This window comes from Falco rusticolus, chromosome 7 (assembly GCF_015220075.1).
Source record: "Falco rusticolus isolate bFalRus1 chromosome 7, bFalRus1.pri, whole genome shotgun sequence".
Lineage (NCBI taxonomy): Eukaryota > Metazoa > Chordata > Aves > Falconiformes > Falconidae > Falco > Falco rusticolus.
In genome coordinates, this window is record NC_051193.1 from 47,447,509 (window position 1) to 47,519,597 (window position 72,089).

Sequence of the window (72,089 nt, forward strand, 5' to 3'; positions counted from 1 at the left end):
GTCCACATTCATTATGGTATTTCTTGTTATAGAATTAGAGCCTTCCAGCAAAATTATTTCTGCAAATACAGTTTCCTGTAAGTATGCATATATACTTGACTGTCTATATCCAAATGTGTCTGCATGCTGAGATTATGGCTTGCTTGTCTTCTCCATCAGAATCCACTGAAATGCATTTAACCTCCAGCTGCACCTGCTCTAACACCTCTTCCTCATAGCTCTTTTCTCATAACAAAGCAATTAGAAGCAACTGTTCTCTCATACAACAGATTATCATCATCATAAGTTATGTTTCTGAATAGTTATTCAAAAGACCTAATTAGAATTGGAACAATAATTTTGTTATTCAGCATAGACCTGGTTTTTCATTCCTCTGTTTTTGTGACTCCATCAACTTCAATACTTCACACTACCTGGGAAGTTGAAGGCAATAAACTGGGACCTACAATTTTGTTGTGAATTGTCTGGTTCTTTGCTACTATTGGCATGGTGATCAACACTGTCATATTAGACACTTTGTAAGAAGAACCACAAGAGTGTGCTAAGACTTATATCCTATATTCAGGAGCAGGTATGCTGAATCTCCCCAGAGGAAGCATTTATACATTATCTGGTAGCTGTTTGGTTGTGTTTTGTGTTGTTATGTTTTGTTTTGTTTTTTTCCAAACAACTGCAGGTAGGCCATCAACAGAAAATGGAGTGGCTAAAGATTAACAGATTTAGTAAAATTCTGTAATCAGGAGATGTCAGGCACAAAACTTTACTAAAAACCTCCTATACCCATTTTTCTCAACTCTATGATAGGTGATAAAACTTGAGCATAGTAATATTGTTTTACTAATTATGTAGCAAATTATTGACTTGTCATTGCTCTAAGACATTACTGATTGACTAATGGCTATTGGCTTTGATTTAAAGGTGTTAATTTTGACCTTGGCATGAGAACATACTTAAAATGAGCACAATAGCACATGACTATACTCATACTAAGATGACCACATGTTCCCTAATAAAAACACCCTTGTTTAAGTGAGAAAACTATAGGAAAGCTGTTTTACATGAAGACCAGGTGTTAAACCTTGTTTTCTTTTACCTACAGCTGACAGTTTAATCTCTAGATCTTTCCAGTCTTAAGAACAAAGAGTGTATAGAGGTGCAAAATATGTGCAACTCCAAGCATACCTCACAGATGTAGCGCCTTAAGATTTTATTTCCCTATTTTCTAGAAGCTTCTGGTTTTATTTCTGTGATAAATTCTACATTTAAAATACATGTTTTAGCCCTGGATGCACTATTCTAACCTTGCTTGGGTAGTTTAAAAACATTATTTATTCCAGACAAGTTTTTTATTTTCAAAATATAAGCTGAATCCATTGAACCTGATTGCTGTCTAAGGAAGACAGTCCTTCTTAAGAATTTAATATGGGCTGAAATATAATTCTCCAGTCACTCTTGACTTTTTTCCCCAATTTCAACACAAGCTTTACCTGAGAAAGAAAAAAATAAAGCCCTTATAATCCTTGATTATACACATATGTATGCTCACATAAAAATAAAAGTTAATCTCAGTCTTCATTTTCCAATATTTCCTGAAATCCAATAGCTATTTGTTGAGGGCAGGTACTTCAATTTCATATTGTCAGGTACTCATGGAAGAGATGCCACTAAGGGTCAGCAATCATTTGCAAATTGCAAAAAAGCAAGAAGCCACAGTGTGCAGTCTGAACACCTGAGAATGCAGTTTATACTGTTTCACAGTGGCTGTTTAAAATTATTTTTCTTTCAAAAGCAAAATATTTTTTTGTCCCATTATCTATGCTTTTACCAGTTGTAGACCACCACTGTGGTCTCACTGCAGAGTGGAGAGAAAGAAAAAAACTTTGGTTGATTGCGATGTAATTACTTCTGAAGAACAGGAGATGGTTTCCATTCAAAAATCATCTTTGACAGGTAATTCAGTTATATATTACTAGTAATCAGAGAGCTAATATTCATATATATGGAAGAGTAACACTACTTCATCATTTGTAGAATGGAAGATAATATCCACTGACATTATTGTCCTCTTCCCTACAACATTCTTCCTGTTTTGGTTTCAACATAGTAAACATCTACAACTATTTTTTGTGAAGGACTCTAATTCTTGTCATGCAAAGTACATGCTAAACATCTAATGTTCCTATTCCAATACTGGACAGGAAACTTAGTGGTGTCCTTGACTATGACCAGGGAACTTAAGACTAAACTATGCTGCTCATGCATACGAGCAGAAGTAAAGCTGCATAAGGATCTTTCAGCCTTGAAAGAAGAAAATGAGCCGACATAAGCACTTTCACATCTGATTAATGAGGTATCTTTTTCTAAATATTACGTAACCCCTAATTTAGCATCCTTTTTGTTCCAAGTACCCAATACATCTAATTTCTCCCTTAAAGTAAGAATATTTATTATAACTAAGAACTTAGATGACAATCATGATTTACACATGATTTGTTAGTAGAGAGGACAGTAAAATCCAGCGGCTTTTTTTACTGTATATATAATATAAAAATACCTATTATTGTTTCAGTTTACACTGAATCACCCTACCGTTTTGGACCTGAAGATGCAAACATTACTGACAATGACAGAAAGTTACTCTTACTTATGTCTCAAAGTATTTTTGTTGGCTTCATTTGAGCTTCAGACCTTATTCTAAGTCATATTTAGACTGTGTTTGAACAAAGGCTTACTGAAATGAGTAAAGATTGAAAAGTCTAAAGCCAAATCAAGAAAGATAAAAGGAAATCAGCCAAGGAGAAGTCTGGTTATTTAAATTAATATTATGTTACATACAGATATCATTTCAAAGTTCATTGGCTGTGCTTTTCTTTTGGGTGTGTTTTAATTATGTTGTATCAACTAAGAAATTACTGAGAGAATAATTGCTGTGAAAAGGGAAACATGCCATATTCTGGAAGACTTCATGAGTCTGGAAGCTCATAAACAAACCTTTCCTTAAGGGTTCTACTCCTAAATGATGAATCAGTTTCTTCCCAGAGTGGGAAACATCATCTTTCTGTGTATTAAATCACCTGTTTTGAGATTCATTCTCAGAAAACACATATGTTCTCAAACTAAGTACACAGACTCGAATCATAATATGCAAGTAGCACACATTCTAGAATAAGTAAGAGACAGAGCTGAAGTGGAGGGGAAAAAAGACCATATTGAAGTTATATGACAGCCAAGAGATAATGAGAGTTCAGTGAACCTGTTGTCCTGGGTTTGCTGGTTCTTGCTGGACCCATCAGGAGAAAAGAAGCAGATGCAACCTAAAGTATCCACCATTGGTAACCTTACCTTGCATTGCTAAATTATCCCATTGCAAATGCATTTCTTCTTTGTCTCATGTCAATACCAGCACAGAGATGAATCTGGCACTTAAATTCACTCCATTCATTAGATGAGCCCAGATTTCATTGTATTCTGAACACTTCCACTTTAGCTGACATTTCTTTTTCAGTGAGGAAAATTATTTAGCTATAACTACATCAAGCATTACATTTTTTGACTTGTTAAGTTCCACACATGCTAAGATATGTTGGTAATATTTTGATTTGAAGTATATGTATACACTCTACAGTCTTTAAAATACTGTAAATCACTAACTGTGATTTACCAGTTGTTTTATCATGGAATGGTTTGGGTTGGAAGGGACCTTAAAGATCATCTAGGTTCAACCACGCTGCTACAGGCAGGGACACCTTGCACCTGACCAGGTTACTCAACTGGTCCTGAACACTTCCAGGGATGGGACACCTACAGCTTCTCTGGGCAACCTGTTCCAGTGTCTCACCACCCTCACATTAAAGAATTTCTTCCTAATAGCTAATCTAAATCTACCTTCTTCCAGTTTAAAGCACATTTTGTCATACCACTACAGGCCCTTGTAAAAAGTCCCTTTCCAGCTTTCTTGTAGGCCCCCTTTAGGTACTGGAAGGCTGTAGTATGGTCTTCTCAGAGCCTTTTCCTTTCCAGGCTGAGCAACCCCAGCTCTCTCAGTCTTTTTTCATAGGAGAGGTGCGCCATCCCTCTGATCATTTTTGTGGCCCTCCTCTGGACTCGCTCCAACAGGTCCACGTCCTTCTTCTGTTGGAGACCCAGAGATGAATGCAGTACTCCAGGTGAGGTCTCATAAGAGCAGAGTAGAGGGGGAGAACCACCCCGTCCGACAGTTCCTTCAGGACAGTGGATGCACCTCATCAGATCCCATGGACCTGTGCCCCTTCAGGTTCCTTAGATGGTCTCAAACCTGATCTTCTCCTACAGCAGGCAGTTCTTCATTCCCCCAGTCCCTGCCTCTGCCTTCTGTGACTTGGGTGGTGTGGCTGGAGCACTAGCTGGTGAAGACTGAGGGAAAGAAATCATTGAGTACCTCAGCCTTCTCCATGTCCCAGGTAGCCAGGTCTCCTGCTTCCTCCTGGAGAGGTTCACATTTTCCCTAGTCTTCCTTTTATCACTGACATACCCATAGAAGCTTTCCTTGCTGCCCTTGACATCCCTGGCCAGATTTAATTCTATCAAGGCTTTAGCTTTCCTAACCTGATCCCTGGCTTCTCAGACAATTTCTCTGTATTCCTCTCAGGCTACCTGTCCTTGCTTCCACCCTCTGTAGGCTTCATTTTTGTGAGTTTGTCCAGGAGTTCCTCGTTCATCCATGCAGGCCTCCTGGTGTTTTTACCTGACTTCCTCTTTGTTGGTATGCATCACTCCTGAGCTTGGAGGAGGTGATCCTTGAACATTAACCAGATTTCTTGGTTGCCTTTTCCCTCCAGGGCTCTATCCCATGGTAATCTACCAAGCAGATCTCTCAAGAGGCCAAAGTCAGCTCTCCTGAAGCCGAGGTTAGTGATCCTGATGTGCACCCCCTCGCTGCCCTAAGGATCTTGAACTCTGCCATTACAGTGTCACTGCAGGCAAGGCATTGAGCTTCACATTCCTTACCAGACCCTCCTTGTTGGCGAGGACATGGTCCAGCACAACACCTCTCCTTGTTGGCAAAGATTTTATGGTAATTTTAAAAAAAATATGGTCCACACAATAGATGCTGCCGCTTGAAAAAGAAAGTGAATCAGTGAAGAGAACTGCATTTTTGCCTACTCACAGTAACAGAATCATGTCTCATTTGAGGGTTTCAAAGTGTTTTACATGCATTTACTAGATAACTAATTACACACTGTCTCTGAGGACAAGGTAAGTGTTATTATATTCATATGACAGCTGTGCAAACTGCTGAGATTCAGAAGTTTGGGGCATGATCCTCAAATCCTTCATCACCTTGCTCTCAGAATTACCTAGCTGCTCACTTTCTCTGGAACCCCACCACCACACACAAACACGTGTGGAAAACAAGTAACTACACTTTTTCAAAACACAACTTATTCTAGTGACTTGGCCGTTAGAAGTAATACGTTCATCTGTCCTTTCATCTGCCCATCTTTCTTACATATTTAATCCCTAAGGGACAAATCAGTTGCAGAAGCCATAGTCTTTTCAGTATTGCAAAGATCCAAATAGTTCGCTCACATGAAGGATCCTAGGTTTTTCCAACTGCACTCATGCCATTTCCAATCTAGTTTGCAGAAGGTGCTCTTCTAATTCAGTAAGATTTCTGTTTTGAATTAAAAATAGTCATGTGGTGAAAGGCTTCCAGGAACACATTCAAGATCAGTTGGAAAGTTGATAATATCAAATCTAGATAGACCTACACACCATTTCGTTTCTCTGAGTTATTAATTAAGAAATTAATTTCAAAGGTTCACACTTCTACAATGCTATTGCCAGAAAAAAGTACAGACATAATCTTAATCAAATAAATTTTCATGTCTGAATTTGTTTTAATTATCGGAAAAAGCTCCTTGAATGTTATTTGTTGATAATTCACTATATAAATCAACAGAAAAGAAACACATACCGACATAAAGGAATAATTAAAATCTTCAGAAGTGATTAGCTTTGTAACAATTCATTAATTCACACTGTGATTCAGTAGTAAAAACTTCCCGTATTTTTTATAGGTGGAAGGCTTTATAAAATTCAAATTTAATTAAACAAAATGAAAGGGTGCTTTAAAAATTTTGTCAGGAGGATTGACTTTTTTGAGCTTGTAGTCCTACTGGTGAAACTATTTGAATGACATGAAGCTTTTATTTCTCTTGTAATACGATTTTAATAAAAATGGATTGCCCTTAATAAAATGACACAGCTGTGGCTTCCTTCCCAACCTTTTTTTTTTCATATATACAGGGTATCTAAAGAAAGAATACAGAAAAGGAACTACACATTGAAGTTAAAATTTACTCTTCTATCAGTCTATAACTCTTATTTGTGACTTTGTCACTTCTGAGAAATAGATTGCATAGTTTTTATTTGGTTGATTTTTATTCTTTTCACATAAGTGGGAGAAAGTAGAACAAAATCTTAATTAAAATGGAAAATATGAAATTTGCATGTATGTCCCCAAATATTATGCTTAGCAATTTGAAGAATTTAAAAACACTGTATGAAAAATTTATGTTCTTACATTGTTTTTGAGTAGTGAATTCTATGCTGTTATTTTCTATATGACATACATTTCAGATGGAAGTGATACTAAAGCTGAAAGACAGCACTGGCACAAGCAGAAATGTATGTGAACAGTTTTAGTGTGGAATTAGAATGAATTTTCTAATTATCAACTCAGTGAGGTATTGAAACAACTTTTAATTGTACATCAAGTTCTACAAACAACCTGCTAGACTTAATAAGGATTTCTGTGCTATATAATGTTTCTGTGCAGCACAGGTTTTGGGGTTTTTTTGGTTGTTTTTTATATTTAAAAAAAAAAAAAAACAAGAAAACAGAGCTAGACTCACATCAGTATATTTAAGTCATTTGATGTATAATTTGCTAAATCTTTAGTGATGTACTACTGATTTAGTTTAGCCTCACTGAAAGTATGGCCATACCAATATACTTTCTTTGTTGACATTTGAAGGCTATTTCAGAAACTTACTTAGTTTAGATTTATTATTTCTTGTGAGAAAATCTAAATTTGAATTGATAGAACTATTTGAAAGAAATACAGAAATATGTCAAGTCTGTAAAACAGTAGCAGAGATATTGCTACCTGAATAAAGTATTTTGCATAGCTTTCCAGGGGGCTTCAATATAATCTTTAAAATTCTACAGCACCAACAGATTGTATATGGGTCTTGAAACCTTATGCTGCAATGTAACTGGAGAAAACCTTTACACAATATACATGAGTGAGAACATCACAATTGCACACATCTATTTCCATGACATATCAATTTCCTAAGTTTTATATAGTCTCTAGACAATGCAATGAGAAACATGCTTATAGTCTTGGATCTGTGTCCCAGCTGCTTAGCACTGTCAGGCATAAAACAGACAAAAGGTGACCTGTGAGGACATCTGAGAATTTGCACTTCAGAAAAAGAATCCTGAGGTGAGAAAATGATTATGTGATTAGCTTCAATGTGTTATTTGGTGTTTATCATTGTTTCCATTGATTTTCGTCTGAGTTTGAGCTGTGAGGATTCTTAAAAAGATGCTGAAGGAAATAGACTTTAACAGGAGGAATTTTCTCTCTGTACCTAAATTATCCAGGAAGGAGAACATTAGCTCTTGAAGGTGCAAGTACCCTACTTCCAACTTTTTCAAATACAAAGCATGTCAACTATGTCAAGGGAACTAGAAAGTGTCACAAAAAGGTTACAGTTTCCATCAGTGAGGAGAATGGAAGATACTGGCTCAGTAGCACCCAACATCTGCTGTAATTCACCAGAACCCTAGTCTTACAGAAAACAATCTCAGGTACACTATTGTTGTAATCCAAGGAGTGTCTCCTTAGTGGATGGCACAGTACCAGAGAGACACTTTGTGCATTCACCTTACCTTGAGTAAGCTACTTACTAGGAAGACTTTTTCAGTGCCAAGTGCCGTGCTGTTATGACTACGCTGCTTTTGATGTGATACCTGGTTTCTTTGAAGCTAAATTGGCACTCCTTGTAATGCAATGCAATTTGCAGTATTAGGGAAGCAATAAGTGCCTTAAAGGTAAGCCACTTTTTCTCTTCAGGTCTTCCAAGTGTAAACTTGTCTCAGCTGATGACTGACTGCTGTTGTAAAAGTGAGCTCCGAGTAGATGTTTAATTTCTTTGGCTTATCAAGGCTTTATCCTTTGAAATTTATCTGGTGTCTTCTCCAGACTGAGAAAGCTGTCATATTGCTACCTATCCTTATTTGTTTCTGCTGTTATGATTATGATGATATATACATAATATGCTCAAGACTGCTAGAGCACTTTTGCAAAAGATAACTAGTACTCTTCTCAGTATATCTGTGATATGGATAGTATTATTTTTCACTTTAGTAAACTGTGACACAAATAGAATAATTGATAGCCCATGGTGATAAAAGACTTATCTTGTTTCTCTTGAAATCATTGGAATAATACCCCCAGTTGGTGTAAATCTGGGTAGTTCCTACTTACAATCAATACAATTGACATATGCTATCTAAGGGTTTGGTTCAACACCTGAAAGCATTTATAGACTTTAGGAAGTGTGAGGTACTTCTTACTTTAAGTAGGTAATTTTTCTGTTATTTCACTCAATGTTTGAATCTTGTAAAGATAGCAAGCATATCAGTGATTTTTGCCATGTGTCTCTAAAACTGGTTGGTGTTTTTTGGTTTTTTTGTTCCTTTCCTTACATGGGAATTATTCCATCACTGCTGTGTTTCCAAGGCAAGAACGTTCAGGTTTATGGTAGCAGATTGCTGTTTTCAGCAAGAGGGTCAGATGCTTAAACATATACAGAAACCATATAACCACTAAAATGCAATTTTGAAGAAGATCGTTAGGTGAATGTCCAACTTCTACAAACAGTAACCTGATAAATTGGCTGTGATTCTCTGAACCACTACTGAAGGAAATAGAGATTAGTAAGAACCATCTCATCTCTTGTGCACCACTAAATACATTAGTTATGTCCTCTCTTTGGGGAGAGTATAATGCACTCCCTTTTATTAAAAGCTAAAAAAGTCAAGTGGTCTAAAAAGATCAGAAAAGATAGAAAGTGTGGGAATAATTTTAAGGTTTGGGTTTTTATATATATATATATACTTTATTGCATCTTATTGTCTTTGCTGGTTTGGCAACTGTTACCGAGCTAGATAAGAAAAGAGACATACACTTTTATTTTGCAATATAGGGAGAATTGTGATTTGGCATTGCAGTATCCTGCCTAGTGTGGCAGAACATATTCATGATGTTCCCAAAGATTCAGTCTAGGCTAAAAGATGGTATAACTTCCATGTCTTACCTGAAAAATTGATTGTCTTCTGAAAAATGCCAGGTTTCCTAAAGAAAAGTATTGACGTACTCAATAGTGTTCCCAGCAGGAAGAAGGAACAAACATCTTGTGCTTCCAGTATTTGAAATTATGAATCAACTACATATTATGAATCTGATAAAAATGGAGAGAAGTGCATTAAATATTTTCAATTCCTTATCCTTCTGCCTGCTCAGAGAATCAATAAATAGGATGCAGAGCTGATAAATTATTTAAACTATAATAAAGGAAGCAATAAGCACTGCTTTTATCAATCTGTGCTTTGAATATGATGCTTTTCATTTATGACTAAACTGCACTTTTACCCATATAAAATGTTTTTTCTTTCTCTTTTATTGCTGTCATTTTTAAATACAATTACATGTGTTAAAAATAAAAACAAAGGCATGGAAAAACTGTTCTATTAATGGAATTACTTCTATATATTATTGCTTCCTGATGCACAAGGGGCATCTAGTTACATCTTTTGTAGCCTTCATCAGGCTGAAATAGTAATAAACTGACTGCACACAGATAGGAGAGATGAGCTGCCCTGCTGGGGAGCACGTGTTGGAAGAATAGATGCCCAGTCATGGATAACCATGGGTCACTATTTCCCTACGTAATGACAGCAGTGTCACCACTATACAGAACACAGACAATACTGCCTTTAGACTGATTACAGGAGACTGGAGCTCATGTGAAGGCATATTTGCCTGAGCTTTTATACTGCTAGAGGTTACACTATTGCCTTGCTGCCATCTGTGTCTTTTCTGAAGTTTTGCAACAATAGACCATCTGAAGCAGAAGTGGATGTTTGTAAGGGTTGTTCTTATAAAAGCAGACCATTTCGGCTCATTCTTGAGTTTAACAGCAGCGATACTTTGGCCCACTTGTAAAAATGCCATGTTTACATATATTTATGTCCCTTTTGAGAAATTCTATTTTCATGCGAGGTAAGAATCAATTAAGCACACTTTTCTACGTGTACTATGTGGAAAACTCTCTTGGAGGTTCTCAAGTTTTTTGTGGCATTTCTGTCATGACAGTGAATAACTATTCTTTTCCAACAAAAATTTTTCTCTGTAAAGATTTTATTTTAAAAATTTTAAACTCTAGTAAGAATAACAGTAAGCTTTTTCTGGTCCATGAGAATAGTCTCAGAATCAATTCTTTCAATTTTTCATTTCAAATAACTTTTGTTTCTAAATTAAATTTTATCATATTATAACTTTAAAGGTCAAGTCTGCACACATCAAGCCAATGCATAAAATAAATAACAAAATACATTTTTTAAATGCCTTTAACAGAAAATATTAGTATATATTTGAACAGGAAAAAGCCACAAATATATACACATTTTGAACTACAGTTTTAAGTTTCCTTCAGCTTTGACTTTAATGATGTCCTACACATGCAGATATTCCTACAAAAGATATTTTATTGTTTTATTAATAAATGCTTTCTCTTTTGTTTGATATTTTGATTTCTGTTCTTCTTCCTCCTACAAAGCTATTGGGAAACTGTGTATTAAAATGTAACAAAACAGATTTCTAAAGATGCCTCTTATTAAATATTTGTATCATAATAGGGATGCTGACATATCAGAGAACAAGTTGTTGTTTACTACCAAGGCAAAGTGTCTAAGGCAACTCTTATCTGTAACTTTTATTTTTCTTCAAAACTGCACTGCTAAAAATATTTAAAAAAACATACAGGTACGAAACATATTAGTTTAAATTTCAGCTCCTAATATTTTCAGAGGCTTGTTAATACTTCATTACAGAATTAAAAATCTGTGTTTGTTATGTACACTTCCAACCAGAAATATATAATGGGATTTAGTGCATTTAAGATTGAAATTCACTAATACCCATATATTACTACCATGACAGTCTCCCTGCACAGCCTGCAATTTTCATGAGTTTTGAAAGCACTCACAATGCTCTCCTATGATTCTATCACAAAGAACAATAATAACAATACTGAAGCAGTGAAGTCATTCTAAAAAATATAATTCAGTAAAGATGAAGAAATTTGTTTCTGCTGCTACCATAACTTTTGTAAAACTGATGATTCTTTGGCTTAGGAGAGAATTCTGCCACCTGTAGCTCTAAGCGAACAGAAACTGAATTTCTGTGTTGAGATTCTCTTGCACATATACACTAAACCTTCTGCATAAGTTTGTATGTCATACCCATGTGCTGATATTCACATTGTTAGCTAAGGATGAACAGAATAGGTCCAGGATGAAAGACAGAATATAAATTTTGCTTCCTTGTGGTAGAATTTTCTGTACAAACTCTCAATTTAATCTTTTCTCACTTTTTCTTTATATTCAGTCTCTGACCTGAATTGCCTTCATTTTGCCAGTTTTTCTCTACTGTGTATTTCTAATTGTGTATGGGAAAGACTCCCTAGCTTTTCTGTACCTTAGGATCTCTAGCTATTAATATGTGTACAGGGGGTGACAATTATTCCTTTTCAAACAGCAGAATTATTATTTAGATTTTAAATAAAAAACAAAATCCATAAGTCTTGTTTTATTATGGTGGAGTTCTATTACACTGGCCACTCTTACTGATATAAATTATTGTTTTAAATACTACTATATTAAGTTTTTAAATCTGCTTTTGATTAATTTTAAACTAGGGAAACCTGCTTCAGGTATACTGATAATTTCTTGTCTCAATTTTTAGATCTCTTAGTTACCTAATTCTATTGAAAAGGTAGAAAATGAACAGGGAATCCAGGAGTCAATATTCTACAAAATGCATTTTATCAGAAAAAATTACTGGCCAATGAGAAAATTAAAAGTGCTTTTTACCTTTCTTAATAGATTGGAGTGTCCTGTGATATTCTGGGAAAAGATGGGACCAGTGGCAGGGGGAGAATGAATTAGTATACTCCCTTTTCAAGTGTTGACACTCGGAGACATTGTACTAAGTTGAGCAGAGATGATTAGAACCTGTAAGTCTTTTTGGAAATTCTAGAGGGAATTTCTTACCCTTGGCTTACCCTTGGATTTAGGAACATAGCTTGAAGTTTCTAAAAATTCTGTTCAAAGGATGGAGGGCAAGCCAGGAAGGAAGTCTGTAGAAAACCATAAATAGATGCAAGATTCAAGACTCCCATGGCTATGACTTCATAATCACAACAATGTTTCATTGGAATTAAATGTTGTGGTTTAGATAAAAACATTTATAAATACACAGAAGTGTGTTAAGACTGCACAGATCAGCATTCTGTACTGTTCATAGGTAATAAAAACAGTGAACAGAGCTGAGCAGAGTTGAACATTCCCTTCTTTATGAACTTTTTCTTCTTACAACTTATTACAACTTCTGGAAAAGTAGAGAGAACATCCCCCCAATACTACAGCTGTTTCAGTCATTATTACTTGATTAATACATGTGCAATGAGATGAAATGTAACCTACCACAGGTTGTGGCTCTAACCCACAATACACAAATGCTGAAGGGCAAGCTCTGTCTTTAATTAAAGTTGCCCAACACTAGCTGTATAGTTTTCAGCTCCTAAACAGTAATTGTTCAGCCTTAAATTTTCTACTGACACATTTTATTTTGGAAATTCTGTCTCAGGCTAGTTGGATTTTGGTTACGCAGAAAGAGTTTGGTCATGTTTGAAAATGTTTTAAAAACAGGTAGGAGGAGAAAGAGGTTGATAGATATCCAAATTAAGACATGCCCCCTAGCTTCTACACATCATAGGAAACAGACATGATGAAATATGTTTGATACAGATACAGAGCAGGTTGTGGGTATGAAAGACAAAATAACAGTAGAATATTATTAATACAAACACCTTCTGCTAATAAAATTACATGCAGAACTAGAAATCTCTTTAATCAGCATTTAATTAATGGTCTTTTATTATTGATAGTTCTTCATCTCAGGAAGGGCATTAGTTCAAGGCTTAACATAGAAGTAATACAGATCAATGGATTAGCCCTTCAGGAGAGGGACTAATTATTTTAATGAGAACATTCTAATTACGCAGGTTTGAACTGATGATTAAATAATCTTGCACACTTTGAATTTTAATGGGGTTATCGTTGAGTAAATATGATAATGTGTGAAGGATGTATGGTTTCTCTGTTAAACAGCTAAGATGTTCTTTTTTTTGGAATACTCGAAAAAAAATTGTGGAAAAGACTGATGACAGCCTGAATTCTATGTGCCAGTGTTGAGATTATAAACTTTCAGATAGAAGAGCCGGGAAATGCATCCACTATTCTGTTTGTGTGCTACAATTTATTAATAATACAATTGTAACAACAAACAAGAAATTCCATATTAAAAAGAACTTTCTAAAATCAAATTATGTCATATGTGGTGAAGCATTTGGGTGATCTGATTTCACTCTTTTTAGGGAGAAATTATATTTGTGGGGTACTTTCAGAAATGAAATGTCATTAAATTTAATTTTATTTACTCTTAGAGACAAGATTAAATGGGAAGGGGGGAAGTGAGAAGGTAATATAATTTAATATTTTTTCATTAAACACCTAAACTAATCTGATAATGACAGTGATGCTCCATTTTCTTATATTTTGCTCATTGACACCAGTGATCTAAGTAAATAATTAAAAAGGGGTTTTGTGAACATTTAAATAATTGAAAAAACACTTTATTGACATGAGGGTAAATGATAAATTCACCTGTATTCTTTTCCCCTCCAGGTGGTATGTATTTCATGGTTAGAGACTACAAAAAGCGTGTCAATTCAGTAAATATGCTGAACTTTGTATGTCTGAATATTAGGCCTCATATTGCTTTTTCTGTTCTATTACTCCCTGCACTGCAATCTGGCATATTGCCCATCTGTTACAGTACCTACACAATCACAAAGACATGCCAAGTACGCATAGAAAATTTAAATGTCATGTTCAAAAGCAACATTCTTTAAAGGTACCTGTTAGAGTAATAATAAGAAGAATGATAAGAAAACATGTAGAATATAGTTTTCTGATCATAAAATACTGTTAGGATATTAAGGGTTACTTTATTTTTCCCGGGATGCATCAATACATTTTACATACTGAACATATTTTTCACTAAAAAACGTGTGATGGGATGTACTTAAAACCAAATAGCCAATGATGCTTAGGCTACTCACCTAAACATAAGAAACCATTGTTCAAATCTATGGAATTTGCAGATCTTCCTATTCCAATGGATGTTTTAAACACTAAGTGTCTCTCTTCACACGTAAACATGTTTTGAAATAAAGCATCCAAATTTCTTTACATATAACATCTATAGATATATATGGCATATTTTTTGTCAATATTTCCACCACTGAGATTTTCAAACCACAAAATCCGATGCTTGAATGCTTATTTAAAAATGTAGTGTTCCCCAGGGACATGGTGGAGTCCCCATCACTAGAGGTTTTCAAAATGTAACTTAGCTAGATAATATCATCTAGGCTCCCTTTTCCATGAAAGATTGGACCAAATGATCTTTTGAGGTCCTTTCCAACCTGGGCTGTTCTATGAGAAAAATAATTTTACTAATTACTAGACTGATGTGTCCTTCTGTCACTAAAGACACATGTGGATTCAGAAGAGCAGATTAAAATCCTGTAGAACTACAGGGCAGTATGGATGGTATTAGAAATTCTGTCCAACATATTATCCGTTTTCCTGATCCTGAGCAGCATAGGTAACCATATGCTGGATGAATAATATAGAAAAGTGCAGGAGACTGGAAAAATAAAGCTTGCAGAATATTTGCCTGCTTTGAGTATTACCAGCAATTAACACTACTATGCAGAACCTATTACCTATATCACTTGCCCAATTTTTTCCTGTAAAATTCACCTGGTTTTCATCTTAGCACAGTGCTTCTCCATAGCTCTTTTTTTCATTCTGAACATCCATGCTTGACCAGTTCTGAGTTTTGTTTTTAACTTTGTTAAGTGCTGTAAGTTAACTGCTTTTTAAGAAGCCCAAAGAAATCAAATTTTGCTCTAAAAGGACATGCTTCAGACTGTTTAGTTCAATTTTGTTTCAAGAAACCCACTTGTAGCAAGAATTTTTAGAAAAAAAGTATTAGGTCCAGTCCATTATGAATATAAGAAACCCGTTAAACATTGTCCAGTTTTGAAAAGGAAAAAAAACGTTTATTGTATTACATAAAGTCTCTGAGCAAAGTACAAGTAATTAAGAGAAAGGAGTTTGAGTTCATCCAGTAAAGATCTGCAGGAGTTTGGATTTACTTGATGACTGCATTTAAAATTCTTTATTAATTATTAATATTTTAAATGGAAACTTTGCATTCAGCATCCAATCACTGTTTTCAGATTTGGACTCCTGCGAATTTCTTTGTTGCTCTCAGAGGTGGTGTTGCATAATGACAGAGTTTAGCAGTTCTTTAAATAAAGCATGTTTCATAGTTATTTTTAGTTAGTGGTCATCCTTTTATTTTGTGTCACACTTCCTTTCTCTCGTTTTTTCCAACAATAAGTGAACAGAGGAAAAAAGGTCCATATGTGGGTTGCCAGCCATTAATGTATTCTTTTAGACTCACAGTTGGTATTAGAATAATTTTTATTTATCAGGGCTGCAAAAATAGTTCTAAACAGGTTTTGCTACGCCTGAATTTTTATACTGAGGCAGTAATATGGATATTATCTATCAGCTTTTCAGTGAAGAATTGGTTGTAGTGTTATATTAAATTTGTGGGATAGGGGAAGATTGGGATTGTATACAAACAGAAAGGTAGGGGGAAATTTTATCATCAGAGACAGAATATAATAAAAGGATGCATAACAACCTGCTAATCCTTGGAGGATTAGTCTGAAAACTCTATTTTATGTAATTTCACTTACAGATTGCAACGCTAAGAACAGGGTAGTGTTGATAAAATTTATTGGGTGGCATCACCCATGTGAGATGAGCAGAATTTCATAGAGAAAGCAATGAGTAATCTGAAAGTAAAAGAGATGGAGCGGAATTCAGTTATACAGAAGCAAGGCAGCCTGCCCAGTAAATAAAATGTCTCATATTACTTAAGATCTCATCAGGTAGTGGAAAAGGGCTACATGGTCGTTTTCAACATACAGATGATGTTGAGCTGCCAGTATAATATGGTGAAGAAGATTAAAACAAATTTGGGGTGTACTGGTGAAAGTACTTCAATCAGAAGTTTTAATACTATTGCAAAAATCACTGATAAGACTTCCTTTTAGGTGCTGATCAGCTCTAGTAAAGAAAGGTTAATTCAAAATAAATCAGGTATGGAGCATGACTAGCAAAATGAGAAGAAAGTAGAAGCTGTTACAGAACTGGTAACCAGAAGAATTTTGTTTGTATAGCCTGGTAAAATAAAGGTTGATAGAATGAGGGGGAAAAGATTACTGTCCATAAAGATGACATAGTAGGTAAACACCATGAAGCAGGGTTTCAGAAGGGTGATAGTAACAGAGCAAAAGAATATGAAGTCACCATGAATAAATTTAGCTAATGTTATACAAAGCTACTTAATCTGAAGAGCTGTGATTCCCTGGAATCACAACCTTTATTCATTATTATAAGGGCAAAATCCTAAATTATGCTTTCAGAGACGAAACATCATAAATGATGATATCATTTTTATACTGCAACACATAAAACAGCAGGGTACCAGATTAACAAACAGTAGAACCTGTCCTGATTTCCAATAATCCCTGCCAAATTAATTTTTCCTATAATTCTAAGGTAAATCATGCAATCAAAATAGAGACTAATTTTAGCTCTCATTGGAATCACAGGTTATTTCCACAAAATGGCAGATTTCTTGCCAGATCATTCTTAAATTTCAAAATCAAATGGTAAAGTTGTGAATTAATCTCATGAAAGAAAAACATTTCTTATTTTTTGTGGTGTAAACCTGGACATGGTACTCCTGGTTCAGTCTTATAAGTATCTAGTAGAGTGCAATAATCACTTCTCTTCACCTGCTGGCTACACTGATGCCAATGAACCACTGGATGGTAGACTTCACCACCCCATACTTCACCACTTCAAGGGCGTACTCCTGGCTCATGCTCAATTACTTGTCGGCCACCAGATCCATTTCTCCAAAGCCAATATCTGTACAGTTTGTATTGTTGCATTGGATTATTCTGTCCTAAACACAGGATTTCACACTCTGCCTGCGTTTTGCCTGAACCTCCAGCTGTTTGAGAGCATTCTAAATGGCAACCCCGCTCTGCTTTCCAGTTTACCACCCTCACTTCAGCGTCATCAGTGGATTTGCTGGCAGTACATCCTATCCTACCATTTAAGTAATTAATGAAGATGTTAAATCAGCTCCAGTATCATCCTTTGAGGGATGCCATTTGTAACTGGTTGCCAGTTAGATTTCCAATCAAATCAAATTTTTTTTTATGCCCTTCATGCTAGTTAACAATTTAATTTCCAGATGAGCTTTGAACTTCATAATTCTGTCATGTATCTGGAGGAGGCCTATAAGTTGTTCTTGGTTGCATGTCTCCATTGTTGCAAGTGAATATAATTCTGCGTATGTCATATACGTGTGTGTCTGTATATGTGCATATACATGCATATATGTATCTAGATCTATCTCAGGGAAGTAGAGACTGCTATGAGGGAAGAGTTTTAAATACTGACAGATCAGGGCATTCTTACTAGATTCAAGGTAACCTAATGTTGAGTATCTTCTGATTTGTGTAGCTGTAATTTCTGATTGTCTCTTTCTTCTGCTTTGGCTTCATTGCTGCCATGACAGTTTTCTTTTGCATTGGAGCTCAGTGATGACTTCACCAAACATCCAGACTGCCTCTGATTACACCTCCACATTTTCTTGTACAATGGAGCAGACTGCCTCTGTGTTATAAAGAATTTGTTTGAAAAATCAGTCATCTCTCTTCTGCCCTTCAAAGCAGCCTCCCACAGATTCTCCCTGCTACTTCCCTGAACAAGCTGAATTTTGCTTTCTTGAAGTTCTTTGCTACTCTCCTTCCTCACTTTCCTTAGCTTCCTAATATCTATCACCTCATGGTCTCTATGGCCAATGTGGCCACTGACTATAACAAAACCCTCAGTCCTTTCCTAACTTATGAGCACCTGTCAAAGAGCTGTGTGCCCCATTAGTGCAGCACCACGCCTAAGCCTCTCAGGTTTTAGAAGCCAAGCTCTTTCCCCAATGGCCAATGGTTTTCTGGATTAAAACTGGTTTGGAGCAATCTCTTATATTCCCATAGTATATGGAATGTTAAACAGACCCTAGTGTTTAAGTCAGTTTGATGACAAGTTATAGGAATATCATTCTCCTTTTGTTTATCCAAGGCAAGTTTGAATATGCTAAAACTATGATTACATTAGATTTTGCAAGTAAATTCTAAAGATGCTGAGCCAATTCTGGGCCGATTTTTGCACCAGCATGTTTATACTGATGTAGATAAAGCAATGTGCAAAACAGCCAGCAGAATTAGGGCTTTCACTTAGTAAATCTGTCAAAAGAGCTATGCATCTCAAAGGCTATTTTTATATACACAGACTTTTCTCAATATAGAGTAGAAGGTTTTAGTTAGCAGAGGAAACAGGTTTTCTACATTATTATATTTCTACAGTATAACTTGGGGTGAGATCAAGGGCATTCTGTTAGAAAGAATTGAAGGAAAAGAGTGTATTCTTCGTACAACAATAACGAAAAAACCCCACAGATAAGCAGAGGGAAAAAAAAAATCCACTGAAGTTCCCTAAACAAAAACAGAATTCTCATCGTATGCATAAAATCCATTTCTAGGCTGGTGCATGGTGTCACAAGGAGCATTTATCTAGAGACAGAGAAATTCTATAGGTATAGAAATACTGGAAAATAGAGCCCCATAGGAGACACAGTATCTCATCAGAGAACAAGAAGAATAAACACAAAATTTTGCATGTCATTATCCTGTACCACTGAGGGCAGCTACCAATTTAGCAAGACTATGCTAATAAAACTGCAACACAAATACGCCTCTTGTTATGATTTTTCAGAGTTTAAAACTGAAGTCTGTATCTACATCTCAAGTATACATTAAAATATTTTCCCATGAGAAAAATTCTTATCTCTGCATAGAGTTTAATTAAAGAGCTGTGTACCAGTTAAGGCCACTGAAGTTTCAAGTATAATCTCATGTAAAATATGCCCCCAGATTCTCTGCTTTAGGAAAAAAGTCCCATTCAAGAAATGAAATCCTGAAGCATTTATTCTCAGCTTTCACTCAGCCAGTATGTCAGCTGAAGTAGGATATGAAATCTTTCTGAATGTTCTCATGTAGCGGAGGAAAAATTAGTGGAATTCTGCATAAAATGCAAAATTAATGGACCCTATACCTGAATGAGGACTTACTGAAAATAGGTAGGGGGGAGGGCGAGGAGAATAAACTGAGCAAATTTTGTGTGGTTTTTATCATTATATAAATAGTTATAACTTGAATTTCTTAGCCCAAATATTTTAACTACAATGTAATTACCCTAGAATTTTATGGATTTTGATCTGCAATTTTCTCCATACATTTAATAATTATCATGGAATAGTAAGTTTTTATTCAAGTGAGGCATCCATTGAGAATTGGCCTAAGTAGATATTTTGACCTCCATTTGTTTTTTTTCTGTACAAATGAATGTGGCAAATCAAATTTAAATTCAGTGCAGAAAAACTAAGCAATTTCATAGTGTATCAGTAAACATAAAGATGGAAGAAGAACGTGAGTCATCTTCATGCTCTTAACATATCAATCTGTCAGCAAGTATCTATTAGATAGTTATCTCAGGTTTGTTTCCATTTTTAAAAATAATATAAATGTCCACAATATTTTAAAATATATGCATATCAAGCAGGAGAGGAGTGAGTCCAAGAGTAGAACAAATTAGTGCATTTTATATTAATGGAGCAATTATTTATCACTCATTAAAAAGCTATTAGTAAAACATTGTTATTTATGATAAGTAATAAGCAGCATGCTGCTAAACAGTTGGCAAGAGAAATTAGAAAGTAATAATATTTATTAATTGGAAAATTAATTCTTTTTCAATTGGATGTCTTCAAAGGTTTAGCATAGTTTTTGTTTGGTTTTAGAGTGATGACAGTTAAAACATTTTTATTAATCTGTTCTTTATGAAAATTAAAGAATTTGCCTGTAGTCTGTTTCTGTCCATATGTCTTCACTGCCCTGTATCTGTCGCTTAGATATGCATGCTGTCTTAAACTCCTAAACAAGTAAGCACTATTGGTTATTGTCCCCCATCCATCTAACCTCAGCTGTAGGTCTCCAGTTTGTTATGCTGCAGAAAAGTTTTCCCTATTAGCAAATAAATCGTAATAGGTATATTGTGTTAATAAATCATTTATACTTACGGACATTTTGGGAAGGGCAAAAGCTCTCAGGTATATATTTACATGTAAATATTCAACACTGAACTTTGCAGTATTTTCCTTTGGGACTGAGGAAATCACCTCCCCCCTCCCTCTCTTATTTCTTATTTTCCGTACAGTATAGGAGCCTTGCTGCACAGTTTTCTTAGAACCTCCACACCCGTATGTATTATAGCATACAGATTAAAGAACACTATCACAGCAATAGGTATCTAAGATTTCTGAAGATTAAAGTGGTCTAAAGTACAATGATTTAAAATCAGTATGGTTGGTTAAGTTATAATTTCATCATTTCATTAACAGTATATTTGAGATACACTGATTAGCCAAGAATAGGGCCTGTATGGAATTTAAAAAAAAAAAAAACAAAACCCAAAAATCATGACACCAGATAATTCCTGTAGAAGTTCTTGAAGAAGGAAATGATTAGTGATAGTTTTGGCCTTTTTATACTTGTTTGGCAGTTCGAGTGGGTAGGATGTAACAGATTTTTAGGTTAAATTTTCTTTCCTGCCTAAGAGATTTAAACCTGCATCTCCTACCTCCCATAAGAGGACCATTACAAACAACCTATATGCACCTCTTGTTGGGGCTGTTCACTTGCAGAAAAGCAAACAAAGATTAATTGGGCCCAGGGGAAGCACTACACTGTAGCTTGGTTTATCATGGAGAGGTATAAAACTTAACTGTAAAAATCTCAGTTGATTACCCTAAATGACAGGGTCTCAATTACATGCTTGCATTAAATAGTTATTAGGTAAAATACATAAAACTGGGAACAGGGTAAGAACTCTCAAAGGAGAGTTTCAGATACACTGCAAAGTTCTGCTTCCACTAGCACTCTCTAAGTCCCAGGAACCCTGTAGTCCTGACTGTCCAGTAGCGCAGTTTAAACAGGAGGGACAGAAAACAACCCCTCTAGCACCACTTAATTCACTGAAATCAGGGCACTCTCATGGAAATACAAGCTTTGATCTGAGCTACCTCAGATAAAAAAGGAAAAACTGAACCTATATTTTTTACTTTCTGGGCAATTTCTACAACAATTTGCTTCAAATTCTAAATATTGTACCAGTCATTTTCTTCTACTTTTTTTTTGTTTTTTTTTTAATTTGAAATTAAGTTGTCTTGGAATATAATACATGAACTCTGAACAGTGAATGAAAACATAAGGGATTTAAAGGGGTTTGAGCTAACTTACTTGATGTTTTCATGATGGTAATTGGAAGCATTCATGCAGTTGGTATGTATCAGCTGGAAGGCAGTAATTACAACCAACTAACAAAGAGCCTGTGAGTGCTTTTAATCGATTATGACCTAGCATGTTACCCTTAACCACACTGGTTCATCATCGCACAGAAAGAGAACTCAAGGAGAGCTCTTTGAGTTTGGAGAGCAACCTCAGCTGTGGAGCAGCAGTTAAAAGTGTTTGGCCTTTCTCAACCTGTGCCAGTGCTGTCCCTTCTACTCCCATACAAACCTGAACAGTCCACCTCAACCCTTGTTTGCATACACTGAGTACAGTATAAAGAATTTGGGTCCCTGTTGTGGGAGCCACTTGATCCTATCTCTTTGCCCTGAAGTATTTCCTCTCTGTACTACATGGCTGAGGGTTCTGTTCAATCAGAGAATTCTCATATTCAGCCAGTACTTGCACTACCAGAAAAATAGTTGTGTTCTTTTAGCATTTAGTGCAGGTAGAAAAAAAGCAAGACTGGTAAAATGTTGATTTAGTTAAAAGATAATGAAGCATAATCATAACCAGAGAAAACAATTGTTCTATGAATATGACTTGTCTCATTAAATTAACTAATCAAAAGGAAGCAGTAGTTCCATGTCAGACCTACCACTACAAAACAGATTTTCTAACAATAATTTCAATTATGTCCAGAGATTTACTTCCTAAAGTGAACTATTTTGTGACTTTTCTGGATAAAATAATTTTAATAGTGAATTGTATTAAAAATTATTAGACACAGAAAAATATTAGTTATATGGGAAATTGAGGTATTCTTTAAAAAAAACTGAAAAAACAACCAAAATTTCCAAGAAAAAAAAAACCACCAGAAAGACCAAAACAACAGGAAGTGAGAACAAATAAAGAGGGGAGAGTTAGTCCACCTTTATAGAAAGGCCAAAAGAAAGACTAGTACAAATGTAGAGTTCCCCAAAAGCTATAAATTGCAAACCTAGGTATCACAAATCAATCCAGTGTGTGAGATCCAAGTTAGTTTATCTTACAGAAAAAAAGGATGTAAGTAACCTTTTCACTCTACCCATTTTTTGAGGGTTGAGAAGCAAGCCAATCTTAAATTTTGCTAAAAATGATCTCATATTATGCAGTTTTGCCAATGACTAGATGAGAATTTTAAAAGTAAAGTCTACCAAAATAAGTAAATGTGACAGGCCTGTAAATTCCTAATTATCAGCACTGAGCAAGGTATTTAAGCAATTTGGATTTGCAAATGATCATACAATGATATTAGTAGTATTTATGTATATATATTATATCCAATTAATTGAACTAGAAAACAAAGGCTGTAAAGTGAGAACTTTAACAAAGATAAAAATGTGTTTAAAATATATATGCCAAATGTATTTTCTAGCTTTTAATCTATATCTTCTATTTTACTAGTCCCTAAAAAAATCTTTCTCTATTTTTTCTTTCAAGAACTCCACCAAATTCTAATAAAGTATACCCCATGCTAAGGGTCCTTTCCACAGCTGACACCCTTTGATTTCCTTCACTCTCAACCCAGCTTTTCTTCATTTTTTTCATTTTCTCAATCACTCAGCCCTCATACCAAAGATATCTTTCAAGTGATACACAGCATGAAAACTTTTAGACCATTTATTTAAAGCTTAAATAATATTAAGTCAGAAATAGGGTTAAATAATAGAAAATGAAAATCCATAATGTGTATTATCTTCTGACAAGCCTCAGCTGCATAAGAAATTTTAAGTACATCAAATCATTAAAAAAAATTAAGACAGATGAGGACATCAGTCTTCAAAATTAGGAATGTCCTAGACCCCATTAAAACACAAATTTTTTACTTAATTAAAGTTTAATGAAACTTAAACAGAAACCCCAATATCTAGCTTTTCAGAATTCCCATTGTACCATGCAGTTCGGGAAATTTGTTTCAAAAATTCAAATAAGCGAGTGAGTACACCACTATGTTTTTGAAACCAGTTGTAGTCCAGTCAGCAAATCTCCAGAAAATTTTTAATATCATAATATTATTGTATTGACACTTGTTTTTTTTCTTTTAATTTTCTTCCTCCCTGATTACATTAATTATGTTTTTATTACAAACACTTTCTTTTCTCATTGTGCAAAGAATGGGTCAAACATTATGTGTATTATTTCATTATAAAGTGATACATATCAATATCCATATGCCTCATAACTTTACAAATTGATCTACATATTGAGGAAGAAAACAATGGAAAGCTGTGCTGTCACTGAGCAAGTATATTCCAGAGATGTTTATCTTTCTGTCAACACACAAAGCAAGTTTACTTGCATCTCAACCAGTGAAATCTGACATAAAGCTCAACACAACTAAAAATACATGATGATCTAACTGAGTGATTATTTTAAGAAACTTACACAACATGGAGATATGAGAGATGAGCTTTGAACTATTTTAGAGGCATTATTGTATTGGGTGGATCTGGAACATGGAAGGTTTGGGTTTTTCTGTGATGCTAACCTGTTTATGTCAAAATAATGATGTGCAATTTCATTTTAATTTTTAATCTTTTAAAAAATAAGTCAGCTTTCAGCAGATAAACCACAGGAAAGTAAGCTAGCTTATAATATGTGCAGTTAGGTCATTAGTAGTAAAGATTTCAGTTATAAAGACAATGCTAGTTTCTTGAATCGCCATTGAAATGCATAAGTTCTTTGAGACAGAAGAGGGAAGAATTGTAAGTTAATGGACACTGAAAATCTGTAAGTATATAAACAGAAAAATGTTTTTAGAATTTTTATTAAAAAGGTGTGTAAGACTGAACAAATCTAGCTTGTCTTTTTTGGATCTAAGTTGCAACGCCATATCAAGTAAAAGACACACCAATAATTTTCCTGTGAACTGAGCATATTTGTGCTGTAGCCAGTAAAAAACACAACAGTTAAAAAAAAAAAAACAAACAAAAAACAACAAACAACAAAAAAACAAAAAACCCCAAACAAAAACACTTTCCAGATAGAGACAATTTATCAACTTTCTTGTCAGCAGTATTAAATAGCATATATTTATTCTTCATCTCACTTAGAAGACAGTTTTCCTAAGAAGAAACATATCTATAATGGGTGTTGTATTATGACACAAAATGGATTCTTGAGAACACCAGATACAGAACTCTTGATTCATAGAGGTCTGTGGAAATCCTTCTGTGGATTTAGAAATATGCTTTTTGCACAGTAGCATACTGTCAAACAATGCTTCATTCATATTCAGAACTTCATCTTACATTTTATATTTAGGTAGCACATACCTCAGTCTACTCCAAGCTAATTAGATGAGTATATTTACCAACTTCGAAAACGTGACATTTCAAAATGCTTAATGTAATTTCTATGGTTTTCTGTGAGCCAAAGAAAAGGAATGATTTCAGTATGTTTATGTTATGATTTGTTTGCCATCATGCTCATAACAATGAAATCTGTCTTCTGTTTATAAATTTTTAAATAATCAGAAATAAAAGTAAAATAATTCAATTAAATTTCATTGTCTTTTATCAATGGAGGTACATAAACTGCCTACTCTCTAGGTTCTAAATGTGCAACATGATACAATTTGGAAAGAAAAACCTTATCACTGATTCTTGGCTTCTGTTCCTTCTGTTGCTGGCTGCTGCACAAAGGAATGTTTTCAGCAGGCAAAAATTGACAGGAATACATAAGCTATGCTGGGAAGCAAGTTCACACTTGGCCTTTACCAGTTGGTGCATCAAGCTGATAGCTGGCCAAAATTAAGTTACAGCAAAATAAAAATGTACTGATATTAAAAGAAGAAAAAAGCCCCTCTGCCACATACACATATATATAAGAGAAGAAGAGGTGCAAACTCAGAAGTGGGACTCAGGCAGAAAGGGAATAAAACTACTACTAAAATATTTAATATATTCTCTCACACATCTTTGTACTCTCTATTTTTGCTTGTTTCACTTTAGTCAGACACAGCTTCCCTCAATTAATACCAAGCTCATTTGTACCCCTCAAAGGACCTTGTTTTCTACATCACCTTAGGCATTGTTTTTTTTTTTTTATATTAATCACAGCTGTTCCTTATAGCTTGTAGAAGGAGAAAACAGAAAGGGTTTTTTTATTGTTTTTTAAACAAAGCCATTCATTCTGAAGCTTCATAAAAAATTTGAAAGATTTGGAAGATCATGTTCAGCAGCAGTAGTATTTTCTAACATAATTATTTCAAGAAGCTGTAATGATTTCATAATTAGGGAAATGATCTCTTGACTTCTGTTCCCAGCTTTTACCAGAGATGACTGAAATCTAGAATTTAACAAAAATCGTAATTCATTGACCTTCAAGGTACCTAAAGTTTGCCAATTTATTAAAAAGTTAATAGTAGTTTTGTCTGCATTTTTAAGCAGTTTTAAGATTTGACTAATTGATGACTTCTATTGAACAAATATTTGAGGTACTTAGCTATACATTTTTTTAAACTTTGAGAAAATCAGCTTATATTCAACTGGTGTGAAAATCAAACCTTCAAAATCACTTAAATGCTACTGTAAAGCAGCTCTAAAATGTCCTTCAGCTCACTCTTTTATAATCTATTAATACAATATTATACGTGTCTGCCAAGCAATGCTAATGGGTCCCAGAGTCCATTAGCAAGTAACATTGTCCATAGCAGGTCTATAACAAGTGCACTTGTTATTCAGCACTTGGGTTAACTAACCAGGTCAAAATTCTTATCAAGACAAATTGTCATTTATCAAAACAGAAACTATTATGAAAACAGAAGGTAAACAGAGTGTGTACTCCCAAATTATCTGAATTGAATGGTTAAAAGATCTCAAAGGCTATGGGCTAATTGTAATTCTAGCAGAAAAGGATATTAAAAAAAAAAACACCAACAATTAGACTCAAATTTTATGAATCAGATTTAGCACAGATTAAGTTGCAATTCTAGAGAAGTTGAATAGAATGCATCCAATTTTAAAAGCTGCTGACTTGTAAAGTTCATTGTAAACACCTCACATGTAAATGACTAAGTTAAACAAATGTGGACTTCTATTATTAATAACTGATGCTGTGCATGTGTAATCATTGGATTTATTGTGTTTTGCACTTTAAAAAGACTGTCTTTACATTAAGGAAAATAGTAAGATGGTAGTAAGAAACATTCCTAAAACATTTTAAAGAAAGAAGAAATCACTTTTTTTACTCTCTTCCCAAAACTTAGTATTATAAATGTGAAGATAGATATCTGAAAGTGAAACAAAACAAGGTCTTTTTTTTTTTTTTTTTTTTTTTTTTTTAAATAAGATTAGTCAGGATGAGTTTGCTACAATGCTCTGGGTGATGCTCTGTTTGTGTTGAGAAAGGAATGTACTCTTTAGAAAAGATAATGTGGGCTCCTGAAGGAGGTAAGGAGACTATCAAGTCAGGAAATCATTGAACAAAGAAAATTGAAAGGTCTATTCCACCTAGATCACACCTATTATGAATGGAATGACTGGGTGTCAAAAACAATGAACATGTATGTAAAGATGATGTAACCTCTCACGAAAAATATGTAAAATACCTGACTTTTCACTGAAAACTTTGGAGCTAGTTTGTGTGGTGTGAATAGGCTAGCTCCCCAATGTTGCACAAAATAAATACCTTTGCCGTTTAAAGACAAAATTCGTCTCTGAGTAGTTACTCTGTGACATTTTGGCATCAAAAGGAGAAACAAGATTTTCCCCACCCCACCCACCCACCCAAATTTAAAAAAAAAATAAAATAAAAATATTTCTTCTTTGCCTAAGGTTACAAATCATCTTCAGGACAGAAGTTATATGCAATGATAGATTTATACATAAGCCCTCGGTAGTGTAAGTGGGAAAGCATAACTAAACCTATGAACTGAAGAATTATAAACATAAGACATAGATAGATTGCACCTTCAGTCATTTATACTTAAAGGGAGCTCCACCAAGAAGTAGAAGGTCAAAGCATCTGGAAAGAGATGACCATTCTAAGGCAACAGAATTCCGACTCATAAAAAGTACAATTTGATGAATGCTGTTTGTTCTGGGACATTCCTCAGAGAATTTTAGTGGCTCAGAACTGACATGTTTTGACTATGTGATGGCTGTTCAGTGGCTTTTGAGAAACAAGGTCATTAGTTTCCTTTACTTACAAGTTTTTTATATAGTGCCTGTAAAAATACTTTCTGAAACCATAATAAAGACAAATGGATTTATCTTATTCCTTCGGTGCAGAAGAGTTTTATTACTGCTAGTTCACACAGAAGGAAGTCAAGAAAAGAGAATGTGTGAAGACTTCACCCATTTACGTCAATTTTTGCAAGTGAGATAATAAAGATCATTTTGATTAACCCAGCTGACTTTGTGCTATGTTGTTTTGTTTGGAGTACTTATATGCTTCTTTTTCTATTTTCTCCGTCATGATTTTTTTTTTTTTTTTTCATCTGGTGTATGAAGAAAACAAGCTGCTGGATGCTTCCATGCTTTCTACAGTTGCTGGACTTTTGTCCATGCCGCAAAACTAGTAGCTTATGAACAATATTCTAGAACATAAGATGCTACTTTTAAAATATAAGATGTGCGAAAATTGCAAAATTTTCCTCTAGACTTCAAGTCCTCTGCTTAAAGATAATTTATTTATCTAAACATTCACTTGGCAATAAGCAGGAATTAGCTGATAGGGCTGCTTATTCTGCAAGTATATTTAGATTGTCTTGCAAGAAAACTTGCTGGGTTATGATAGCTACTGAAAACTTTCACTAAAATAGAAAAGATCAAAGGTGGAAATATTAATGTTAATAACTAGATTAATGTATTGTACTTCAAACTTATATCCAAAACTGCATAGGTGATATAAATCGACTGGTTTTAACACAGTAGAACAGCTCCATACTTTCATTTGTTTGCAGCTACTTCTTTAAGTAGTTTCCACTCTAACTACATTCTTTGCATTCAGTAGCCCTTAGGAAACAAGGTCTTGGCTACATTTCAAGTGTCATTTAGCTCTTCAAAAGAGCTTATTTAGCATATTTTCCTGCATCGTTTGAAAAGCTGCCAACCTCACCACATTCAATTTCCAATGAAAACTTTTAAAAAAATTGGATTTCTCATCTCACATTATTGTACATCAAACAGAGCTTCAGTAAAGATGTTAAAAAATCATAAACAGCATTCAACGTGAAACTACATCCTGGGTTTATCAGAAACTGGAATGTAGTAAGCTTTTGTCTTTTGTATTTGGGGAAAAAATAGTGAATACTGAAATAAAACTAAGCTTCAAGCTTTAATTGTTTTCAGAGTGTTTTTAGTTCAATCATTTTTCTGAAAACATGGCAGGAGTGATCATCATAAAGCAGTTCATTTTTACATGTGACCCTAAATGTTTGGTTAAGTCAGTTCTCTGGTATTCCATTCTGTCTGAACAGTTTAAGAGGGAGTCACCAGCAGTTTATTGCTGCACATTGTGCTTTTGTGAATTCTGCACTGCTAACAAGGTAATGAATACACCATGACTACAGTAGAAAGACACACTTCAATCATCAACCATACCACAATAGAATATAATACCTTTTAGAGAGTCACTAGAATAATTTGTGGATTTTTTAAATACTTCTTAAGAAAGAAGTATTAGAATAATAATTAAAGACATTACAATCACTTATAAACTTAATGGGAAAATAAGCATCTCTAACAGGGGCAAATGTCATTACAGTCCTCTGAGTTATGGAACATATCTCTAAATGCTTGATGAAGGTCATAATATATTTAGATTTTTCAGAAGGAAAAAGTCAAAAACCTTTCACAGTATAGAAGGACATTAGATACCTGAAATCTAGTTGTATAAGTGCCAGCTGTGTATTTGGGTCCCTTTATGATTAATGAGGTGAAATAGTTCCAAAGGATAGTTCATCCCAACTATATTAAGACCATTTGATATCTATCCACTGACCATGGAAGGAGTATAAATAATTAGCTTATTTTGAGACAACACTTTTTTAAATACCAAAACATTAAATCGATTAATTATGCTCTGTAATACTAATGAATAGTAAAAGTGAATTCCTAGTCTGAAATGTTAATATTGGATAGGACAGAACATAAAAAAAAAATAATAAAAAAATCCTGCCATTGAATTTCACCAATTTGCCCAATAGCCTATGATAGTTCTGAATTGGTGTAATTAAAACAGCAAATGATGATCTGAAGAAGACAACCATCAAACAGACAAACAAGAAGATATTAATTTGATCTGCTGGAGAGAATACTGAAAATCCTCAAACAGATTTAATGAGAATACTGGATGGATAGTACATACTCATATATAGGTCCCAATAAATGTAAAAAGTAAACTAAAAGAAATATAATTGCATTGTTCATCTATACTGTTAGTTTCTAAACTTATGGTAAGCACTCAGAATTTGGACCAATGTATATAGAGAGCTCAAAATAGACTTCTATTCAGTGTCAACTGAGAGTCAAAAGGCATGCAAATTGTTAGCTTGGAGATTCAGCTGGGACAAAACCTACATAAGTAGGTTACTAGCATGCAGCTGGAATGTCCTTGAGTTTCGTTATTACACTTTCACAGTCATATTTATTTGCAGTTATCCATATTCAATACAGATATATGTTTCATGTGTTAGGCCAACATTTGTTTGAGGTAAAGGTCCTTTGTGGAGCTGTACTGTTTCTATTTTTCACCACTAAAGCAGCACAGCACAGTACCCTTTTTACAAAGGAAGTGATCTGAGACTGGTCATTGACTAAGCCAGAGAATCTGGGATGCTTTATTATCCCTGAAGTCCACCAAAAGTTATACCCCAAGAGGGGTGCTATGTGACTGAGGTGAAAATGTGCAAATAAACTGTTATTTCTGTATGTTTCTCAAAAAAACTCTTAGTGAAATTAATTTATCTTTTTCTAATAACCTCTCACTCTCAAATTTAAGGTAAAATTACATGTATTGGCTTTTAGACTAGCAGGACTACTTGTGACATTACATTTAGATTAATTTGATCTTAAGACCTTTCGGAAGAAAAATAAAAATGGATCAAAAATCTGTCTTCATTTTTTAATTTAAACATTTTGCCTTAATTTAACCAATATTCTGAAATAATTTTAACCACTGCTCACTTCCAGTTCCTTCAATGAATAACCTAGTAGTAATATTTTTTTTGTCTAGAAGTAAACCACAGGGAATCTGCAATTAATAATTGTAATAATAGGATATATATATTTCCCCTTTTTTAGTTCTTAGTATGATAATTCAGTAAATAAGAACACTACAAACTGCCCTCATCCTCTGTCCATCCACTGTTTCACATTGTTACTGTTTTCTTTCATTCACATCTCTTAAAAGTGGAAGAAATAGAAGAAATAAGGTATAAAACCACAACATGAAGAACCAGAACTGTAAAAAGGTGGTGTACCTGTGCCATGCATGGACACAGAGAGATATTTTGGTTTAGGTGTCTCTAGTAATTAGTGTGTTAGAAGAAGAATTTCTGAAGGAAAAATTAAGTTAAAGGAAGCAATAGATACACACCATACAAGACCATAGAAAAGCATATGCAAGATGATGTAGGTTTTCCTTTAAATACTTGAAAGATGAGAAAAAAGGAACTTGGAGTCATTAGAAAATGGGCACAGTCAGAGAAAATTTAAAAAGCTGCAAATGGAACACCACCTTGGGCACTGCTGTATTTAACTTTTATGAGGAATAAGTGTATTTTAACATTCCTATTCTTGAGCCATATTATGTTTTTTTGGCATTTGTATTACATAGAAAAAGTCTTTAAATATTTGGAAAATTAGACCGTAAAAAAAGCTTGCTTACCACTTCTGTGCATGCAAGTATCTGTCACGCATACAGTGCATACCCTTGTAGCAAGAGGAAGTCTGTGCTGACTCCTGGTAAGACCAAAACTCTTCTCATTCAGTGCTGAAAGATTGTTCTTAACTCAAACAAACATGCACCCAGGATTGAAGATTACCACAGGTGTAACTCTGTTAGTAAGTGGAAGGGAGGGTGGGAGGCCTAATCATTACCAATAGGAGATGCATCTGATAACATAGAGATTGTTAACAGTAACTCTGTCTTTAGAGTTACATAACTTCAGTCTTCAGTTACAGACTTCAGTCCCTGAAATCTCCTAGTAGCTTGAGGAACATTAGTACTTGTAATTCAAGGAAAAATGAAAAGACTCATAATGTCAAATAGAAGTAGATTACCTGGCAGTCATTTTCAGCAGCATAACAGACATAAAGGCGACATTAGGATGTGGAGCCTAGAATTCCAGCGGTTTCCAGCCGTTAGCATGTTTCATCATAGAAACTGCAGCTATTTTTGGAGTTTCAGTTGCTTTAATGGAATGGAGACTGGTGAAAATATTCAGCGAGCAAATCAGTGGATCAGCTGCTCAGTCTGAAGCATATTAAACAAAAAGCTCTGACTATTCGGCAAGATATTTTAAAATAGTATAATGTACACTCTGCAAGAACCAGAAGAAAGGATAGTTTGGTTACTTTCTAAATCCCAGAATCTTAGATAAAATTCTAAAATTTTATATGTTTGAAGCCAATAGCTAAGAATCTATGTATTAAAGATCCTTGGTTACCTTTCTGATTGGGATATATAATAAATCATAACTGAATCTTGACTGTCAAAATGGAAAAGAAAATGATAAAATTATCTTCTCAATAGTTTCACACTTACCAGTACACAAGAAAGACAGAAGCTATAAGATTAAGGAGTTGAATGTCTGACAAAGTAAAAGGTATAAAGAAAGTGGTCTGATTTTGTGCAATGTTGTCTCTAACAGTTATAGTTTCCTCTGCAATCAAAGGGACATGTATTGTTTTAAGGAACGGGTAGGCTAAGAATAGTCGATGAAGGTTTACTCTTAAAGAAAGCTAATAGGTGGCAAAAGGGGCAGAGCATACAGTAGTCAAGTTTGGGGCAAGAATCAAGATGTTACCAACAAAATTAATCAAACCATCATGAAATATGGAGAAAATAAGTAATTTACCTGTCCACTTACACTTAAAGAAAAGCTTTGGAATACCCTATTTATAAGAATACATTAATTCTCTTTTATATTATTGAAAGGTTTTGGGAAGATTCACATTCTTATAATGTTAAATCTTTAATGGTTGTAATTGTCTGGGAGTTATTGAAGAAATAGAAAGGTGTAGGAAATTATTATTTTTTTTCTTAAATAGCATGTCTTTATCAGAGTCACCAGATGCCTCTACAATGTCAGCTTCAGTTATTGCAAATTATTAAAGCAAATATGAAGTAAATCCCACCCAAATGGTTGTATTGTGGATGCCAGGTCCTTACCACCAACTATTTTATTCTTACAGTTCTGTTCCTAATTGTCCATATGGGATGGGTTATTGTCAGAATTGGGTTAACACATTCTCTGGCTTCCATTACTGTTATCACGGTTGCTCCAGTTGTCAGGTTGGGCTGAAGAAGTCAAAAGTGTAGGTGTCACATTAAGGGGGAGGTTCTGCCCCCAACCCTTAATGTTCTACCAGTCTGTCAACATCCCAGGAAAGACCCTTGTACCAGACCAGCCTGTCAGAGCTCACTACAGAGACTCTACTGGACAGCACACTGCATCAGAGGGTGATTCACCTGTCCTATTCAGGGATCCACATTGACAGATTCACTAGTTAAATTATTCAGGTTCCTGGAAACACACAAAACAGATCTCAGCTGAGAATTTTTTATTATACAGATTCGTGACAGATTAAGGTTCGAGATTGTCGTTGATAGTACAATAACTGCAAGAACAAGTGTGAAATATTATACACACAAAATCTAATCACTAATAAAAGCTACTTGGAGTTAATCACTAAGTATACATAGAGTGTAGTATAGTTCTTACCTCATAGGCCTCCCTATGGGGGAGGGGACAGGTTTGGTCTGTCGACCAATCCCAGCCATTATGATGGAGTTTTCCCCAACTTCTCCCCTTCCTAACTTTTATATTATTTCTTTACTTCTAGGTGGAGCTTGAGTGACTCTAGTCATATATACTTTTGTAACTGATAGGTGTAAAGTTCTCTCACTTTAAAAGCACAGCCAAACAAAAATATAATGTGAATGTTCAGTGAGGGGTGGTCGTACCTTGGAGGCAGGTAGCTTTGAGATAGAGATGTGCTTTGGTATTATAATGAGATTGTAATGAGCAAAGTTAATACAAGGAAAGTGACTTGCCACAGTTTGTGGCTCAACAGCCAACAACTTCCTTGCTTGACAGCTACTATGTGGATTATCAGTACATGGTACAATCAAGTTCCCCTTCCTGCATGGAGTACCACAGGGCCTGGCCTTGGTGTCTTCACTCCGCACCTCACCACCACCACTACCCACCCACCCACCCAAGTTCAGTTCAGTTCCTCTTAGCATGTGCTAAGGTTGCAGGTTGTGTTGCCTGAGGAAATACTGGGGAGTAGGTTCAGTTCATAGCAACTCCATCCCATCCTGGAAGTAGCAGCTGCAGTTTTACCCTAAAATTTCATTAATGTTATAACATAACTTCAGTCATTTTTCCACAAGTAGGTTTCTGGGACAATGCCATGGAACTGTAGGAGAGCACTACTTGCTTATTGAGAGGATTTGCAAGGGTCATATCCTAAATTAGAGGATATTGGCTCCCAAAGCCTTTATGCAGAATCTCTTGGAAAGCTAAATACAGAAAAAAGACTAATAAGTAAATGTTATGATACACCTATATTTAAGGTCAAGTAACAAAAATAAAAAAAAAAAAATAAATTAATAAACTCAAAACCTATCCTGGTAAAATTTACTGTGAGAAACAATGATTCTGAGAAGAACTCATGGATAATGATGAATGAACTCTCAGTGCTGTGCGGTGTCCAAAATAAAAAATGTTCTCCTTGGATGAGCAAAAAAAGGAGAACACTGAGTAAGATTAAGGAGAACATATAACCTCTTATTTGACGTTTGTTGACTACTACTGTAACAATGGTGTCCATAAATCAGAGCAAATGTTGATAATATGAAGAGAGCCCTACAATAAAAGAAGCTTAAGGAGCTGCTGTAGCAACCTAAGAAGAGCATAAACTTGGAAATGAAAAGTAAGAGAGAGCTGTATGAGCTGGTAGCCATCAACCAGATGGTTAACTTTGTTCTCCAGTGGTTATCACTGAGTGTAGATTAGTACAGACTAGATCAAAATGCCCATTGTTTAACAAAGACTGAATTAGCTATTAAAAAAAATTAGCTGCTGTTATGGTGGATTGTCTGTAATTGTGCGTTTTTTATTCAATATTGTTTCTAAAAGAAACACTGGTTCAAACAGAAACCCATTCAGATTCATCAAAAAGTCAGGAAGTCAACAGAAAGTAAAGTGCTTTATTTTACATATGCTGAATCTCCATTAATTAAAGGATTTAAAAACTGACACAAATTCTAAAGTAGTGGGTATATTTATTTATATCTCACCAAAAGCTCTTCCTAATTGATTGTTTTCCTTAGGTGCCTGTATTCTCACTAACAGTAAGCAATTGTATCACTCTCTCCTTCTGGTAGTGACTGAAAAAGAGAAAATTCTGGACGACGCAAACAGAAAACTGCATCTCAGTCCTGTCCTTGTGATACCTGTCTCAGAAAGGGACCTTCTGGCTCATAGATTTTTATGACGAAGAACTTGTTAAAAGAGCATGATAGGCAAATTAGGAAAAGATTTAATAGGAGAACCTGGTAATGAAGGATTATGAAGTCCAGTGGCACAAATACAACATGGAAGAGGTAGGTCTCTTTTCTACCACCTTTTACAGCTTGATTTTTGAAGGTAGAAATAATTGCATTCAGAAAGACAAGCTTTGGTTTTATTCTTCCACCTCCAAGCACTCCAGAACACACTCAGTTATCTCAATGGTTATCCAGCCTTGTTGCCCATCTAGCTCTCAACAGGACTGTAGGCTTATTCAGAGTGAGATCAAGTTCTATGAGCATTACAGATTTCCATAGCACTCATGCATGACTGTAAAGATATCCAAAGACCATATGCTTTTCCTTTCTGAATGTTTTTAGAATTTTATCAAAGTTTTAACATCTGTAATGATGATACAGGACACTTGTATTGATCCTGACTAGGAGACTGCTGCACAGGTGCAGGCCTGTGTGGGCTGTGCTGCACACACAGTGTGGCACTCGGGGCTGTGTCTTGCTGCGCAAATTACTTGGTCGCAGAATAACCTCAGTCAGCTCATAGTAACAGAGAAGCCTTACAGGCAGCTCCCACTTGGTACCAATAATTATGCCACCTGTGTGGCCTTACCTGTATTTGAAAAGGTATCAAGGAGTTCTTATGAAAACATCCTTTAAGGAAAAAATTGTTTTCTTGTAAGGAAATTATATATTAGCTCAAGGGACCATAAGGCAGGGCTTCTCCCCATGGACAACACACGTTCTGTGCAGCACACAAATGTGGGGTGCTCAGCATCTGATGGGATACAAGATTTACTCACTATCTATATTCCTTTATTACTCTGTTTTATTAAAGGAGTTATCTTATTAAGCCACTTGTTGTCAGGTCTTTATTACTGAGATGTGGAGAGAACCCTTCACCATCTCTCACCTCTCCTCACAGCACTTCCCCCTCCCTGCCCCAGTACAGAACAATATTAGTGAAATGGGAAGGGTGTGTTATAGCCCTCTTCTCAAAGTGAGAGTTCTCAAAAAGGCAATGAATGAAACAAATTTGTATTTCTTATTTTTCCTTTAAAGCTTGTGCTGTTAAACAAGTGCACAGTGCATACCAAAAATGTGATCCTGAGGTAGGTTGGGGAATTCTTTCATTTCATATTATAGAAATGTTCCATTGCAAGAAAAAAAAAAAAGTTAAATTGTATACTTTTAGATTACCTAAAAAAAACTCCCCTTAAGCAGTGAGGCTAGGTAAACTCTAGAGGAACTAAATGAACAGTAATGCATTAAACACCTCTTAGACATGGATTGCCTCCATGCTTCATTCTGTAGAATAATGATGTCACACTAGAAACAATTTTCAGTATCTTCTGTGCTTTCTCATATCTGGTGTTGGGTGGTTTGTGGGAACAGTGTCAAGGGGTTACACCTAATACATGAAGGATATACTCAAGGACACTAATGGGCTCTTTCAGGAATTTGTTTTTCCTGAAGAATTTAGACTCCAGATTTAAAACATCAGAAGCTAGCAGAAGATATACTTAAAACTGCACATTTAAATGTATAACTCCTCCCACTAAAAAAATAATGTAATTGTTTAATGTAGCATGCATTAGCTGTAGTATGCCTCAAAGCTTGAGCCTATTATTATTAGGCTTCTCAGTTAAAGCTGAAGAAAACAAGAAAACCTATAATTTAACAATATATCTGGCAAATTTTGAATGCTGTATAAAGAAGAAAATGAACAAACAATGCCCGCCTGCTCCCCCTCACCAGGTCCTTGGATTTCTGAATTGTATAAAGCACATGTCTAATTATTTCTCTATATAAAAGAGCAGGCATTCATTTTGCCGTATTGCGCTACTTCCTTGCCTCTAAATCACATTTAATTATAGAAATGGTAAGCCACATTACATGGTATGTTTTTCCTGATGCTCAACAGAACTAATTCCAATCCTATCATTAGATTTCATCTACTATTTAGTGATCAGCCACTTGTTAGCTTTTCTAGAATTATTCTTTCATTCATGAATAAGGTTTGTTTGTATTTAAGTTAAATCCTTATAAAGTTTATTTTAAAAGAACAGAAAGGAAAATATTTTGTTCCTTACATGTATTTATTTTACAAAATTGTGTCTGAGACTAATTTCTATTAGAAATGTGTCAATGAAGTTTAAGCCCTTAATATTTGTACAGTCTCTGAAAATGCAAAAAGACATCTATTTTATAGGTACTACTACAATTGAAATAGCACACACTTTTTTTTCCCTCTACTAAGTGGAGCGTTTGGAAAGTAGTTAAACTTTCACTACCATTTAGAGTAGATATTTATTCCACTCCTGTGCAAGACACCATGTACATTTGAGTTTCAGATGTCAGTTTTGCAGAGTTATATGTATATCTAACTTTATATCTAATAGTTCTATTGAGTGGGTTAGATAATGTCAAAGAGGTTAAAATATCTTTTAAAGTCCAATGGTATACAATGTGAATAAAGATAATTCTTGATTTATATGTAACTTTTTTGTGTACCTATGACTCTTGGAAAAGACACCTGAAGTATATAATTTAAACCCATCACTTTTGAATAGCTGGTCCATATTCAGAAATGAAAATATGTTGATGTGTAATAACACAAGCTTACAAAACGAAGAAACAGAAACTCATCTGGCATTCACTAAGCCTGTTGGCATGTGCCAGTGAATTTGCAATCAGGCACGGAAACAGCCAAGCTCATGAAGCCTACATTTTTAAAGCTGTAACAGTACTTCTATAAATTTTTCTGCATCTATGTCTACATAAATAGCAAAGACAGATGCACAATGCTAGTGCCAGTTTTACAAAATATTATACCAGTCAGCAAGATGCTGCAATAAATGTTAATGATTATTAATGTCCTTGATATTAATCATAACAACATGAATCAAGATGAATTAATTTGGAGTCAATGTGACTGCAATATTAATTGCCAATGGTATTTACTTGTAAATTCAATTTTTGAGGACAGACTCAATCTCCTTCACTCTCAAAATCAGCCTTGATTTCTATAATATTCCACATGAACTATGGACTTCCATGCAAGTATTGATACAGATGTATGGTGTTTTTTTTTTCCTCTTACAGTTTTTTATGTTCACAAATATTTGCAAGAACAATGGCCCATTTGATTTGTTTCTCCTTTCACTTTTGTTCCCAACCAGCAATTATGGTAAAAATTTTTTCAAGAAATTGACTAGTACACTGTTGAACAGTTCAGTTGCATGACTGATTCTTCCTGGAGAAAAATAGTACTTTCTTTTTTTCAGTCTCAGGTACTATCAGATAAATAAATCTTGTTATACATAATTTGGAAGTCAATAGAAAAACTTCACATGAACAGATAGATACCTATCTATAAACATGAAATACAAGTTCCTGAGTTTCATTAGTTATATTTATAGTGAATTTAAATCATTAGAACCTGGGGGTTAGATGCAGCACAAATAGATAACAAATTCTTTAAGAACTAGAATATAAACTGGAAAATAACTAATTACCTTCTTAATCTTCTTGTGGAAGATTGTAGCTACAGAATCTAGTACAGAAGAAGGAGCAAAAAGAAGCCAAAAATCAAAGTCCAAAACTCATCAGTTCCGCTTCAATACATCCACAATATAATCATTCTTTGTGACTCTGTGTCAATATCCACTATATTTCATTCACAGACTATTAGGTTTAACAAAATCATCTTATACACTTTTTATAAAAAAATTATTTCTAGTTAAACAAGTATTATGAACATTTCAGGTTCCTACCACTGTGAGTTTGCTTCAGAGAATTCTGAATCTCGCTACAATATAACTTTAGCATCAGACATCAGATGGCCATGCATTAAACATGTGCATAACTGTTACATGTACATATGTACAAGTGTATGTAGAGGACTGCATGTATATATATACATGTACACACACACACACGTTGTAGTTCTCCAATTGGACACCAGATGGTAATGCATACTAGAGCAGATAGAAAACATTACAAACCCATAGAGCCATTGATATGGAAGTGAAAACTCATTTGCTTTTGCAGTATTTGGCATACTATACATGAAGAAGTTCTTGATGGAAAAGAGATGGGAAAATGGATAGGAATTCTTTATGTGTTTACAATTATTTTGAAATGTTTATGTGCATTTTACTCACATAGAAGTTAATTTCTATGCCTTTTAAGTTAGTTTTAACCTCTTTCTTAGCACATTTTCGTCTTCATAAGTATTGGAACAGTTCTGTTCTCTAATTTGCAATATTGTAGCACATGGAAGTACCTGAACAGGAAGCATCAGGTCTTGTCCTAAGTTTTGCCATTTGTTCCATTGAAACAAGAAGCTCCAGTTCAAGTTGCTTCTGAAGAAGCAAAAATTAATTATGGTGAAACAGTAAATGATTTTAACTAACAGAAACATAGTAAAAACTTCAAAATTAAGGTAAAGGATTGCTCACAATAGGTTATATAACTGTAAAATTGCTTTCTGGTGGTCTTCCTCTAAACCACTTAAAGCCTTAGCAATTAAAAAATAATAATTTGTATTAGATTACAAGTGAATGAACATGCAATTAAAGATGAAGTAGCTCTGATCAATCATATTTCTTGGAGTAATTAAAATTCTTTTGATTCATGTCAAATAGTTTCCAGTTGGGAATATCAGACCTCATTAATGGTACAATTAAAAATAAAGAATGAAAAAGGTACATTAACATCTTGTAGAATTTACACTATTTTCCTGTTTCCTTTCTCCATTTGTTTTGGTTAACTCATGAGTACCATAAAACCAATAACTGAAATGGAAGCAATATAGAGATACCTTAGGAAGTACATCCAATCTGAAAAAGCAAATACCATCACCTTTGGGCTGTAGCATCTTATTCAGTTTCATAATCACAGAGGTCCAACCAGCTTTGCATTGTAGTTCTGCCCAAAGACAGAGTCCATGACTGCAGTCAATAGAAGTTAAAGAAAACTTCTGTTCAGAAAGACCACCAGTCAAATGGTAACAACCCAACATGTTCAAGAAGCACACAGAGGTCCAATGAGATTAGAAGAACGAGTGAAAAGGTAGAGGGAGAATGTTATACTACTAAAAAAGTATACACACACACATATATACAGTTATTTATTTAACAGAAGTTTGAGTATTTACATGGATTGCATGAAGCTCAGCATACCACATGACTTTTTACTGTATTAATTTTACTCTTTCTTCCATCATCAATAAAACGTCCATTTTCCAAGAGTTCATCTGCAGTTGCACACTGAATTTTACAATATGAATACATTGTACGAATAATACCAATAATTTGCATATACCACAGCAGAAACCTTTCATCGAGTTCACGGATCTCTGTTCAGAATATCCCTAACTTGTAGATGGGTGCAACCAAAGATATTTTATTTGACACAACTAGGTCAGTTAATCTAACAGCAAATTCTGATAGCTAAGCCAAAATTTTACACATCTGTAAAGGTGCTACTGAAAGCAAAACAACATTAAATAGCCCAAAGAGTACTCACAATTTTAATTTATGTGAAATTATGTTAAAGATATTTTAACATAAGATGCAATGAAAGAATTTCCAAGGATTCATAAGCTTTAAGGGAATCCTGCTATCATTTTTTAAGAAGCCTAAAAATAAAATGCAAAAACGACAACCAAAACCCACAAATAATCTTCCCAGTAATCAAACTATATTTTTTCTGTTTGTACAGTAGATGTGAGAACCATTGATTACTTATCAAAAGAACATACTAATTTGCTGAGAACTGTGAAGAAAATCATTACAGGGTTTGAAGCATTGGGAGAGTCCCCTTGAAAAGCACCATTTAAAACCAGAGCAATTCTACAGAGGTTTTTATAGATTTTCACTTTATCTAGTAGTTTGAGCAATAGGCTTTGAAAAGTCACTACTATCACATGGAATATGATTTAATTTTATAAAACTACAACTAATAAGTGCTACTTATTTCACGTTGCCCTTACATTTGCCTTCTAGATTTTTAACTGCTCATTGTTATTTCTTGAATTCTGGTTTTTTTATGTCATGTAAAGTGCCCATTATTAATCTACAGGGAAATGCAGGACCTAACTACTGTTTAGAGCTGCCTAGAGAATTGAAACCCTGCAAAACCTGATGGTTAAAAGATACAGATTGAATTGCCACTCATGACACAGACCAAAAAGTATGAAGAAAGTATGTCATTTAACTTCTACTAAAACTGCTGATCATTCTACAGCTTTCCTGTCATACACATCTATACTCCACATATGTGTACAACCATATACTTTTAGACTATCCAATTTAGTTTCTTGTTTAAGTTTTAAGACTATTTCTTAAAAAATAAAACAAACCTGAACAAAAAACACACAAAACCCTCAGAACAACAACAACAACAACAAAACCCTCAACACTCCTCCTCCACTAATAAAAAATTCAAATAAAAACTAAAGCCAAAAAAACCACACAAAAAGCTACCACTGCTGTTTTCCGGTTGATGCTCATGTATTAGTTTCTTAAGAAATATGTAGCTCTGGCTCAGTAGAGGAAACTATGCTAAGTAATGAAGGATTAATTTATACTCTAAAATGAGTGGAAAAGACACAATGACATACATTTAAAGCAGAGGCTGAATTTTGATCCCTTTGACAGTGATGTTTAGTATGCCCATTGATAAATAGTACCTGACTTCACTTTCCACCTGCTGGGAGAGAGAGAAAAGACAAAGTGAGGGAATCAGGAAAATATATTAAAAATATTATTTTTGCTTGTTTACTTTATTTTCTTCAGTTAGTTCATTTCTGCTTCAGAATCTTGGTAGCAAGGGGGAATTTTTCCAAAACAAGGGTGGCAGAAGAAAACAGCTCTACTCATTGGTCTATTAGAGTGAGTGGCCCGTGTTACCGTGTTCATGTTGAGCTAAAGCATACTGCAGTAATAATGCATGACAACCTGCTTCTTTCATGGACCATCATACAATATTTTCTTGCTCAGGACCCAGGCTTCCTAAATCCCAGACTTCTGTTGTGATAAGTAACGAAATAGCAGATCATCTCAGGCACAGATTTGTTCTTGCACCAGAAACAACAACAACAAATAAACCCACAAAAAAACCCCATCAAACACAAAAATCTAACAGTGTTAGGTCTCCCTGCTTGAGAATTTCTCACAGCACACTATATCTTATATCAATGAACTAGGAGAAAACCCTTAAACTATCAATGTCTAAATCTCCCCAGATACTTAAGGCCGGGGCAGGTATTTTGTAACCGTGACTGAGCATTGCACTGCTGGACAACTCCACCGAGAATTAGTTTAGGCTGTGTTAGCTGGAGTAAATCACAGAACTGCTTTGATTTGCAGCATGAGGTCAGCTACTTAGACTGCTCCTATAGGCACCTTTTTCAACTTAATCTGTACCTTCTTGGCTGCTCGGAGGCACAGTGCAAAGAATTAACCTCAACTTTTCTCTAGATAAAAACCCCAACAACTAAAAAACACAACAACCCCCAAACCCTCACTGACATAAGCTAGATTTCTGAAGCAGGAAACCATTCACAATAACTCTGAAGTGAGAGGCTCAGTAAAGATGCCCAATTGTCATGCTTTAATTTTTGAGGATGACATGATTTTGAAAGACAGGGCAACGTTGTTCTCTAATTTAAAGTTTGTGATATAAAGCAAAACCCCCTAGATCTAAATGTTGTGTTCCTTTACATGCAACTCACATTGCTAAATTATTCTTTGCTAAGCATCATTAGGGATTTTTATGTCCATAAAGTAAGGGTTCCCAGCAAAAATAATTAGAGTGTGATGTAGTCATTGTTTTGGTCTGCTAGTTTCAAGACTACATTTTGTACCTTAAAGTAAATAGCAGGTACACCAGATTTTCAGTGGAATAAGAAAGGCAATCCCCTCAGGTACAGTGTTTCTGATGATCCATGAAAAATGTTTGCAATGAGCTGGCAACCGACATTGATTATCCTTAAAAGGCAGTGAAAACACACTAACTCTGTTGCAAAGTTTTCACTGTTAAGTGACACCAGCAACTGTGGTGTTTAACAGGAGCAGAATCTGTGCTTCCCTGAAAGCAAGGTTATGATCCAGAAACCACACATCTCTGTTACTTTCTGTTCAGAGTCAGTGGCAGTTACCTGAAGATTTGGGAAAGAACAAACTTTTTTTCTTTCTCATTTTACAATTAAGTTTTAGAAATATGCTGAAATCACTAACTTGTATTCAGCATGCTGAAACGTCAGGGTACAAATTCACCAGTAGACATTAGTGTTTATGTGTTACATTGCATTAGGATGCTGACAACTGCTTGGATTTTTCATTCTCCGTCACTCAGTCATGTGTCTTTGCTAGTGAGAAGTGGATTAATCGGTCACACTGTCCACCAACCCCGGAGTTTGCTGGCTTTCCTTAATACTGACTGAGACCTTCTGTTTTCAGGACACTTGTTGATAAAATTGATGAAAATCAGTTTTTGGGAGTGCAGACTGACTTTTTGTAATATGAAGTTAAGCAGCTTCATCAGCCTGCCATTAGAGAGTAGTACCATCACTGCTGTTTCCCTACTACTGCTCTGCAACCAGCAGTTCATTGTATCAGTAATACAGTGGAGGGCTATGATGATTTCTCCTTCATCCTGCTGATACTCAGTATCAACTTCTATCCCAGGAAGTAAGAGCTAAAAGGGAGAGCAGGTGCCTGAATTAGCATTTTCAAAGTGGCACAACTTTAAATGCCATAAAATTTCTTATGCTCTGAAGTTGAGAATCAAACCAAACATAAAATAGGTAATAGGGTGGGGTGGTTATGTGCCACATCTGAACCTCATCAGGCAGGAAAATACAATTAGATCCTAATCAGTGACAAAATTAGCTCATTTTAGAAAATAACAGTCTTTCTGCAAGCTGTTACCATACTAAAGACATGTGTTAAGTTACAGTATCTATGTTTTCTTAGCTTGTTAGAATACCCTTCCTCTCCCTTCACCCCCAAAAAAGCTACCCTTGAAGCAACCTCTAGTGAAGGCAATTTCAATGGTAAGGCATGTTACTTTGCATATCTGTGTATTGCAGCTATGTGTAATTATTTACTGCCTGTTACCTGAAGGGTGTAGAGGGTAAGAAGTAATAAGGTCAAGCAGAAGTAATAACTTGAGATGCACTACGTTTAAATAAAATAGGACACCACAGAGAACCTATGTCTTCTATCAACCGAAGCATGAGAAGGCTAAAATATTAACAAGGTGTATTAACTTGGAGCAGAAAAATGTGATATTTTTCAGTCTTCCATTTTTTTCCCCCAATGCTGATCTTTTTCACTCTTGTATTGAGTAATGAAGTGTAATATAAAACATGCAGGAAGAGTTCTGACTCATTGACCCCTAAAGTATTTTGTAACAATACAAATAAAATGTAAAACAATTTTGTAATTGACCCCTAAAATATTTTACAACACAGGTTATCTGTTTGTATTTCTTTGTTTCTACAAGCCTAAAAGGTGTTTGGGCTCAGTCACCGATAACCTCTTTACAAGTGGTTTAAAAAAATAACAATATACTAAATTGTACTCCTTGTTCAATACCTACAATTGTTTGTCTGCAAGCTTGTGCTGCAGAAATAGGACATTAATGTAATGGCTTTACTTACAATTAGGATGTCAGCAGAAAGCACACATGCACGCAAAGCAAAAATTGTGTATGAATTGGCCCAACATTTTTTGTTGGTGTTTTTTTTGTTGGTTTTGTTGTTGTTGTTGTTTTTAATCGGTGGAACATCAGACCTTCTGTGCAGTATCCACAGAATCTCTGAATGGCAAGAAAGAAGTAATGTATTTTAATGATTTAGGCCTTTAAACTGTATGTGTAGGCACTCAGCTAAATCAAAGGGGCTTCATTAAGAAATTCTCTCTAGAATAAAGCACGCATGTTATTATTATTTCATTTTTAATAGAACCACTTAAAACTTCAGTTTTTAAACATTTCCACACTGTGTTTCATCTAAAAGATCAATTCAAAACATTTTGCTGTTTACTGTAGCTACCAGTACTGTTCATGCCTCCTTGCAGCAGTCTACTGTTTGGAGACATTAGGCAGGTGGATTGACACCAATCAAAAAGCACCATCTACACAATCACCACAATCAGCTTCTTTGACTGCAACACAGGTCATCAAACACATTGATTAGATGGCAATTTGTTGTGCTATGCTGCATCCCACGGGAATATAATCATAAAGGTGCTTTGAGTACCTTTGTGTGTTGATGAGTCCTCTCAGGTTAATAAAGCAGAAGAATGGACAGTTTCTGAGTCCAACAGGCTAATGTTTTAGACACTGCACAGCCTGCAGCATTATGACATTTTCAGGTATCCACATGAGTGGATCTGTAAGTGCCTAAAGGAATTTTTCTAGCACATATCTAGACACCTATGAATGGAGGATTTTGTGGAAAGCCATTATGGTATCTTGCATTTATGTAATATTTTAGTTGCAAAATGGATCAAAGAAAAATTATACTTTAGTTTTCCAGAGGAAGACAATTGAGAATTAGGAATCTGAAATAATAGTCATTCAGTACAACATAGTAATACTACTGAACGAACATCCAAAAGTTAAAAATGTAGAAGTAAACCTAAACCAAACTTAATTCTGTCTCTATATTGATAAACTTAATATTTAATCCTGAAAAGTAATTAAATACTGGCTTGTATTAGGAGTTACTTTTCAGTTATAAAACATTTTTACTGAGGCTTTATTAAGAATTTTCATATCAGACCTTCCTACAAGATCTACTACTACTTGTTTAAAGTGTCTTTATAATTATTAATAGATATCCAGTAAATATAACTTTTAATTTTTTTATAAAGGAATGCTGATTTATTATTCTTTTTTCAAAGTATGAGTATCTTATAGGTCTGTTTGCTTGTAGTGGCTTCTCAGTCCTCCTGTATTCACAGTGGTCAACTGAATTGTCATAACAATAACAACTCCAGACCATAAATTCAAGTTCATACAAAGTTTTTGCTTCTTTGGCTTTGATGAAGTGGCAATATGAATAAAACCTAAATGCAAGTGAATCCCCTGATGCATGTTTCTTAGATACAAGTATCTAAGCCCTTCATAATGATCATCACTGGAATACATTGCTTCCCCATACCTCCTGAAGTAGGGCAGACCATTAATGAAGTTCTAAAATCCTGATCCTGTAACCTTGCACTCGCTAGCATTACATCAATCTCTAAAGATACACTTTTGAGTTGCCAAAGTATTCCATTCTTTTGCCAACCAAAATGTAATATCAAATGCTTTCCCATATAAATTTTATTGCATCTTTTCTCTTAATAAATTTAACTTTTTTTTTTTTATGTTAGCTGAATGACAGATCTTGAAAAACTCATGGAATGTTAAATGAATAAAATCTGTGAAAGTTCTGTGATTTGTGGGGATGTGGAGTGTTGCCTTAGTTCATGGGAAAACATTGAAATAATAAAAATAAGTTCACAGTTGGGTAGTGTTCAAAAGAAGAGGTGATTTTATGCTTCACGAGTGGCTTTATGTCATAATAGAACCTCTATCACATGTATGAAGGAGTTCCATATCCTATCTTGTCAGAAGTTATATTCTGTTGAGAAAATTAGGAAAATGGAAAGCAATGGTCATGAGCACTCAAACTTGCATACAACTATTTGCAGATGAAACAATAGCACTGATTAATTCAAACACGTTAAAATTCTACTCAGCATATATATAAAAAAAACCCTACTGTTTTTTGATCTTGCACTATTTGAAGTATATATAACAGATTTTTTTGATACTTTATTTACATCATATCGGTGTAGCATTTAGCCTCATTTTTTCCTTGCACAAGATACTGGAAAGACTGCTGTGTTGTACCTCTAGGATTGTTTCAGAAACAAACAAAAAAATTCCCAAACCCCAAACCCAACCACCAATACCCCACAAAAAAAGCCAAATAAAACCCACAGAAATCCACCACTGCAGCTGGGCACTGAGGTGATATTACTATATCTTGAGGTTAACATGAACATCTCTTGAGCCAGGCACTGTTTGATTAAGGTTAAATCAAGAATTTGCTTTAGTAAGACAGTTTCTGTATATAAAGTGCTTTACAATAAAAGAAACAGTGGTAAATCATTTAATATAGTGGCAAGTGAATCATTTTGTACCTGTCCTGTCCTTGAACTGCTGAGCACCATACTTCCTGTAGAAGCCCCAAACAAACTGACAGTTGGATAAATTTCTAGGGGAGTTTGAAAAAAGTGGGGCAGGAAACACAAGACCACTATCCCAGGTTTACTTGAAAAAGAAAGTTGGGATCTAGGACTTTTTTTGTTGTTGTTTAAAAAAAGCACACAAATTCGCAGTTGTGGAGTTCCTGCTGCTAAAATGCTCATTCTTAGAAGTGGCTAAGGTGATGTTAGAATTTAGGACCATAATTTGCATCCATTGGGTCACTGAATGATATCAGTGTTTTAATTTTTAGATTGGTTTATCAGTAGGGGGACCAAAACTTCTCATCAAAAAGCTAAGAGAAGTCTGCTTGTGGGACTTACCTCCTTTCTGGATATGACATATCAATTTCCTCTTTAAATGACTGATAGAAAAATTGTATAGAGTATTTGAGAAATAATTACCGTACCACTAAGAAAAGACGTGACAGTAGTCTGCTATGTGCTTTTTCTGGTTTAAGTATCTGATGAATACATTTAACCCCCAAGCATTGCACAGGAAGCTCCTACTTCAGCAAAAATCTGTAATGCCTTAAATGACTCCTTTTGATTCACAAAACCTCAGGATAAGGCTTTTCAAGCAATTTTTTATCTCTCTCAGAATTAAGAGATAACATTTTCTTTCTGAAACACACACAAGTAATTTCAGAAAATAACCCTTTTAATTATTTTTACATTATTATTATTATTGTTGTTGTTGTTATTATTATTATTATTATTATTATTCTACATTTAAAAGTATTTCCTCCACTTCTGGATATAGTAGTATAGTAGGTTTTTTAGGATTGTCATGCCAACTGTATGTTGGTTTGTTGTTTGGTGGGTTTTTTTCCCCCTAGAAGACAAATGCATTTTTCCCCCACCCCTTTAACTAAGGTAGAACACCAGTTACCGTTTATGTAAGTAAAAAATAGAAACAACCAGGAAGTTGATCTCCTGCCCTGAATTCAAAAACCCTAATGGAACTGCAGAAATATAGACAAGAGAGTATATTCCTCTCCATATTTCAACAAAGTAAATTAATATGAAAAATTCATGATGAAAAAGTAAAATATATTACAATCTTCCAAGGTAACGTCTGAAGGGAGCTATTGATTTTATTCACTGAAACAGCACTCTTGCAAAGCAGTGTGGCTATATACAAGTTCATACAACTCTTCTACTTGGTGTGTCAAAGCATCTACATCTCACTACCCCATCTACACCACAAGATCTTTACTTTCTGTCTGGAGACATCCTTTTTTAAAGTGCTGGATTTTATTACATTTTCATTAATCATGTTTGCACAAAGGCCAGGAGTACTAATGAAATATGTTAAGATTAAACACTGAAGGAGCACTGTCACTGCAAAAAATAGTTAACTATGAGGTGACTTGATGATACTGCAGAGAAAAAAAGACAAAAGTGTAATGATGTTGCATGCTAAGTCTAGCACTTGAAGACAACAGAACTGAAGTACTGTTCTGAGATGATGAACTGGAATTGAAAAAGCCAGAAAAAAACTCATGATACCAGTTAATCAGTGGCTGAATGTCAGGCATCATCGAGAAGGTAAATATAACCCTAGGATGTATCATGTATTTTCTAGTAAGATATTTCCACCAAAGGAAGGAAGTTAATTACATTGTAGAGAGTATTGATAGGTGTTCTAATGTAATGCTGTATTTGCTTTAAAATATATTTTTTTATATATATATATACACACACACATATTATATATGCATATATTTGATAAAGAAAAATTAACTGAGAGAACATTTAAAAAATACTCTTAGTATGGTCCTTGGAGTGATGCTCATTCAAGGCCTTGCTCATTTTGTAATAGCCTTGTAAAATACAGAGGAGGAATAGACTTTTCTGTAAGAATGTCCAGGGGTCACATAATATAGAGGAGGGAAAAAAAATATATATTTCACATGTGGGATAAAATGGTACAAAACCTCTTTACTATAAACTCTATATAAATACGGTTGTCTGGTAACCTAGTCATTCGAGTCTGAGAACAGTGACATGACTGCATTTTTAGAATGGTTCTGTGAGCCAGATAGTTCACACTGGAAAACTAATTCAAAAGACAGAGCCTTTTAGCGATAAAATGCTCCTTAAGTATTTTGCAGAAATTGAATTCAAGGTCATTTCCTTCTAAAGACAAGAAATTCTTTTACAGCTTTTTTCATATATGTAATCATAACTTTTTTTTTTCCGGACACTATACAAAAAAATAGTAAATAATATCCAGAAAAATCTAGGATAACGGTCTAATAACTACTTTATTTTCAAACTCTCTCCCGTACTGCTCTCTGGTCATTTAGGAAGATTAGCAGGTAGAAGGAAGCCTTGAATAACTATCCCTGAATGCCTAGGTGCTGCTTTGCCAATGAAGGTTGAGCCTCAAATGTAAAAATAAAGCCTAACAGTTCTTCTAGTTTTCCCTGTTTGAGTCTAACATGAGCCAGTGTATGTAGATCCACCTGTTCTTTTACTACTTTTTTCCATTACATGGTTTCACTATGAGCCTTTTAACCACTTCATACCACAGAATTTATCAGACAGCTGCAGTAAAGGGCGCTACAGAAATGAAAATATTTAACAATTGCAGACATATTATTTAAGTACTACAGATGGCAAAGTTAGTATTTTGTTATTTGACATTAATAGCTTCCTAGCATTTTTCTAGCTTACTTTTATTTAGAATTAATCTTGAGAGTTTGAGTTAGTCTCTTGGAGTTATGGTAAAAGGTGTCAGTAACCACTGCCTGCTCTTAGTAAAAAAAAACAAATCCAAAGCAGGTTAGAAAAATGCTGGAGCTCGTACATGCCTGGGTAGAAATGGGACCATTAATAAATCCATCCCTGTCTAGCTTTGATAAGGTAATTTGATAGGTAATAAAATGCTAAAAAAAGCAATCAGAACTCAGAACAGACAATACACAGAGCCTTTTCCTATTCTACACCATTACTTATTGTAATCACAGTTACTGTAGGCCATAAACATGTCTCATTCTCACATTCTCTAATATTAGTTTACTACAGGTACTACAACCTTTTAAACTCAGGTTTGTCTTTACACAGTCTGAGAAGTAAATACTCGATCTTGATTAGCTGAACTAGAACAAGCGATGATCAGGTTTCTTCCTATAAGGACACAAGCTGGTTAGATCTATTTATGCTTAAACATGTACTGCTACCTGTGGCACAGCAACAGCTTTAAACTTACTGTGCATTTGAAGAGGCAGTGATATTACTCTTTTTTGGTGGATTAGAAAAAATGAAAACAAATATAGCTCACATTTTCGTTGATAATGCAATGTCTTGTTTAGAAAATAGTATGTCGATTCTTATAAATGTAAAAGCTAAAGCCACCTCCAAATCAACTGTACTCTCTTAGAGTGACACTTTATATTTAAGCAATCAAGGACTGGGTATGAGAGCCTTATCTGAATAACATCTTCATGAAGAAATATTATTTGTTGTCATTGCTCCTTCATGAATCCCTCATGTATTTACTATTCTAAGTAATCTTTGAGTAGAAGTGGCTTTGCTAAAGGATGCAGTGTAACCAGGTGCTGCTTATCTTTAACACACAAAATCTTGATTTGTTCAGACTTGCATATTCAGAACCAGGTTGAAAGAAAACAGACCAGACCAAGCAATATAGCAGAATAGCTGCAGTCTTAAAAAAAGCAGAGATACTTAGTACTAACTCCTGCACTCTACATGACTTTCTTCCGGGCTTTCACTCATCTATCTTCTCTCACCTGAATCCGTTCTAGCACTGTAATGAATCTGAAATTTGCCTAAATAGATGAGAAGTCTCCACTAGTTTTATACTTTCTCAAGTTCACTATACCTGCAGTGCTGTCAGGGCTCTACGTGCATCAGAAGACCATGCAATCTCTTTTTTCCCTCCTCAGACCCTTAGCCTGGGCTAAAAGCTGATATGGTGCAGCTGTGAGACCTTTGAAGATGCTTCCATCAAAAGATCTATGAGAACTCTTGTCTACATGCTCCCCCTACTTCCCCTTGTGACTGGGAGCTGTATTTAATTCAGGCCTTTGCCCTTGATCCTTCTCTGACCTGTTGCAGCTGTGTCTGCGCTCAGCCTTGTATTTGATCTTAGATCTGCTCTACCACGACAGACTAGTCCACTGGGTACTGAACTGTTGACTGAGCCTTGTTACTGTCTCTGGATCTGCTCTGCCCTTCTTGTCATATATGCCGGGATTGCACCTCTCACCTGGCAGGGCACTGCCCTGGTCTCTCCTGCTGTCACCCTTGGCTGCCAGCTTAATTTGCTTTGTAGAGCAGCCACTTTTGCTGCTCCCTGGCAATAATAGCCTCTTGCCTCAAAATTATGAGACAAAAAGGAGACCTACAGAAAACTGCCAGGTAAAGCTGTAAAAATAATACATTTTGGTGCCTTAGTTTTTGGATAGTAAGTATAAAATAATACTTCTGTATCTTAAAATCTAATGTATACAGACAGCTGCCATTATTAGGTCTTAAAGCCAGCTACTGTCTAACTTCTGAAAGTGAAATTGTCACATTTATGAATTTTAGGCCATGAAAATTCTAATGTGCCTAACTGCTTTAGAAAATGAATTAACAACATTTGCATAGGAACATGAAAACCTACATGCCTGAGGTAGACATCTGTCAAGACATCCAACTATATCTGATTTTAATGGACGTGAGGGGGTTTTACTGCTTTTTTAGAATAATGAACAATGAAACAGTGGCTTGTTTAAACTCTCACGTTAAGTTGCCAGTAATCTCTAGAATGTTCAACACAAGATCAAATTTTTCATCCTCAAGAAAGGTTAGTTAATTTATTATGATCTCTGTAAATATGCTCAGAGCAAGCCTTCTGTGTCAGTGGCTAAGCTAACAAGGACAAATAGACCCAGATGGCAAAAGCAGCTGAAAGAGAGACCTTGGTAACTTTTCCTGTGCTGAAAAGGACCTGGAATAAAGTATTTTGCATGACAATAGTTATGAGAACAGAAACTGACCTCTCCTGTGCATCCTGAGTTATTACATTGCAAAGTATTCTCATGCATGTGTATGAGAACAAATTCCAAAAAGAAAAACTTGAAAAATCAATAATAAACCCATTAGAACTTTTTAATTATTAGTAACAAACTTTCAGTTCAGGGTCAGTTCAGGCCGGGTAAACATTAAGAACAGCTGATGACATTATCTGAATAGCTCAAACCTCATGACCTGAAAAACTGAATGAGGAATTTATGTCAGATTTTATTTTGCTGGTATAAGTACCTTTTAAGAAGAATTAGAATGGCAGATGAAAATAATTTAAAAAAATAATTCTTTTTTTAAAACCAAGGAAGGTGTCAGAGCTTGTTAGTAGTAGTTTGGTCTCCATTTTGCATGTTTAGAGTGATAAAACTGGGGGTTAATCTTTTTAAAGTAGCCAGTATTTTGAGACTGACTGGACATGGGTTTGCTGTGGGAGGTGGTGGCTGATGACTTAGTATCACTTCCTTATTTTCCATTTCATTCGCTTATTAAACAGTCTTTACCTTGACCCACAATTTTTTTCCTTCACTTTTGCTCTTCCAGTACTCTCTTCCATCCTGTTAGGGAGGAAGCAGGGGAGAGAAGTGGGTGGGCAGTGAGCAAGTGGCTGGTGGATGTTTAATTGCTGTCTGTGATTGGTCAACTGACAATCAAGACAAAGCCAAAAATGATGCTCCTGGTTCCTTTACAGATCACATCTGCTATAACTGAAGTGTAATACCATGAGGACACTCATTGTACTGTGTTTCTGACTTACAAAGGAAAATGTGTGCATCTTTTGGTACAGCTGTAAAAATTCTGCTGCTCTCCCTTGCTGTGATGTGAAACCACACCGGCTGCCCTAGGCCTTAACAGGAGACTAAGGTTTTGCTTCCAGTAAATAAAATCCTTTTAGAATGCTATAGGATAAAACAAAGGTTATCCTTGAGGTTTAAATGTCAAAAGGAGACCTTGAGAGTGCTGTTTGCACATTTCAGTTCTGGCACAAATGTTAGCTTACAGCATAAAATGTCATTCTGAACAAGGTTCTAACTAAAACTTCAGTTAAACACATGTAAGAAAAGATACTTCTTTTTTGTGTGTGTGTTTTCTGAAAGAAATCTTAGAGTCTAAGCTCTCTTTCCAGTCTCATGTCATAATATTTTAACCACTACTCTAACACCTTTTAGCCACTGCTATAAGAAGCTCTCTCAGATGATCGCAGGTATCTTGCCTATTAAGAGGAAGAAAATTTTGGTCATTACAGCTCGCATTTAGTTCTGAATTTGGCCAGAGTAGCAGCCTCTCATAGCTGCAAAATAATGCCTTTGCACAAAAAAAAACGTTATCTGCTCATTTGGATTTCAAAAATAGGTGGGAACTAGATGATGCTGATTTCTCAGTGCTGCAGGATCTGGAAGCCAGGAGCAGCTCATCATTATCTTCCAACAGTAACAGATTTGGAAATGCAATGGTTTTCTCAAAAGAGTAGATCTGTATTGAAATTATTCCTCTGCTTGATCTTCTGCAACATTTAGTCCCAAAACAGAGTTTGCAATTTTAGTCTCTGATAATAGTACTACATAGACACTGAATTAAAACAATATAGCCATTTTCAGAATCTGCAATAAAAAACCTGGAGCAGATCGGAGGAAAGATTCACAGCCACCGTATTAAATGACAAGAGTCTAATAGGAATGCCTACATGGATAAATTGTGCCTAACACTGCATCCAGAAGCTGAAAGGTCTATTTGCCTGAATAAATCATGGAATCCTAGTCCACATTTTTAAGACTAAAGTTAATACTTTTTAGTGAATGTATGATGAAAATAGACATATTTGAATAATAGTATCTATTCCTTCATGAAAACTGCAGCTTATTGTACTTTGGTACATTCAAAACCTATTGATTCAAAATAATATTGCATTAAAAAAGATTTAATGGGCCATGAGAACATAAAAGTGAAGTATGCATTTATAACTCATATGGGCATTCTTAAAAGAAAAACTTTCCAAGCTCTGTGGGTAGTTTATAGGTCTAGAAGGCCTCTGTAAATGTTTGTGTTGTTTTCTGTACTTTTCAAGGCAGCCCATTGCATTAGCAAAGGGATCTTGGACCCTTTTTGGTGCCGTATTATATAAAACCTATTTTCTTTCCTTTAAAATATTCAAATCCATAATGTAAAAACAAAAGTTTAGAACTTTGTTGAGCATGCATGAAAGACGAAATGAACATATTCTTGCCTTAAAATTTAGTAAGCTGGATCTGATTAGGCATGCTGGTTTAAAAAACACCCAACCCATATTTTTAATGTTCTTATATGAGTTTATTTGGCTAGTCAAAGACATGATATGCTGATAGCTTTTTAGATAAAAGAAACTCAAATGTGCAAACTTCTTCAAACAGTATAAATTCTTTTTGCCAAAGCAGCCTTCTGTTGCTGCTATAACAGAATGTGCAGAAAATGCTGGCATCATGGTGTTTTGTGGTGGTTTGTATTTTATATGAATCAGCAGCTGTTGAGAGAGAATAGTCAAAATGCTTTTAAATGTCATACCTAAACCAGGTTTAAATCTGGAATACAGTAGTGAGTTAAGTCATCAAAAAATTATACTCCTACTTTAAGTTATAGCAATATTGTTATTCCCAGATTTAAAAAAGAAAAAAAAAAAAAGAAAGAAAAAAAAAAAAGAAGCCTGTTTTGGTTTGTGGTTTTTTTTCCCCTGTCTTCAAAACCCTTGCTATTACAGGTCCAGGTCAAATTTTAGAGACATGTTCTTCAGCTTCATTCTACCATTCTTATTGGGCAGTATTTTGTCTAGTGACGTATTGTTAAATCCATTTGCTTTTAACTCCCTCATAAACTTTACCGATTTGATTTTAAAGGAGTTAAGATTGAGATTTTTCTGTTTCAGGATATGTATAGGTATATTGAGTTGTGAAAACACTAAAACTATTCTAGTTCGCTTTTAAGAAAGCTAGACACCACCTCTAGGCTCCAGGTTTCATTATTTTAAATTAGTCTGATCAAAAAGATCCTTTATTTTTTGCTAACCATAAAAAATGACCTGTAGAACTTTTTTGAAACCAGAACAAAAATGTGACACTTGTACTTACATCTGAATTTGAAATTTTTTCTCATCTTTATCTGTATAGTGTATTCATCATCTGAGAGTTCTGTGTTGTTCGCTTGTACTGAAAAACACCTCCAGGAGTCCACATAACTCTGAGGAGTGAATACATGGACTGAGATGTTGGAATCGAAGCTTCTTATTTCCAACAGTAATACTGGTTATAGCCATCATCACACCATGCACCTGAGGCCAGGCAGGAACGTAAGCAAGCCTCAGCGATAGCCACATAAAGGCTTTCAAAAGAACATTTAAGAACTGGTGATAATAATTCACTACTTAAGTTTCAAATTTTTCTGACACCAGGAAACACAGACAGGGCCTCTCACGTTTTTTTCTTGCAGGTCTCTGTATTTACATGCAGGTGTTGCAGCCAAAAGCCATGAGGAAATTGTTAATATTTATCCCTAGGAACATCCTAACTGTTTGAAGTGTTTCTTATCTGTTATATCTGGAATGTTCCTTGCTGTTATTACAATGGTAATAAATCTTGGAATGTATTTCATATCTCATGTCTGTGGCTCAACTGTATTTAACCTTCAGTGTTCTTTGGCTGTGCATGGAGCAATAGCATTGAAGATATGCTTCTATTTATCACTGTATGCTAACCTTCATGTGTAACATATAGCAGTATTCCACTAAGCTGTAATCACAAATGGGAGTTAACAGATTTTCAGTGTGCTTTTTCTAGCTGTGTGTAATAGAGATGAGAATGTCTCTATGCCACACCAAACACTGAGGCCAGAAAGGGAGTATTAGTTTGTGCTTTTACAGTAGACTTCACATCTCTCTGGTTTAGAACAGATGCCCAGCACCTTGTATTCATCCAGGCATGCACAGAAAGTGATTGAAAGGTATCTTTATCACTTCTAGTCTCTGTAACCCTGGCAGTTCTGTTTAAACTTACAGTAGAAAACAACAGCTAGATCAATAAAAGAGAATGAAATACATTATAATGTCTTTCTGTCACAGTAGATGTGATTCTGCTTGGCACTGGAATACACACCTACTAACTTTACAAAAAGATAGTTATTGCCACATAAGTAATTCAAGAGAATACAGGAGAAAAAACCGCAAGTTTAACACATGCTGTAAATAAAATTACATTTCTTGTCTCCATCGTAATCTGTGTCAGCACAAAGTTGGGTACGCTGTTGTCTGATATGAATAACTTAATTCTACTAGCTGTCCTCAAATTAATAGGAATGCTAGAATTCTCTAGTTTGATTTTAATGATATTTAGTGGCCTATCATAATTTTATGGTTTCCCTTCTTTAATCTTTTTAATAGACCCTTTTAATTTCATGCAACGTGCATCACCCAATACTGTTTCTCCTGGTCTGTATGCTACATGTGGTTGTCCTATTTGTTAAAGACATAGAAAGATCATGTTAAATAATATAGAATTACGCCATAAAGATTAACTAAACAAATAGGCAGTATGTCCCTTGAAAATTCTAAAGAAATTTAGGCAAGTCTACACAAATTAATAGAGAGAACTGACTTCCAGGTAAAGATTACTCTCATTTATACATACAGTATCTAACAGACTATCAAAAGGACGTAACTGTGGGCTGCATAGAGTTGCATTTAGTATGACTTGTGCAAATGGCACCATAGGTAGCACAGGGGGGAAAAAGGGGGGGGTGGGGAAGACTTTGAACATAATAATCACCACAGTCTGTTAGAAAATGGTACACATAAATAAATGAGGGTTATTCCAGACATATCAAGCAATAGTCAGGCATTGCATACTATATATAATCATAAATATGTCACTGATGTGGAATTTCCTATACAGCATTGTTCATCTTTTCCAGACAAAATTTAGAAAAGCTACAGATCCATGTTTGGAGGATTCATAAATAAGCATTCCACTAAATCTATATTATTACCAATCTTGAATGACAGCAAACAGCTCTTTCTTCCAGCATGGGATTATTCTAAGTTCAACATCAAAATTAATCAAACACCCTTGATTAATCAAAGTTATATATTATCATCCTGATTGCAATCTATAAAATAACATTTCCTCTTGCAGTTTATAAGGTACATAATCAGTGCAGAAGAACAACAAACTCAGTCTATAAAGTGAAAGCACTGTCCGATAATTGTGTGATAAATAAAATTATTAAGTGGATGGAAATAGTCTGGCACTTACTAGACCTCCGACATATATGCCATGCCTTTCACAAACTCATGTGAGATCGTTCCAGAGCCTTATTAACACATGCAAAAATTCTTTTTTTTACTTGCTCTCAGTATCCTAGTATAAAGATGTGAATCTTCCTGGTTAAGGAAGTTTAAGTTGGAAATAACTGATACATATTTGCTGAAGACTACTAAAGAACCTTCTTGTTTCTTGACTGCTTCTTCATGTACAGACACCAATCATGTCCTTATCTGTCTCTATGCTGTCTTTGTCATCAGCCAGAATGTGTTCTTCAGGTTTGTTGTCAACTAGGAAAGGAACTGGATTGTTTTTAACTGACCAAAGATAGCAATACTCAGAAACAGTAGTTTTATTTCCAATTCATTTCAAATATGAACAGACTAGGAATACAGAAAGGAATTGAGTAGTGATGCTTCGAGTTTTTCTGTTAGGTTGAATTTCCCACACCTTCTCCAGATTGCATGTCTGACTTGATTAGAGCTCTGGGCTTTAACTGAGTTAAAAGGCAACATACATTTTCTATGCATAATGTTTTTAGCTGAAATTGTCTCAATTTCAACAGCGTATTTACAGAAATGCAGCAAATCACTGCAGAGTTGTCGATAAACATTTAGAATTAGCTGGCAAATGTCATCAGCATATTACCGTGAAATACCTTGTGTAAATTCTTACAAGACTGATAACTGACTTTAGGCAGACTGTAGCCTGGGGTAGTTCCATGGAGGAAAAATCTCCCCAGCTTTTTGTCTAAGTTTCTTAGGAAAAAATCATTAACTTTTGTTCCTAAAAGTTTAGATATTAAAAGATTACTTAAAGTTAATGCTTTATTTTTACTGACTGAAAGGCAGAAATAGGCATATCTTTACTAATCTTTTGTTGTATGCTAATGTTTAACTCGCAACTCTAAAAAAGTTTTAGGTCTTTAGTGCTTGACTAGTTAACTTGTGAGTTGGCAGGTGAGTACAGGTAACACTAAAAAGGTTAAATCAGAAGCAATCATGTTTTATGATCTGTTATCAAAGGCAGAGTGAACTTGAAGAAAACAAGTTTTGAAGTAGATCATTTCAAAAGTATGAAAAGTCACTAAAGCTTATCTACATGAAACACCTCTGACCCTGGAAAGGCATTATGCAGGTTTTGAAATCCTGAATGGGGGTGGTTTGTGCTTAGCCATAAGACTTCACCAGTTTACATACTTAACTTTAGGACTTAAGCACCTTTTGTCTGACATAACATATTGGAACATCTTGTAATTACATAACCGTTACTCTTTATTTATGGTTTTTCAGATGTTTCTTTTTCATGCTTTTCATATTGCATAACAAAGCAGACTATTAGATTCACCCTCCAATTCAAACTTGTGTAAGAGGTACATGAAGTCCTATCTCAGCCTACGCTGAAATTAACAGAAAACACAGACAAGCCTTCACATAATTAAGTATTCAAAAGCTAAACATGTAATTTTCTTTCATCTTTGTTAACATTGCTGTTTTTTAATTAATCCGTTCTGATTTTCAAATGAATGAATAGGATTGAATGAGTGAGTTTAGCTTTATGACATCTGGAATTTTAGGAGACTTGGCTTTCAAAAACAGGAAGCAATGAATAAAGATTTAGAAAATACCATTTCATGAAGGAGAATTTGGAACCACCTCGCTGCATAATAATATTCCAAATACTGTGGACCCAGGATGATTACCAAATTCAGACTAAACAGTGTTTTTAAGAAGAGAGAAACCAAGAAGCAAAGAAATATAGACTTTAAAAACCCAACAAAAATACCTGCATCTAATGATTTAAAAGACATGTTCTTGAAAAAAACGCCACAAGAAGTCTCCTTGAAGGAATTCCTGATACAATAAAAATATATTGATCAGTATGTAGGAGATAGCCTGGGATAGAGCACTTTTTGAGAGGTATTGAGACACCTACTGTAAAGTCCACAGGCAGGTTAGGATTAAATTTTATTTTCTCATTATAAAAGAATTCAGACCTCTGGAGAGGCAGATAAATAGAAATAGGTACAAAATAATAAAAAAAAAAAATCCCTAGTAAGGTTCAATTGAGAAAGAGATACATTGTTTTGTATAACAGATTTGATTCTCACAGTCATTTCACTGGAGCTACATCTGATTTACAGCTTCACAATTGAAATCTGGATTAGTCTTGGACAATTTAATGTTGTAATTAAATTATTTGGGGTAGGAGACTTGTTAAACTAGTTCAAAGTAAGAAAAATCTACAATATTTAACTTGGAGTAAATGCAAAAATGAAATAAAATTAAAAATGTTTTACATTTGCAGATTTTCCTAGACTATTTTGACTTAATTTACTTAGGTTATAAGAATGCTTACATAAGTATAATGTGTAATTTCCTGTCCGTGGAAACACTTTTCTTCTTTGCAACACTAGTTGCTATGCCAGAAAATATTTTCAAGACATATAGCATACAAATAGTGATTTGCAGATGAATGGGTCAAACCCAAAAAGTCATGTCAGTTTAATTTCATGGTAAGAGATGAGAAATTGCTGATGGCTCAGAGAAAATGGGATCTGAGTACTCATATCCGTCTGTTCCTTGGGGTATATATAGAGAGAGGCTTTTTAATCCCATCTGTTTGTGGTAGCCAGAGCACAGGTTGTATGATCAGCACTTGGTAACTGGCTTCTCTTGACACAAGTGTAATTCAAGTTTGGTGTTTTTATTTCATTTTTTTGTGTAACATCAGCAGAATGAATCCCAAGTTTAAAGATATTCTTGACTTATTTGATCCTCATTTAAAATAAATCTTAAGCTAGAAAATATTTTCAAATGCATGCAGAATTTAAGGTTACAAGTAGAATCTGAATGTGCTACTCAAGGTCTGAGAGCCCAGTCCAAAGCCTAGTGTCTGACCCAAAAATGTGGTTTAGAAATTTTTAGTTTCAACAAAAATTCAGTAACTTGTGTTAATTTGTAGACTCATAGTATTGGTCAAAAGTAAATAAGGGAGAAATGCACAACAGGGGAATGAATGGGCTGAAAATAATCCAGATCATGTTGCTCTGATGCAATGTGCAACAATGCTGAGCAGAAAATCATCAGTGAGCTTAATTGCTGATGAGAATCACAACGATTAGGAAACAGGATGTGAGGAGGTAAATAGGTGGAACAGGGAGAAAGAGAACTCAGTGACTATTTCCTTATTTCCTATACTCTATAATTTTTCCCTCTCCATAAATATTATTAAATTTTGTTTTTACAGAATATTTTTTGTCTGAAGGTATTAAAGTCCTTTAAAAGGCTAAAAATTTCTTAAAGCAGTCTAAATTATGGATATTTTATATCAATTAAATACTGAAATGAAGGGAAAAATTAAAATCTTCAGCCTAAACTGTTTGAAGTTAGAAAAGAGAAATTTAAATCCACATAAAAGCATTTAATAGTGAAGTATGATTTTCTAATACACTAAATATCCACAGATTCATTCAAAAAATTGCAAAATAATGCTGTTTATTCAGATATATTTAGCTGGTTGAACGTAAACAGTTTGGTCTCAGTGAATTGCTTAAGACACATAGTGAATTAATGACAGATGAACATAGAACACAGATGCCTCAGGCATCCAATTGTTTTCCTGTGTTAAATAAAAGCATCTTTCTACTTGGCATAGCAATGAATTTCAAATTTTAAAAGTCCTGGTGTTAGCTTTCCATAAGGCATCTAGTGGATGCAAAATGAGCAGCTCACTTCTATTATTCTAAACTGATCTAAGAGGAAGGAATCAAGCAAGATTAAAGTTGTGTGTTCTCATTTACATAACTGTAACCCATTAGAAAACTGTGCAATAGTAAATAAGATATCTAAGATCTGATTAGATATATGGCACAGAAAATAAAAAATAATTATACAGCCCATGACTTCATTTCAGACACTACTTATGGGAATAAAGGGGTAAAATACTACATCAAAGAAATGGAAGAGCAAGATGGGGAGAACAGGCTTTATGGGGCAGTCATTTCCCAGGATGTGCAAATAGGTATGAGGGAGAGGGTGATACACAGAACTGTATCCAGTCCTGAGAAACAGAAGGTACAAAAATCATGCTAAAAGGGATTTCATTTCTTCCCAATTCTAAGCATGGACAAGGATAAAATTAAGTAACACTCCTGACTTTGTAATTAAGCCTGAAACTAAAATACTTTCTAGAACTTTTGCATTTCATAATATATGAGATTCTAGAACAAGATGACAGCAACCTTTGCTTGCTTAGTTACACATCCGCAATGAGAGTTTCACTGTCACAGAAGGAGCAGTACTGCCCACAGCAGCTGGGTTGACAGTAGCACCCACTTGTCACTCCAGGCCAAGTGGATTCCACACAGGAAGAGTCCATAATCCTGTTTCTTGTCCAGCCTTTCTTGTAGTTTCTTTGCCAATTTTTTTTCCTTTATTAACCTGTCTCTCAGCTTTCCAGATCACCATACTTGTATCCTATGCTCTTCTCTCACAGATACAGGTAATTTCAGCTGGAATTTCCACACATAAGCAGAGATGATGAGTTCATTGTTCATCTCCAAAGGGACCCTCTGAGCTGAACAAGTGCTTAGCTACCAAAATCACGACAGAAAATGTGAGCATTCTCCGCCATAACATGTACTCTTTCCCCTGTTACTCAGGCTGTGCTCACACCACCACACCGCCACTCTTTCCCTTGCTACACTGCCTTCCCTGAGCTGAAAGGCAACCACAGTAGCTCTCTCCTGAGAAGGTTGGGCATAGAAAACCAGACATGACAGTTTATACTGAGCGTTATTGCTGCCTGTCTTGTTTTCTCTCAAACTGCCTTGATATCTTTTGGCATTTACCACAACAATGCACTGTTGTGGTATCGCAGGCACCAAGGGTTCAGGTAGCAGAACAGCACTCTGCCGTAGTGCAGGGTGTATGAGCAATGGTTCAGGAGCTCTATGTCATCAATTTCTTGTCATAGAAATCAGAGATAAAGAAGATCCTTCAGGGTACGTAATAATTCTTAAATACCAGAGAGCTGGATGGATGTTCCTGGGACACATTCACCAGTCTTTTATCTAGCCCAGTTTTACATATTTCACATTTCTCTCAGAAAGTTAGCAGTATCATTGCCATAGGAAATTTGTCTTAGTGTTGAGTCTTAAATTTCTTTCCTTAAAATCATCCCATGCATTAACATAATGAGCTTAGTAAGTTACAAAGAGAGAAAAAGCATTTGTTGTCCAAGCAAGTGTTTGCAAAATTCTTTCAGCTCCATCACAGATGTTGTACTGCTGTTCTTAGCCCTTGTGACATACGCAGTAATTGGGGAATATTTCCCTTGCACTGACAGAATGAATACATTATTTCCTGTGTAATATGAAGGTGCTTAGAACAGAGAAAAGTTAGCTATAGACAGGACAAAGCAATTTTTTTTTTCTGACCATGAATATGGGATCTTTTGCAATTGGTAGAAGTTTTGCTTGTTAGTAATAACCTAAGGATTTACTAGATGCATTAAATTCTACATCTCAAATTGAGTTTGGTTGACTTTTATTAGCAGTAGTACCAATGGCAGTATATCTGGAGATCTCAAAAATCCAAGTTATGATCTGAATTTCTTCACTTTCCTCCCCTCCCCTCAGATGACTATGACATGATACTATATATTTTTGCTCTGATTCTCCTTCTACTGTTTTCTTCTTAACACATTGCTACATGTATGTCATCTGGCCATAAATTAATTAATACAGGGGACCTGATTCAGATTTTGACACTATAAGATAAATAAATGTTTCATTAGATAGAAAGAACCTAGCCAAAGGAGTACTTTTATCTGTCTCTTGCCATCACTCATTACAAACACCTAGTGTTCCCACAGAAATAGGCAACATGCACCCACTAAAATTTCTCCTTCCATGTCTGTATTGACTCCCTTCAAAATCGAAGATTAATAAAATATTCTGAAGAAGCATTAATATCACAATCTCTTTCTTTATCAAGAACAAATTATCCTTTTAATTTACTTGCAAAAAGCAAGTAAATTAATTTAAATCTAATATTATGAATATATTTCAGATAAAAATAGTCAAGATTAAGTTGTACCGTGTGAAAGATGGTCCACATAAGCTGGTGTGCTGTCATTGGCAGTAACCAGAAGCTGCTGGTTCAGGAAAAGATACAGAAAGAGTGCAACTGATTTTCTGTATCTTGCTAGCTCCCAGAAATATGGATAACATGGATTTTCCTGAAGGAGTGTCATATCCCTATCAATGCATTTTTGCATGTAATAATCCTTACTCATTTTCCTTCAGTATTTTGTTATTTAACTATTTCGGCTGTTTTTAAGCCTTCATTAAAGGCTGCTCAGTAAAAAGAGCTGTAATTGCCTCAATTTCCTCCAGTGTTGCTGCTGGGTATATATCTATGTCACTTACTGGAACAGTGTGAAGAGGGAGGGACTGAGTTTCAATGTGCAGTGATCTCTCATGAGGCTATTGTGCTTCTAGAATATCGTGTTTTACCTAGAAAAAATTTTGAACGTTTGCTGGTCCTGGGTAAACAATGTGGATGCATAGAGAGTTAACTATTGAAGGACCTTGTGCCCATGCTGCAAGTGTGGCATTTGTCTGGTGCCTTAGTGTGTGATTTTGATCTTTGCTCCTCCAAGAGGAAAGCTGATTCAAGCTCACTAATAGTGTACTTGTGCATGTACTACAAGACTTCGTATCTAGATGTAAAGCAAATTTTCACCAAAAAAAAACTCCTTCTTGGTACTATATTGCTACTTGCTACAGTTACATTAGCAAACATTTTTTAAGCAAAAATACTTCCTAAAAGCAAACAAGTAAATAATTGACAGCAAATATTGATTAGCCAAGGACAAATCCTATCAATCTCATCTCATTTCCTCCTTTGACAAAATCAAAGGCCTCATGCATAGAGGGGAAGCAGTAAATGAGAACAGCTGGCTAGGCAGCTGTTTTACAGAAAGAGATTTAGGAAATTTAGTTATCCACAGGCTGACCACAGGGTTATGCTTTTTGTGAAAAGAAAAAGCACTTGGCAGATTTCAAACAAAGTACAGTTTCTATGAATATTCACAAAACCTCAGCTGGAGTCCTGTTTTTGGACTAACATTTCAAGAAGGGTGACTGAGGACAGAAGAGTAGACTGAGTGTGAGTAGAAGTCTAGTAAGTATGATGCTCAGGGAGTGGTCAAAAGAGTGGGAGCTGCTAAGTGTAAGGATGAGAAGACTCAACACATGTAATAAGCGGGCTGTTAGCCAAGAGGGGAACAGACTATGGCTCACAATAAATATGAAGAGACATTAAGAACAAATCAGGATTTTTAGTAGGAGGATTTTTTTAATAAAGAATCAAATTTCAGGAGAAATCGCAAACTCTGTGTTATTGGAGTATTTTAAGAGTTGGTAGACAAACATCTAACAGAAACAATAGAATTGATGTAGCTTTGGCAGAAAAATGATCTGAGCTTCTAAGTTCCGCTCCAGCCTAGTGCTCTACATGTTTATGACTGAAGGAGAGGCATTTTATTTCCTCTCACAACCCGTATTTAAGTTCATTTACTCAGAGTCACTTGCATAAAAAAAATAATACTGATATTCAAAAATACCAAGTGCTTCATACTCTTAACCTTTTCAAGACCTATGGACGTATTCATGTTAGACAAGAATACAATGTCTCATGTATAACACTTGCACGCTCATGTTTATATTATTCCTTATGTAAAATGGACTAGTTATTTAGGACTGTTTACCTTGGTGTGATCTGGTACTTTTTACATTTGAAACAAATACTTTGTTAGTTCTTTTCAGCACTAGTATACAGTACCATCCTCCTGTCAGAATTTTTCTTTTACTATGTCAGTGAATTTAAGTAAAATCGAGTACACTGAAATAAGCTTGAACTTGTTTTCTGGAGTCTCTGGAACATCATAAAAATTTAAATCCACATGACAGTTATGTCTGTTATAAATCAGAGAAGAAAGCCATAGCTATGCAGTGTAGAATCATTTACTTGAATAACAAAATCTCAATTATTTAAAAAAGAAAAACAAAGGAAACAGGGAGAGATTTAAAGCTACTAAAAACTTGTGTTCTGAAAAGAACAGAAAGAGATAAAAACAGGCATGAAAAAAAAATCTCACTTTTACTTTATTACGGTATTTGTTTTAGTAATGAAAAATGTAAAAATCTAAGTGAAAAGGATTTTTTAATTAAAAAAACCACACAAACCCAAACCAATAAAACCCTCACACCCACACAGCGTTGACTCATTTTCCAGTGTCTTTGCTTTGCCCCGATGCAGTTTTGCAAGTATGCTTGCTTTCCTGTCCCTCAGTTCCTCATATACCTGCACCTAGGAAGGGTATTGTGAAATTTCATTATTCAGTGTTAAAATATACTTCAGTCCTTACCAGGAAGGTGCTGTAAAAGGTAACACATTGTTATTTTTTCATAATGTACTATGCAGTTACCTTCTGTACAAAAGTATATTACAGAAATTTTGTATACTGAAAGAAATATATGGCAGCAACCTTATTCTTTTCAAAGTTACACAAAAAACTTCAACCTCATTAAAGCTGATCCTTGCTTCAGATCCTCTGCTTATCAGATTTTGGCAATCCCCCATGAAATATCTGGCAATCTGTTGAACTGTTACCATTTCAGAAGTACTAATTTTCCTTTTAAATGAGGTGCAGCATTTGACATGTATTTTCTTTGTTACAGCAGATGTAGGACCCAGCAGCCAAGTGATCAATATACACCCAGGCTTTGCCCTACTGCAAATGTTCCAGTTATCAAACATATGGTCTAATGTGGCAAGTCTTGCTTAAATGTTGTAAATTGAGTCAGCTGTGCGAGAACACTGAAGCCAGGAAGAACTCCACTCTGTTTTGTACAGTAGGATTTCACACAGCCACTTGCAGAATGCTTTCTGTTGAGCTGGTAAAGACATTACTATCAAATTGCAGAGGCTGACAGATAGATGTTATTTCATCTAATACTCATAATGCCCCCCCCCCCCAAAAAAAAAAAAAAAAGAAAAAAGCCCACCCACATTTTAAATAACGATAAAAAATACACGGGGGGGGGGGGAAGAGTAATGAAGCCTTTTATGTGACGACGCTGAAGTTCCAAAGAAACTATGAATCAAGATTCTCAAAATGTTTTGAAAAATATTTAATTATAAGAAAAAGCTGTGAGAAAGTTAAGGGTATATTGCAATCACTTCTCATATTGAGAAAAAGACTTCTCTTGGGTGAAGACCTACTTAATACACATCAATAATTTTATAGGGTACAATATTAAGGAAAATTTACTATCCCAATGCAAAAACAAAAAAAAGGTAAGATTGTGGTGCAGTTCCTAAAAAATGCTTCATAGAATCATTACTGATTACGTTAGATTTGGTGTTGGTTGGGTTTTAAGCTGCTTTCTTTTATTTTCTTTGTTGTGGTGGGAGGCAGACAATTTGAAATTTGCACCATAAGCTTGGAAACAGAAAAAGCCAAACAAACAAACAGAAGGAAAAAATAAAACAGAAGAAAAAAATAATAACAATAACAATAACAATAATAATAATAATAATTTTAAAAAGTGATAACATAATGCAAAAGTAATTTCAATGTAATAAAATTACATTTAAAAAATCTCGGTTTGGGGAATCTAAAGGGCTAACAAGACATGTGGAAAACCTGTATTTTTCTCCTATCTGCTTTTAACCTTTAGACTTAAACTCCAGTTTGTGAATTTATAAGATTTGTATTTATGTAGAATCATTAAAGATGACGAACTACATATGAATTTGTTCAATGTGCCATCCATAATGCTAAAGATATGACTCATGGTATTCAATGAATCCCTGACTTTGGCTGTGGTTTACTAAAGGAATTTTACTCAGTACTTCATAAGTGCTAAATGTCAATTACTTCAAGAGTCTAGAGTTTCTTTCAAAAGTCAGAAAAGTTACAAACAACTGTGCTTGTAAGGAAATTGCTGCAGGAGGGATGAATATTTTGCTGGTCTTCTGCTTTAACAGTACATGATTTAGCAGGCTTCAGACTCCCAGCAAGCCATAAGGGACATAAAATGACTGTGAGGACAGTAATTATCACAGCTTTGTTTTTCTTGACATATTTTATGCCTGTGAAAGTGGCTTATGAGTACCCTCATTTCACCTATGAGATACGAAGTATAGACCGTTATTTGCATGTTATTCAGTCTGCATTGGTTTGTTTTCTTTCAGCCAAAAGATTAGTTTTGTTTTAAATTTTTCTTAGTTTATTACAATATGCATCATGGTAAATTAGTTTTAGTATGCAAACATTGTAGCAAACAAAGACTTCACAGATGGTTAGTATTTTACATGGAAACTCCTTTTCAACTTTTTTCACCTTTGCTTCGAACTAACTTTTCTTTTGAATTGTTTCTTTTTTCCTTTTGCTTTTTTTTTACCTGTCAATGAAACCAAGCTTGGAGGAAAATTTAAAAAGAATATAAATGGATGAATATGTAGACTTTGCTTTTCAATCACTAGCACATTTTGTTGGTGTTTACCAGAGGAAAACGTTTTGCTGAATATATGACTTATTTGGCATATTAATGCTTTAAAAAACCCACAGATATTCAAGTTCTAATTCTCCACCTAATTGTTTCTCTCAAGAAATAAAATATGTTCCAATAATTAGGATATAACTCAGGAAAGAATAAATCAGTAAATTGGTAAATGTCACACTAAGAAATGAACTGATATAAAAAATCTTTGGTTCCTATTCTAAAACTAGAGACTTTGGAATAAATGAAATAAGACTTTTGTATCAATACTTTTCTTATTGTGTTATCCAATCTTCTATACTAATGAAATTCTGCTGGTAATACTCCTTTGTTAGTAGATCTATGCAGAGTTAGGGATTATTGTAGAAGCTGTACCTTTATGTGCCTTCTCAGACAAATTCCTAGCCTAGTGGCTGAGTTATGTCTCCCACTCATTAGAGTATACAATTACTCTTCGGATTGGGTTCAGTAATCAAGAATTTAGCTGATGTTCTTACATCCAGTAAGACCTTCAGTTTACTGCTTCCATATGATGTACCTCCCCAGCTGGTCTTCTGAAGTGGCCAGAAATATTATACTACTGACGATTCTTACAAAGCAGAAGAAATGTAAAGATACATGGATTCTCAGTTCAGATATTCACTTTGTCTTATGCTGACTGCTTCCATTCTCCAGTTAGTGTAAAACAATCATGATTTTATTTAATGTTTATGATTATATTTTATTGGTTTGATTATTGGATAATATTTTGGAAGTCAGCCACTAGTTAACTGCTTCCCATGAATGGGATTTTTCTTTCTGTCTACCAGCTGGTATTTTATTACATAAAATGTTCAGTGAGATAATGTCTGCCTAGTTTTGACTGCTTTCACTGATAACTAGACATGCTGTCCACTTCCCAAATGACACAGTGTCCTTGCTAGTTTCTTATTTTATTGTCATATGAATCATAAGCAACTCAGAGTCAGAGAACTGACAGACTTGTTTCAGCCTGCATCTTCAACGTACAGGCCACTACGACATTAAATGCAAGGATAAAATTGTTACCATATATATTTTTGGTGTTATGAGCAGAATAAGGACAAGAAAAATGTTTAATAGAAAAATATTTCCTTGGTTTAGTAAATGAGGAAAACAGGCAAACTTTAAAGGGAGTGAGAAAGCCATGTCTGTTCATGTTGAATTCTTGCACCAATGGCCAGAAAGCTAGAAGTATAAAGTGCAAAATATCAAGACTCTGAAAAGAAAAGAACAGGCCTAGATCTAACATTTCTAAAAATGTTTAGTGCCCTTAAGTGGACTGCAAGCTATGGAGGGGGTTAGAGAACACAAGACAGTCCAAAATCTCTTGCAAAGTCCTTGTCTGGGCATGCAAGGAAACTCTGACCATACAGTAATGAATGGAGAGGGATTATAAGAAGACTAAGTGAAGACTGATTTCAAATCCCTTTGTTTAACTAAACTGCCATTCTGAAGTAGTAAAGGGCACATGTGACAACAGTAAAAAATCATCCAGTAGCAAACTGGGAGCTGGACAGAAACATCCTATTCTTTATTAACACTAGTTTCCAAGGGATACAACTGATTTAATAGTAGTTTTCTCTATGTAATTGCTAGAGGTACACAATGCTGGCCAATACACTTAAGCTGTTTTTCTGTCCTTTGAACAAAGTACAGAAGATAAAACCTGCCTCAGCTTAATTTGTTAGGAAGCTGCCTTAATGTTTCTATTTTGTCCTCTGGAATTAATAACACATTATCCAGTTTATATCAGTATTTCCAGATGTTCTTCCGAACGCTGCCAGGTTATATGTGCTTGAACACATCTTTAAAGTAATTACATGTGTAACCTTGAGACAATGTAATCCTGAGAGGAAGATTAACCTTTACTTTAGTTGCATTTACGTTATTTTTGGAGCATGGCTAACCTTTTATTTGGAAGTATCAAAGAGCAGGAATTGGACTATTTACAGCTGGACCTACTGATTGAAAGCCAGATTCTGCTCCTATTTGAATTAGTAGGAGTTTTATTAGAGAAATCCATGAAGGATTAATTATTCCTTTTGTACTTAATCTCTGATTTTCAGAGACTATTGAGTAGTCACAATTTCAATCATTGTCACAAGGAGTGAAGAAGAGTCTTATAATCTCTGAAAACAGTGACTCTAAGGTAAATTTTTACTCTCCTATCTGCAAGCTATAATATGACTGGGAGAAAACAATGAAAATACTTTAGATATTTTAACTGCAATTGCATGTACTTACAACAGCAACACAAAGACCATAGTCATACACTTTCTCCCTTATTCCCTACCTAGGAGCAATTTCCATTTTATTATTCAAATTTATCAATCCACACAAATTAAAAATAAAGAAAAACGGAATTTTTTGGCTTTAAGAGTTACAGCACTGTCACTAAGTAGGTAAAAATTCAGCAAGGAATTAATTTGAAAGTAATGCTAAAGCAAATGAAAGAGTACTGTTTAGGATATTAAAGTAAAAAAATATGTTGCACTCAAAAGTAGAATAAAGTGATTTAAAATAAATATTTTTAAATTTATCTTTATATAAAGGAACATGAGAAGATATATGTTAGGAATCTCCATGGGCTTTGTCTGTGAAAAAAATAGAAGACAGACTTACAAAGTCCATATATGTAAGAAATATGATTGTATTTGTTTACATTTCAGGAATGATTGTTCTGTGAATGTTCCTTATTACATTGAATGAGATGCTCTTAATATTGCTGCAATGAACAGGAATTTATGGCAGATGACAGAAGAAGGGTAGTCAGTACATGTTCTGCTGGCTTATATTCATGTTGTATTTTCCCCCTGAAAGGCTTGTTGTTTTCTAGGAGGTATTTTTGGTATGTGGGATGAGTGCTGAGAGTCTCTTCTTCAAACAAAATGTAAAATGAGTCCATTTAAATTCTTTCTACACAAAAGCCAACAGTGGCTATAAAATGACTGTCAGTCTCTGCACTTTATTTGATGAAGTCTTGTTTAGTCAAGACAAAATTTTTCACTTTATCTCTGAAGAGTCTGGACAAAACCAATTTTTTTGTCCTTAAGTACCCAATATCTGCTAATATTCTTCATATTGCTGATTTCTATAAGCAATAAACCTCATCTTTAAAATATTGTCCGGAAAGGAAACTGTCTTCGCTAGTAAGTGAATAGACAGCAGAATAGCAAGCAGAATTTGGTAATAAGGAAAA